General features: G+C 36.4%; 16 protein-coding genes across 23 annotated transcripts in view; 9 read left to right on the top strand and 7 right to left on the bottom strand.

Moving 5' to 3' along the window:
* The first annotated feature begins 572 nt into the window (after nt 1-572).
* LOC110844593 (apolipoprotein D) lies at nt 573-12,209 on the top strand. The gene is made up of 6 exons (XM_022090835.2): nt 573-921; nt 6,190-6,309; nt 7,748-7,878; nt 10,977-11,173; nt 11,247-11,353; nt 11,427-12,209. Exons 2-6 carry the CDS (start codon nt 6,190-6,192, stop codon nt 11,571-11,573), a joined length of 702 nt encoding a protein of 233 aa, XP_021946527.1. The 5' UTR covers nt 573-921; the 3' UTR covers nt 11,574-12,209.
* Nucleotides 12,210-12,515: 306 nt separating this feature from the next.
* On the top strand, nt 12,516-15,949 carry LOC110842830 (sodium-dependent nutrient amino acid transporter 1). The gene is made up of 21 exons (XM_022088661.2): nt 12,516-12,653; nt 12,718-12,921; nt 12,985-13,114; nt 13,186-13,209; nt 13,268-13,361; nt 13,424-13,488; nt 13,551-13,725; nt 13,786-13,937; nt 13,998-14,116; nt 14,182-14,194; nt 14,253-14,343; nt 14,404-14,553; nt 14,631-14,647; nt 14,719-14,763; nt 14,853-15,007; nt 15,068-15,110; nt 15,170-15,301; nt 15,356-15,457; nt 15,525-15,568; nt 15,627-15,677; nt 15,746-15,949. The coding sequence occupies exons 1-21, from the start codon at nt 12,651-12,653 to the stop codon at nt 15,881-15,883; spliced, it is 1,947 nt and encodes a 648-aa protein (XP_021944353.1). The 5' UTR covers nt 12,516-12,650; the 3' UTR covers nt 15,884-15,949.
* Nucleotides 15,950-15,973: 24 nt separating this feature from the next.
* Nucleotides 15,974-20,461, bottom strand: LOC110842831 (choline-phosphate cytidylyltransferase A). Its single transcript, XM_022088662.2, has 6 exons — nt 19,924-20,461; nt 18,903-19,789; nt 17,515-17,740; nt 17,294-17,445; nt 17,007-17,228; nt 15,974-16,946 (listed from the first exon to the last, which is right to left on the bottom strand). Exons 2-6 carry the CDS (start codon nt 19,455-19,457, stop codon nt 16,503-16,505), a joined length of 1,599 nt encoding a protein of 532 aa, XP_021944354.1. The 5' UTR covers nt 19,458-19,789; nt 19,924-20,461; the 3' UTR covers nt 15,974-16,502.
* A 2,423-nt stretch (nt 20,462-22,884) lies between these two features.
* On the bottom strand, nt 22,885-24,179 carry LOC110844537 (maleylacetoacetate isomerase). Its single transcript, XM_022090758.2, has 7 exons — nt 23,992-24,179; nt 23,865-23,926; nt 23,721-23,801; nt 23,584-23,661; nt 23,379-23,511; nt 23,207-23,309; nt 22,885-23,141 (listed from the first exon to the last, which is right to left on the bottom strand). Exons 1-7 carry the CDS (start codon nt 24,050-24,052, stop codon nt 23,012-23,014), a joined length of 648 nt encoding a protein of 215 aa, XP_021946450.1. The 5' UTR covers nt 24,053-24,179; the 3' UTR covers nt 22,885-23,011.
* A 238-nt stretch (nt 24,180-24,417) lies between these two features.
* On the top strand, nt 24,418-28,144 carry LOC110844306 (protein O-mannosyl-transferase 2). The gene is made up of 10 exons (XM_022090481.2): nt 24,418-25,313; nt 25,381-25,485; nt 25,552-25,769; nt 25,858-26,017; nt 26,361-26,467; nt 26,528-26,939; nt 26,993-27,239; nt 27,297-27,605; nt 27,662-27,890; nt 27,950-28,144. Exons 1-10 carry the CDS (start codon nt 25,071-25,073, stop codon nt 28,053-28,055), a joined length of 2,136 nt encoding a protein of 711 aa, XP_021946173.1. The 5' UTR covers nt 24,418-25,070; the 3' UTR covers nt 28,056-28,144.
* LOC110844308 (two pore potassium channel protein sup-9) lies at nt 28,047-29,745 on the bottom strand. Its single transcript, XM_022090482.2, has 8 exons — nt 29,490-29,745; nt 29,352-29,428; nt 29,209-29,287; nt 29,084-29,149; nt 28,908-29,026; nt 28,566-28,843; nt 28,321-28,501; nt 28,047-28,248 (listed from the first exon to the last, which is right to left on the bottom strand). Exons 1-8 carry the CDS (start codon nt 29,614-29,616, stop codon nt 28,114-28,116), a joined length of 1,062 nt encoding a protein of 353 aa, XP_021946174.1. The 5' UTR covers nt 29,617-29,745; the 3' UTR covers nt 28,047-28,113.
* A 113-nt stretch (nt 29,746-29,858) lies between these two features.
* LOC110843980 (charged multivesicular body protein 1b) lies at nt 29,859-31,205 on the bottom strand. Of its 2 annotated transcripts, XM_022090055.2 has the most exons (6): nt 31,144-31,205; nt 31,001-31,059; nt 30,856-30,923; nt 30,657-30,786; nt 30,263-30,598; nt 29,859-30,200 (listed from the first exon to the last, which is right to left on the bottom strand). In XM_022090055.2, the coding sequence occupies exons 3-6, from the start codon at nt 30,875-30,877 to the stop codon at nt 30,083-30,085; spliced, it is 606 nt and encodes a 201-aa protein (XP_021945747.1). In that variant the 5' UTR covers nt 30,878-30,923; nt 31,001-31,059; nt 31,144-31,205; the 3' UTR covers nt 29,859-30,082. The 2 variants fall into 2 exon arrangements, with proteins under 2 accessions (XP_021945747.1, XP_021945746.1); XM_022090054.2 differs by lacking the exon at nt 31,144-31,205 and having other exon boundaries at nt 31,001-31,137.
* A 612-nt stretch (nt 31,206-31,817) lies between these two features.
* On the top strand, nt 31,818-32,917 carry LOC110845136 (acyl-CoA-binding protein). Its single transcript, XM_022091500.2, has 3 exons — nt 31,818-32,025; nt 32,108-32,240; nt 32,300-32,917. The coding sequence occupies exons 1-3, from the start codon at nt 31,993-31,995 to the stop codon at nt 32,605-32,607; spliced, it is 474 nt and encodes a 157-aa protein (XP_021947192.1). The 5' UTR covers nt 31,818-31,992; the 3' UTR covers nt 32,608-32,917.
* Nucleotides 32,886-36,564, bottom strand: LOC110842758 (transmembrane protein 145). The gene is made up of 13 exons (XM_035847824.1): nt 35,508-36,564; nt 35,358-35,441; nt 35,220-35,294; nt 34,895-35,119; nt 34,747-34,831; nt 34,604-34,675; nt 34,396-34,545; nt 34,159-34,331; nt 33,884-34,056; nt 33,690-33,810; nt 33,542-33,601; nt 33,355-33,483; nt 32,886-33,286 (listed from the first exon to the last, which is right to left on the bottom strand). Exons 1-13 carry the CDS (start codon nt 35,595-35,597, stop codon nt 32,918-32,920), a joined length of 1,806 nt encoding a protein of 601 aa, XP_035703717.1. The 5' UTR covers nt 35,598-36,564; the 3' UTR covers nt 32,886-32,917.
* A 16-nt stretch (nt 36,565-36,580) lies between these two features.
* Nucleotides 36,581-37,929, top strand: LOC110843858 (40S ribosomal protein S19). The gene is made up of 4 exons (XM_022089905.2): nt 36,581-36,824; nt 37,239-37,334; nt 37,408-37,577; nt 37,667-37,929. The coding sequence occupies exons 2-4, from the start codon at nt 37,243-37,245 to the stop codon at nt 37,867-37,869; spliced, it is 465 nt and encodes a 154-aa protein (XP_021945597.1). The 5' UTR covers nt 36,581-36,824; nt 37,239-37,242; the 3' UTR covers nt 37,870-37,929.
* Nucleotides 37,930-38,442: 513 nt separating this feature from the next.
* On the top strand, nt 38,443-46,492 carry LOC110845179 (putative ATP-dependent RNA helicase Pl10). 7 transcript variants are annotated; one of them, XR_004833978.1, is made up of 11 exons: nt 38,443-38,600; nt 39,807-40,622; nt 40,710-40,787; nt 40,860-41,221; nt 41,301-41,481; nt 41,563-41,898; nt 42,098-42,191; nt 42,268-42,573; nt 42,658-42,730; nt 43,191-43,836; nt 45,627-46,492. XR_004833978.1 is itself a non-coding variant. In XM_022091543.2 (10 exons), exons 1-10 carry the CDS (start codon nt 38,559-38,561, stop codon nt 43,219-43,221), a joined length of 2,319 nt encoding a protein of 772 aa, XP_021947235.1. In that variant the 5' UTR covers nt 38,443-38,558; the 3' UTR covers nt 43,222-46,461. The 7 variants fall into 7 exon arrangements, 3 of the variants coding, with proteins under 3 accessions (XP_021947235.1, XP_035703716.1, XP_035703715.1); XR_004833979.1 differs by having other exon boundaries at nt 45,637-46,492; XR_002547509.2 differs by having other exon boundaries at nt 43,191-43,889; nt 45,627-46,487.
* On the bottom strand, nt 46,146-48,887 carry LOC110842759. The gene is made up of 4 exons (XM_035847825.1): nt 47,991-48,887; nt 47,460-47,889; nt 47,064-47,383; nt 46,146-46,700 (listed from the first exon to the last, which is right to left on the bottom strand). Exons 1-4 carry the CDS (start codon nt 48,187-48,189, stop codon nt 46,543-46,545), a joined length of 1,107 nt encoding a protein of 368 aa, XP_035703718.1. The 5' UTR covers nt 48,190-48,887; the 3' UTR covers nt 46,146-46,542.
* A 1,235-nt stretch (nt 48,888-50,122) lies between these two features.
* On the top strand, nt 50,123-53,704 carry LOC110842760 (oxygen-dependent choline dehydrogenase 1). The gene is made up of 6 exons (XM_022088562.2): nt 50,123-50,437; nt 50,503-50,705; nt 50,767-50,953; nt 51,025-51,464; nt 52,269-52,428; nt 52,495-53,704. The coding sequence occupies exons 1-6, from the start codon at nt 50,248-50,250 to the stop codon at nt 53,262-53,264; spliced, it is 1,950 nt and encodes a 649-aa protein (XP_021944254.1). The 5' UTR covers nt 50,123-50,247; the 3' UTR covers nt 53,265-53,704.
* On the top strand, nt 53,639-54,781 carry LOC118434395. Its single transcript, XM_035847826.1, has 5 exons — nt 53,639-53,771; nt 53,875-53,938; nt 54,173-54,259; nt 54,358-54,498; nt 54,566-54,781. The coding sequence occupies exons 1-5, from the start codon at nt 53,694-53,696 to the stop codon at nt 54,649-54,651; spliced, it is 456 nt and encodes a 151-aa protein (XP_035703719.1). The 5' UTR covers nt 53,639-53,693; the 3' UTR covers nt 54,652-54,781.
* A 460-nt stretch (nt 54,782-55,241) lies between these two features.
* On the top strand, nt 55,242-59,021 carry LOC110843676 (conserved oligomeric Golgi complex subunit 3). The gene is made up of 14 exons (XM_022089687.2): nt 55,242-55,315; nt 55,398-55,675; nt 55,743-55,970; nt 56,040-56,207; nt 56,279-56,553; nt 56,614-56,841; nt 56,919-57,058; nt 57,119-57,279; nt 57,342-57,498; nt 57,576-57,751; nt 57,830-57,956; nt 58,045-58,256; nt 58,360-58,560; nt 58,636-59,021. Exons 2-14 carry the CDS (start codon nt 55,406-55,408, stop codon nt 58,765-58,767), a joined length of 2,475 nt encoding a protein of 824 aa, XP_021945379.1. The 5' UTR covers nt 55,242-55,315; nt 55,398-55,405; the 3' UTR covers nt 58,768-59,021.
* A 5,239-nt stretch (nt 59,022-64,260) lies between these two features.
* Nucleotides 64,261-64,621, bottom strand: part of LOC110842770 (E3 SUMO-protein ligase RanBP2) — a 2,372-nt gene continuing 2,011 nt past the window's right edge. The window contains exon 8 of the mRNA XM_022088570.2: nt 64,261-64,621. This exon is cut by the window's right edge and continues 91 nt beyond it. Within this exon, the coding sequence (XP_021944262.2) occupies nt 64,497-64,621 (125 nt within the window). The 3' untranslated portion in view covers nt 64,261-64,496.

The raw sequence follows: 64,621 nt of genomic DNA on the forward strand, positions 1-64,621 counted from the left end.
TGTACATTTTCCAGCTATTTCTCTGTAATATCAAATTAAAAACGATAAAAAAACTAATAAAAATCCACACTTCCATTTAATTCCAAATCACAAAATAAAGCAATCTTCCAATCAAATAAAACTAGAAAGTGTCAATCCAATAAAAATCCACACTTCCATTTAATTCCAAATCACAAAATAAAGCAATCTTCCAATCAAATAAAACTAGAAAGTGTCAATCCAAATAAATATCAAATCATCTAATTAAATTTGATTAATTCGCTAATATGAAAGTGTAAAAGGAGCTTTCCTTCCTAAAAACACGCAATAAGTGAAAACAATAAAACGATTCGATTCTACTAAATATGCGATCAATAAAAAGCCCAAAATTTTAAAAACAGATTGTAAATAATCCACACCACTCGACAAAAATTGGCATAATAAATCCACCACCACCACACCACCATCTCCCATTTCTCTATTTCTCTCTTAACCAACACACGCAATCACTTTATTCCTTGGCCAAAAATTACCTTGAGATTAGAGACAGGTGAGAGAGAGAAGTGCCTTCTTCTTAAAAGCACCCGTCTCATCCTCCTCACTTCCAGTTTACGCTCAGCCTTTGCACAAATCTCACCTCACTCACACTCGCAGAAATTCCGTCGTCGTCTCAAATTTGTCTCGTAAAAATAAATTCAATACTTTCCTCCCTGGCTGATTTATTTTTTTTACTATCCCCGTCTCAAAAAGTGCTCTCTGATAAATCGTGTCTCTCCTTTAATTTGTGTTTTTTTATTTCTTGACACTGACTTCTTTAATTCTTTTCTCGTCGCATTGTCTGCCGAGAATTCAGTTCAATTGTGTCTCGGAAACAACTGCACTTGACACTTGACTGGTCGGAGGAGTCTCTCGTGGAACGAAATTCGCTACAAATTTTTAAAGGTTTATACTATTTTTTATTATATTAATTATTTATAATCTAATAGAAAATAAGAGCGGTGTGTAAAAAAAATGGGTAGAAAATATAAGTGCAGTTATGGCAAAATTATTAGTCAGCTAAAGATCCACCACCTGGTTAAACTTTATTAAGTAACAGAATTTATTTATGACTAATTCATCCGCTTTTTGCATTTTTATTCCGACTTTAAAGGATTAGAATTTACCTTTTGAAAGGATTAAGAGACATGGCAGGTTGTTTACTTTTTTTTTTTCTTGAGTAATTCACAGTTGATGGAATTGACAAAAATTTATTTGGCAAGAACGATAGGCGTGCGATGGTTTAGTAAGAAAAAAAAACGGAAGTCACAGTCGATGGATATTTGTTAAATAAATCTTTCTCGTTTAGCTAATTTTTGTGAAAAGAGGAAATAAATATTCGATGATTTTTATTTTAGCTGTTCTTTCTGGAAACTGTAAAAATGCAGATGAGATTTTCTTTAAAAAACGATTTTTTTACATGATTAAACAAGAATTAAAGAATTAAAAGTAATAAAATTTCTGCATAATTAAACTTAATTAAAAATTCGTTAACTGCACTAATAAAATTCCTGACCTAAATCCCAAACTTGTGTGCATATACGAGTTCTAAAAATAAAAACTGCAGCATCCACTCATGATTCGAACCGGTAATAGCTCTTCTCTGTAAAGTGGTTGTTACCGTTTAGCAATGTCAATTAATTAGAATTTTATCTTTAAATCAATGAAAGGAATTCATGACATGTCCATATTTGCCAAACTAAATCCTCATGTATCACTCGAGACCATCTCCGAATTAGCAATCTCAATCGCGACATAATTGAGCACACACTTCTCTTCAGTTTAAACCGTTAAATAAGCCATTTTTTGAATGGGAAATGCCTTCCTTTGTTTAAATGCAATATGCCATTTGCTAATTTGGCGTCATATCGTTGTGGTGTGAAATCATTTACGTTTTTTTTCGGTCAATTATTTCTGGAAGGGCGACCACCACCTCCAGGGGGAAGTTCTCAGAGTGCTCTTTTTAATAAGAAATTTTCATACTGTGTGATAACCTAAATCCAAGTTTTTAAAGTGTTTTAAACTTTAAACAAACTCTTAAATTCACAAAAATCTGCAAACCTCTCGCGATGATCGTGCCATTTTAACAACACAATTTTTTAAAGAAAACTGATGATTTTTCTTAATGGAAGTTCCCATGAAAATTGTAGCTTTTTCCTATGCACCTCATGAGATGAATGTCTATAAAATTCAGTAACACAAACTGTCGTATCATCACCACTCTCATTAAAAAAAGTCCACCCTAACCCTAACCTAGAAATTTATAACAAAAATCTATAGAAAATTAGTAGAATACAATTTATGAAATGAAGAAAAAGTGAGTCAAAGAATTCGTCCTTTCTTTCCTCTCGCGAAGAAAAGTGATGTCAGCGAAAAAGAAAAAATCGAATTCTTTGGAAAAATGATCTCTGTTGTGGTCAAATGGTCGCGAAATAATTTGGGTTACTCTTTCGGATCGACGAGGGTTATTGGGTCACAACCACATGAATTTAGAGTAATGAGATTTTTATTAAGGAGAACAGGTGTGGAGTTGATTTGGATTTTGGATTTCTTTTAATGGAGATTTTTTTAAAAGTTTTTTTTTCAAAATTTTTATGTAAATGTTATTTTTTTAAAGTGACCATTTCCATAAGAATCACACTGTTTTTCGGAAATGAAGCCATAAGCCACGAACTCTGACGACAAGTAAATTATCGAAACGCTTCGTGACGGCCATAAATCTAAACGCCTGCTGGATTAGGAAATGCGGAAATTGTCATTTTTTTCCTCTTTTATCAGAGATATTGGAAAATTATTCAAATTTCCTTATTAACAAATTTCCAGATTTTAATATAATTGTCTAAATTGCGGGCTGATTTATTGATCTTTTGAGAAAAAAACTTGGGTGCGGTGTTGGCACGACTTTTTCCTAGGAAACAATTTCTTTAAAAAGGAAATGTAACAGGATTTTATTTTATTTCCCAAAAATTCAGACTTTTAAAATTTCCATTACAAAAAAAATAATGTCTTTATTTCACATTGTTTTTAAACCGCTCATTGTTCTCTCATCCAATCCCATCCATCACACATTCAACACGCAACTAGTTGACACTGCATGAGGTCAAAAATCCCGTCGAAAAACAAGTGGCTGGAAGTTGTCATCACAAATTTTATAATTCGGAATAATTTTGCATAACAAAATTTTCTATTTAAATCCAAGTTGACATTCACCATTGTTTCGCTGACTGATTTAAATTTTATGATGTCACATTTTTCTTGATGGGCATACGTTAATAAGGAAAAAAAAGAGTTATATAAGTCCTCATCCTCTTAAATAATCACAAGTGTCAAAGTTATGATTGCAACTGATAAAGAGAGAGATGGACAGACGGAATTTCCTCTCTTATCAATCCGCCTCTGACTGTGTGAAAAATGTGAATTTTTGTCTACATCATCAAAACTGGGGTTAGATTTTGTGTAATTGATATTTGAAATAATAAAAAGTGTTAAACGTTCATTTGTCTTCCGTCGTCGTGTCATGCAACATTTTTCATGAGATGAGGGTCGCGGAGAAGGGTCAACTCTATTAAATAAAGTGACACCGGTCGCCGCGGGAGTGATGTGGTAGATCTCATAAAGATTTTTATATTAATTAGTTTTCGAGGTGGGTTTATTGCATTTTTTCAATTGGGAACTTATGGGAATTTACAGTTTTAAAATTTGGAAATTTCTGAAATGGAATTTTCAAAAAAGCTCTACATTTTTGATTTGGCACGTCCCGTTTGTTGCGAATCTCTTTAAAATCTGGGGGTAAAAAACCTGCGTAAAAATCGAGGAATTTCGCTAATTTCCTCAGATTACCCCCGAGATTACGTAATCCTTTTACACACACAAAGGTTTTTTAAGTGAGATGAATCTCTTTAAAGATAAGAATCCCACTTTTTTGTGTAAGAAATTTGCAGAATCTCGTGTAACATGGTTTAGTAAAGTAGATGGATCGAATCATAATCGCTCAAGGATTTACCTGCTTTTCTTCTGCTGGGTGGTCATTTTGTCACTGGGTTTTGTGTGACTGCTACCTTTTCGTCTGTTACACTCTGGCCCAGTTATTTTTTTAAGGAAAATGTGGATAGTTTGACGTGTAGGAAGGAAGATTTTGTGTGTAATGATGATAAATTATGTAATAAAATTTACGAAAACAGAATTTTGATGACTCAATTTGGTAAATTATTTGCTTAATATGTAAATTAAAATATAAGCGAAAAAATCATTTCCTGAAATTGTTACTTCTCTGTGCATATTATTTAAATAACTAAATCTTCATAATCAAAAAATACGATACGTCCAAATTATTATTACGTCGGGATTCCCATTTTTTCGCCTTGTTTTTCCCTAAAATAATTAATCAAATCCAAATTTTATTACACAAAAAAAGCTCCAAAATCCTTTCAATATTTGCAGAAATCGAAATTGAACTGGTTTTCGATTAATAATCAGACATTTCAATCAGGCTTTTATAAAACATCTAATTACTCATCTCTCATCTTACAAATCAAAATTTGCAAAAAATTTCATAATAAATTTGACTCGAGAAATTACTTTATTTAATAAATGATTGAAATATTCGGATGCGTAAAATATTTTATTTACATAGGTATACTTATTATTTTTTATAAGAATTCACTTTTGTTTACATATTTGCATTACATAAAAAATCTCCTCGAGCTAATTGTACAAGTTCATTATCGATTATTTAAAATTCAGGAATGGCAAAATTGCTTTGGAATAATTTAGGTACACGATTCAAGTTGATTCTTGTTGTTTAATTATGGAATTTTTTTACGATCAGGAAGGAATTTTTAATTCATTTTAAAGGTGAACATGTAAGATTTAAGAAAGTGTTTAAGAAATTGCGTTCTTAAAAACTTTACAATTTTTAAATCGGTTTTTATAAACAAACTTCCTCTTATTTAATATTTCATTAACTTTTCAAATACAAACAAAAACTTACGTAAAAAAAATTACAGGTTTAAACAAAAAACTTTTTTAAATTAAAAATTAGCAATTCAAATTTACTTAACATGCGTAAAAACGCATCAAATCTCCCAAGTCTCAATTTCCATCCCGGAGACGCATTATACATTTTTTTAATTTACTACAAGCAACCGCACATTATAATTACGCAAGCAAAAAACCACACCACAAACCAATTAAAATTTAGTACCAATAGTTAATTGGGAGATGAGATGGATGAACAGCAGATAATTGAACCTCAGTTAACAAACTGGAAATCAATATTTTACCCTCAAGAAAAAACTACAGTTACTCTCCAATAATTTTCAAAACATGCAAAAATCATCCTAGAATTTTTCCACACATGTCAAATTCAATTAGCAAACTAAACTCTCCTGGTCTCTTAAATTCTCCGAAGTCAAAATAATAGCCATCGTCTCCTCTTTAATAGCCATCCAAATACGACATCCTTCCTCCACACCATTTAAGGAACAAAATCCATGTAAACCATCCTGTTAACTGGCATCTCTCTCTTTTAAAACCCTGAATTTACTCGTCGTCCTAAAAACAATGCCGGCTTAATTAAGTCACTCCTTTGACACTAAGAAGTCAAATCCCGCATGGGTAACAAATCCTTTAAGCTCATTTAACCTAACGGGTGGTGAGATGTTGACAGATCACAAAAACTCCCCTCCTCCTCCCCCCTCGTAATAATTCCAAATTCGAAACTGAGACACATTTTCGGCTGACCAGAAAAAATTCTTCTACTACGAATGCAGTTTTATTCCATTTGATTGTCCCGTTTTGTGTGACGACGAGTTATCATTTTTGAAGATACAATATTATCCGAAAGATAGCGATCTCTAGAGATGGGAGATGAGAAAAAAAGGTAGCAATTCCATCAGCTCGTTGAATCTCTAATTGAATTGACGAAACCCAAGGAGGTGTGTGTCCCGTTAGATAAATAAATAAAGAACGGAATTCAACCTCAACCTTTTATTCTGTCAAATGGACAACCAAACCAAGTCCAACGTGTCGCTTGTTAAATTAGAAAATTGATTAAATCTTTTTCACAATTGCATTCAGAGAGAGAAAAAAGTGCAACTGCACATTTTCTTTTAGTTTAGAGGGGGGTTTTAGATGGGATTTAGTTATAAAATTTTGGATATTATGAATTTGCAGATGGTGAAGGAGGTGGTGCTTTTGATACTCGTGGGGATATCGACAACGATTATGGGACAAGTTTTAATGGAGGGATCATGCCCGCCGATTCCCGTGATGAAGAATTTTTCACCGGATAAGGTAAGTTTTTTGAAAATTTGAAATTTCATGAATTTTACAACTTCTCAGAGTAAGCAATTTCCCTCACATGTTTCGCACTTTTTTTAACGCACCGGCAAACATTTCGCTAATCTTTTAAGCCAGATTTTCTTAAAAGCTTTTATTTTAGCACAAATCCGCCTATGCAATAAAAAAAATCTCCATTAGGACCAATTTCAATCTCTATTTATTGATACGGACGGGTTACTTTTACTCATTCTTCATACACACTCCAAATTATAATCCTTTTTCTCTAGAATTTTGCTAGCCCAAAGATTTTTCACGCTTCGTCTAATTACTCATCTGTTCCCCTCCCGAGTGATAAGAGAGAGAGAGATTCGGATAACGAGGCAGGCAATTTTTGTCATCTCATCAGTCGCACGTCAAGTTCAACCAACTTGAAGCCGTGGTGATGTTATTGTTGTTAAGCTTGGTTGGATTTAATCGATAAATAAAGAGATTAAATTATTTAGTGGGGTTTAGTGGCTGGAGTTTAAATGGGAGAGGGCAATATTCGCCGTGAGAAAAGTGTTGGCGATTTGGAAGAGAGATTAAAATTTTTTTTATTTAAAAAAAACGTTGGGTTAGTGGATTGGTTGGACACAGTACCGAATTTTTTTTAAGCAAGTCTTGAAATTCCACTGATGGAAAAGAAATCAAGAGTTACAGAGATTTAAGAACAATTGGTCTATTTTTAGAGTCGTAGCAGTGGATCTCCTGAAATTTCCACAGGACTGACGGAAATGGTTGCATTATAATCCGCGTAATAATAAGCCTTCAAGAGAATCGTCGTCAGTATTGTTCACTTCCTCATAATACACATTGCTTTACTTGTAAAATACTGCTTCTTCCTGGCCTTAGAGACTTTCCATCTCGGAGAGAGGAATTTACACCTGATGCTTTTTATGCATGCATTCGAGAGACTAAACCAATTCTTATTATGCGAAGAAGAGAGACGACTTTAAATTAAATCCAATTGTGTCGAGTCACTTTTGCCGTGTGGCGAAAAAAACATGGTTCAAATTGTGAGAAAGAAATTTATTTTGATGAGCATTACTACAACAAATGGAATAAAATTTTGGGAGAGATGTGTGTAATATTTTTATATACCGAGAGATTTGACAAGTGAGATAAAGTTAACGGGTTGACAATCATTTCTTTTTTTTGCGTGTCTTGTTTGTTGGCAGATTTATATTTTGCATAAATTTTTGCGTTGAGAAAGTGTTCAAACGGTGTTTTCTTGGTGGTGGTGGTATTGTTGTGTATGTGAGGCTGGAATGTGTGTGGGAACAATGAGGGAACAATGGAGTGGATATTTGATGTGGATTTTTTAGAGAGTAAAAAAAGCAGCAGATGTGGGATGAATGGGGGTTTGAGGTTTGGAAATTAATTATGTTTTTTTTTTTAAAATGTATTTCAGTTTTTGGGAACGTGGTACGAGATTGAGCGATACTACTCGGATTACCAGGTGAATACGAAGTGTAACAAGATTGACTTTACGTATAATCCGGATGGAAGGATTGGGATTCTTACGTCGGCCATTCAGGAAAAGTAAGTTTTTTTGTTAGAAAGGGGTTAATATTTCCTGTAATAATATGGGGAAATTGTGCTTTAATAAAGTTCAATGGTGGTGGCTTATTGGTGTGAATGCTAAAATTGAGTTAATTAGCACTAAATAATACTTTTAAAGTTAAAATTATGTCATCTACAATCTATAATCAGTCATTACGACACTTCTGAATTTCAATGATTTAAAAAACTCAATTTTATTGCTTGAGTTTAACGTCAAAACGGAAATTTTATTAATTTTCGGTGGCATTTAAATAATACTAGATTTATAATGATCTGAATAATTGTTATTTTTCTAAAGCCCATTTTCCTTTCATTTGCATCAGAATTGCCATTTTTTAACAAATTACAAAATCATAGAAGAAAACATTAAATTCATCTTTCTCGTAAATAGAACGAAAATATTGCGTCACCGTTACGTCCGACTTAAAAAAACCCACCACATTTGACCACTAAATAATACTTTCAAAATTATGACGACTTCTACATACGACGCTTATGATTTAAAACATCAATTTTATTGTTGGACTTTAAGGTACCACAAGAGAGTTGGCAAGGAATTATACCACTAACTTTGATTGTAATTTTCTCAGAAATTATAGTAGGTAGAAATTTGGTTCAAATACAAATTTTGTAAAAAATTTACTGCTCTAAATTTTGGTAAATGTCCCCTTTTGCTGTTACTTATACTTACGTATTTATAGCCAAAATAGTCGACCATGATGAATTTTTTTTAAAACGTCCTAGCGTCCAAACCATACGGAGCACAAATGTGGAACGACTCCCACATCGTGCGAAATAGTTTTACATAGGGAGCATAATGGGTCTCATTTCCATATTCTCTTCCATACTTTCCGAAACAGCATTTCTATACTTGCCCCTCCATATTATTTTATGTTTCTGAGGACAAAAATGGTTCACATCTCATCACCTGACACAAGTGAGCCCATAAACGGATTATACACCCTGCAGAAATATATAATGATTCCAAATAACAACCATTATGACCTCAAAGTCCACCCCCTCCATCTCGGGGAGCTCTTAAAAATACCCAAATGCTCTTGTTGTTATGCGGAGCCGTACTTCATGTCTTGACTCATTTTCTCTAAAAAGTCATGTTGCTAAGTCCAGAAAAAATTGAAATATTCAACCTCTTGTGGTACCTTAAAGTCAAAATATAAATTTCATGAATTTTATTAATTTTCTGTGACTTTTAGATCAAAGAAGGTTCATCATTTCTATCAGAATTGATATTTTTTTTTCTAAATCCGTTTTCCATTCCTATACAATCTGCCATTCCAAAGAATTCCACTTCTTAAAAGTTACAAAATCACCGAAAAAACATTAAATTTAACCTTCTCTTAAATACCTCAATAAAAAAAACCCAGAAAAAATCCCTAACCCCAACTATTACGCCACTATTACGTCCGACCTACAAACCACTCAAATCTCCCCCCCACACAGTTGACCACACCCAAAAAAATCACCACTATACCAAAACCTTATTTCCTTTCCACAAAGCCAGTCTTTCTCTAATCCAAAAATATCATCTCGTCGTCGTCTTCATATCCCGTCGTGTCCTCTTTCCTCACTTCTTTTCATGCGGGATCGCGTCGTGTGACATGAAATGCACCACATTTGCAATCAACACAATACACGCGACGACATTATTCAGCCACAATTCAATTATTGCATTGAATTCAAGAAGAAGAGATGCACCTCCTCCCTCCGCTCAATCCCATGAACTACATTCATTCATTTAACACAAAAAGTGAAGGAATGCACTTCATTCAGAAAAAGAAAAATAGCAGGTGCAATTTTTTTTAATCCTCAAAAAATTTCCAATCTTTAAAATAAATCAAATCCCACTGGAAATTAAAACCACCAAACAAATTACAAATTCGTCTCCTATTTACCCTCTTAATAAGAACACAAATCCAAACCATCTCCTCCGGTGGTGGTCTCTTAAAAATCTCTTTACATTCCCAATTTTTTAACACGCGATGATTGTTTCACGCACAATTTTCAATCATTCTTTCGACGACGACGGAAGAAGGAAGGAAGAACTGGTCGATTTGCATAAATATGAACTACAAAATAACTGTGAACTCTACGTCACGTAAAAAACATGACAATTTAATCCGATGGACAAAAATCTGTTATTATTTCTTTCCATCAAATATTCCGTACACAGAAAATATATTTTTACGTTAGTGTTAGCAGGATTTTTCTTGGTAAAAACGTGTATTCCGAGAAGAAATTCCCACTTGTGTACCCGTTAAACGCGTCGCGTTACCGGTTTTTAGCCTGGCAAAAAATAAATACGAGAGAGACAGAGGAAATAACAAACGGCGACAAAGTGTGACTCTAACTAATCAAATTATTTGACAAACAAGCCATGCACTCACGTCTTGTAAAGTGGGGAAAAAAGAAATTTAAGAAAAAATTGGAAGTTCCCGTTTTGTAAATTTTTATATTTTTTTCCGAGGCGTTTACTGTTTTAAGGGATTTAAATAAGGAAATTGGAATGATTCTTTGAATATATTTGGATTGTTTTACTGTGTTAATAATTCAGATCTGTTAATATCTGTTATAAGATTCAGAAATTTACAAAATTTCCCCAAACTCTTCAATCACCCCCCAAAAAACCCCAAAAACCTACCAAACCTATTAAAAAACCCAAATGTCATCATTGCATAAACGCCACAGCCACCCATCGTGTGTGAGCAGCATGATTTGTCATAAATTACACCGCAACACAATAAATCACCACAATTTTCCCATAATGTAAACACACAACAAAATCCACACACACCTCGCACCCTCACAAAGACGACGACACAAATTGACTCGTTTTTTTTCTTATCACCATTTTACATCCATTCAATTACGATAAAAATTGTGATGCGTTGAATTTAACCACAAAATAAAGCAAAGTCACCCACATGTAATAATTTTAAGACGAGAAAAAAAAATCATGATGACGGGTTATAAAGTCACCGCGGCGATGCTGTAAATCTATCCGCGTGGTTGCATAATTATAAAAATTTTGACCTTTTTTTTAAAAAAAAAATTTACAGAAGCGGGATGCCAAAGGTGTCGTACGGCCTGGCAAATTTCGAATATGGGGAATCGGCCCGAATGACGCTGAGCATGACGCCCACGCCGGGGTCGCCGACGCATTTGGAGTTTGGCTATTGGATCCTTGACACGGATTATGAGAGCTACGCTGTTGTTTACTCGTGTGACGATTTCTGCAGGGGGAGACAGCATTCGAGTGGGTTTTTTTTAAGTTTTTAATGGATTTTTTTTGTCGGGAATTTGTGATTAATTTGTTCTTTTTTGTGCAGAATCGATTTGGGTGCTGGGACGTACGGCACTGCTCCCGCAACAAGTTATTCATCGTATTTATGATAAGATCAAGGTTCTTGGGTTGGATCCTAAACGACTCATTAAGGTGGAAATTTTGAATCATTTTTTTTAAATAAATTTATACCGGAAACTTAAAATTTTATTAAAAATTCCACCAGGTCGACCAACACCAATGCGTGAACGTTGCAGTTTCCGTGCGAAGTGAAAACTCCGTCGTGTCGAATTCCTTTGATCGAAATTCTGCCCGGAAGTTTTTGGCCTCTTTAACCAATATTTTTGGAAGGAAGAAATACAATTATTTTTAATTTGTCTAATTTAAATTGAATGTTGTTGAGCTATGCGATTTTATGCAATTTTGTTGGTGGTTTTTGTTAAGGAGAAGAATTTGTTAAGTTAATTAAGTTAAGTTATTAAGGAATCAACCCACCTTTGACGTTTAATTTTTAGAGTATTGACGAATTTTTTGGAAAAAATTATTTAAGGGAGCTTAATTTTAATAAGGAAAAAAATCGACCCTCCTTAAATGACGTATGATTTTGATAACGTGACTGTTTTTTTTGTACGAATAAATGTTATATAATATAATACTTAATTAATCATAGTAAAATTAAGAGATTACGCAAATCCATTAATTTTATCAAACATTCACACGTCGTGCACCCGCATTTTAATTGATTAAATGCACAAGCACATGTTTTGAATGAATAATGAAATTTGTAATAATTTAGAAAAAAAGTGCTTTAAAGTAGTTTTGGTTTTGCTGGTGTTACGCGGAAATAGTTTCACAAACTGGACAATTAATTAAAGTGTAAGGCATTAATTTATTACAGCCTTTGTTAAAGTATAACTTTAATTTCTAATTAAATAAAAAATGTGCCAGTTAGTTTAAGTCAATTGTTTTTTTTTCTCTGACTCGTTAATAAAATTAATACTCAATTGTACCTAACACGTCATTGACATTTATTCTTTGACAAAAGGTGAGCATAATTTCACTCCGTGATTCTTCCGCAAGCAATTTTCTCAATCCGTGTCAATTACACAATCGTACACATTGACCAAACATGCCCAACTGCAAATTGTCGATATTATTTCATCAGATTTAAGTCCATTGTCCAATTTTTCATCGAATTTGATCGAATATACACGATATCAATCAAGGAATGCGAGGTTAGAGCGTCACAACTGATATGCAGATATATGCAATTTAACTTGATATAAAACTTGAGATTATTTAATGATCAATCTCACTGAGGGTTTTATTTGTGATACCGACCGAATATTTCTAGTCTGCCATTTAAACATGTAATTTTTGATCATGGAGTAGTAGTGGTATTTTTTACATGGATTTTATTTTGGAATTTTAAATTGCGTTTTTTAAAAAAATGGTATGAAATTATGAGTTATTTTTCTTAATTGGATTTTTTAATGGAATTTGCTGATTAAATGTAGGACCCTAATTCAACCACCGAGGACGTAACTTTAGCTGAAGAGAAACCCAGCACCAGCTTTAATAAAATGGAAGATGAAAAGAAAGCCGACCCAGAAAATGGGATAGAAAACAAAGGATTTGAAGATGAAGCACCACCGGAATACATTCCACCAACGCCACCAACCACGCAACTTTCACCAGTGGGAGAAAGTTCTGGGCCAACGGTGGGATTAGATATAATTATACTGTAAAAGATTAAATCATTAATAAATTAATAATTTTTTTAGGAGAAAAGTCCAGGAAAAGTAGAGTCCAACGAGGAAACTACGGATCGAATGACGTGGGATAATCAATGGGAATTTTTATTTTCTTGCATTTCCATGAGCGTGGGGCTGGGGAACGTGTGGCGTTTTCCAGGTGAGTTTTTTTATCCTCTTCAAAATTTGCAATTTTTAAAAAAATAATAACTTTCTTATTATCTTTTTCAGTGACAGCATATGAAAATGGGGGAGGTATGAAATTTACAATTATATGAAAAACTCCACCTACAACTAATTAAATTTTTTTCAGGTGCCTTTCTCATCCCATATTTCATAGTTTTGATCTTTATCGGTCGTCCAATCTACTTTCTAGAGCTGTGTTTAGGACAATTTACATCCTATAGGTGAGATTTTAACTAAAAAATTCCATTTAACTCATTTTATAAAACACCTAATTTCCCCAAAGTCAAGTACAAGTCTGGAAATGCGTCCCGTTTTTCAAGGGCGTTGGTTTTGGGACGATGGTGGCTGGTAAGCACTTAACTAATTTAAATCAATCTCTTAACTAAAATAAATTTTACGTTTTGTTGCAGCCCTCTGCGTGCTGACGTACTACTGTTCAATCCTCGCCCTGGCCGTGTACTATTTCATAATGTCCTTCCAAAAGAACTTACCCTGGGCGCATTGTAACGAAAACTGGGCTGGCGAAGGGAACTGTAACGGATCCGTTTTGCTCCTTAACGGATCCATCCCGGAAATGTACTTTCAGTGAGTTTCACACTTTAAACTGTGATTAATTAAAAATTTAAAAACTAATTAAAATCCCAGAGTCGAAGTGCTAAAAGAGTACGACAACATTGACGACGGGATTGGTCCACCCGACTGGAAACTGACGCTTTGCCTTGTCGCGTCCTGGCTCCTGATCTATTTTACGATCATGAAGGGGGTCAAATCCAGTGGGAAAGTTGCTTATTTTACGGGTGGGCATTTTTCTCGTCTTTATTTCGATATGTATTTATATAGCTAATTATGTTTTTTAGCCATTTTCCCCTACGTGGTCCTCTTCATTTTGTTGATACGAGGGGTCACCTTACCCGGAGCGTGGAACGGGATCAAGTATTTCATCGAACCGAAATGGGAAAAGTTGTATGAACCGGGGGTGAGTGGGAAATGTCAGGAAATTAACTTGTTTTAATCGTAATTAATTATAATTGCTATTTTCAGGTGTGGTATGCAGGTGGGTAAAAACATTTAAAATAAATTAGCATTATAACTAATCATTAAAAAAAACGCAGCCGTGACGCAGTGCTTCTTTTCGCTGAACACTGGATTCGGTTCGATAATCATGTTCTCCTCGTACAATCCGTTTCATCACAATATTTACAGGTAATTAAATTTACGAAAAACGATGCCAAATTCATAACTTTCTCTAATTTTCAATTGCAGAGACTCCCTGGTCGTAAGTTTCATGGACACGTTCACCTCGCTGCTCGCAGGATTTACAATTTTTGCCATTTTGGGGAATTTGGCTCATGAATTGGGCGACGTTGATGTGGAGACCGTGGTCAAATCGGGATCAGGGCTCGCATTCATCGTGTACGTATTTATTCTTCAGTTTTAACTTTATTTTCATGGCATTATTTTAATTTTTTCGGATTTCTTTACCATTTTAGCTATCCGGATGCACTTGGTAATGATACATAAAAAAACGATTTAAAAAATAGCTACAATTTCTATTTAAAAAATCCCTAATTTATGTAGCAAAAATGGACTGGGTTCCGCAACTATTCGCCGTTTTGTTCTTTGGTACTTTTAAAATTAGTCACAATTTTCTGTGATCAGTTAACATAAATAAATAACTATTTCTGTGATTATAAATAAATAATTATTAACAGGAATGCTGTTCACCTTGGGCGTGGGCTCCGCCTCCGCGGACGCGGGTGCAATTGCATCCATTTTCTGTGATAGATATCCCGTCCTTAAAAGATGGATGGTTTCGGGAGTCATTTGCTTATTCGGGTGCGCCGTCGGGCTTATCTACGTTACTCCGGTGAGATTTAAAATTTTTCTTAATTGAGAAATGCCACTAATTATACGCACAATTAATCAGGGCGGGCAGTGGATGTTGGATTTGGTCGATTTTTACGGTGGAGGTAAGTTTTAAGTGGTTAATTGGTTTAACGATTAAGGATTAACGATATCTTCTTATCAGGTTTCGTGATCTACACGATGTGCACGTTGGAAATGGTGGGGGTCGCGTGGTGCTACGGGTTGTACAAGTTCATCAACGACATGGAATTCATGCTGGGGATCAAGTTGGGCTGGTATTGGAAAATCTGCTGGGGTAATGTCAATTAAAGAATTTATTGACTAATTAACTAATAAAATCAATTTGTAGGCGCACTGATCCCAATTTTCCTCGTGATCCTGCTCGTCTACTCGCTTTATACGGACGGAAGTCTTCAATATAACGACATGGATTATCCCGTCTCTGCCACGGGTAAAGAAAAATCAACATTTAACTTAAAAATAATTAATCAGGTTAATTAACTTCTCAACAATTTCAGTCTGCGGCTGGATAATTGCCGTAACCGCGTTGATTTGTTTTCCCGTGAGTTTATCAGTTTAATTTCGAAATTGTTATTGGTCTGACCCAATTTTTTTAACAGGTCGGCGGCCTTCATGCAATGTACAAATCGTCAAATATTACTTGGATGGAGGTTGGTTTTCCTATTAGAATTTCTAAAAATTTCTACAAAATTTAACATTTTATTATATTAATCCGCAGAAATTGAAGGGAACCTTTCTGCCAAAATACGACTGGGGTCCACGGAATTTAAAGAAACGTGAAGAATGGAAGGAATTCATTAGTCAGGCGGATCAAAGAACATTTTTTGAAAGATTACGTGACAAGTCGGGCCTGTGATCTCATTTTGTGGAATTTATTGTTTTTAGAAAATTGAAAATAAAAAATTTGGTTACACTCGGGAAATTTTACAGTGAAAGCACCATCATAATTCTTCATAATAATTTATTAACGATTTTTTTCTCATAAATATTTCAGAACAAGGTATTTTTTGTTTAAACATCATTATCACAGGTTTCCAATAATGAACCGTTTTAAACAATTTCTTTTAGAGTTTAAGTTTAAACTTTGAATTTTTGAAGTATTTAACTAATGATTTTGGCTTAAACTTTTTGGTAACATTTTTGAACACGGCGAATGATAATCTAATAAAAATATGTCCAATTTCCATAATTTTTCTCTATTCATAAATTACTTTTAAAAAATAAGTTACTTTTATTTTGAATATAAAAGTTTAAATTAAATCAGTTCAATAAATGCTCCTCTCCAACATAAGAAAAAAGGATAAAATTCTATTTTTAGTTAGCACACGATCATTTCTGGTAACACTTGGCAAAACCATTAATTTCAATACATTTAAATTTCTAACCTTTTATAACGACTACTCTCTAAACTCCAAAACTACATTTATTTATTAAAACTATTCTTCGAAAAGGCAATAAATAAACCATCCAAAAATCTAGTCATCATCATCTTCCGAGTAGTTTCCCCCACCACCAACCGACGCAGAATGCACATCAAAATCCCTCGCTGAATGAAACGAGGAATCGGGTGAGAGGGATTTTTTCCCATTTTTGGACAATTTCGGGTATTTTCTTGGTGGTTGATCATCTTCGTCGTCGTGTCCTTCTCCACTGGAGCTACTCGAGCTACTCCCGTCATTCAATCTGTTTGGAGATCCTGGTGGTGAAAGTGCTTTAAGGATGCGTCCTCGTCCTTCATTCCAAATGTTGGACAGACGACCCTCGCGGCCGAACAAGAGGAGGAACGAATGGATAAATTCACGCGACTTGTCCTCCCATTTATGCAAAATATCAGCACGTTTCTCTTCAATACTTTCCAAAACACGCTTTCCTTTCGTCTTCAATGAATCCATTTTGGTTTGGAATTTGAACTTTTTTTCCTGTTACACGAAAGAAATTCGTTAGTTTACAAAAAAAACCTATAAACACAGTCAACTCACATTGATGAATCCCACGTTTAATTCTTTGGCAGAGTATCCTCTTTCTAAATTTCTTCTGACATAGACATCATAATCTCGAACGATTCTTGCCACAATGTCCGACGTGGAAACGCCTTCCGTCCTCTGCGTAGCCACAAACATTCCTTTTTCCTTGAGAAATGCGTAAACGTCGTCCCCCGACCCGGTCGTGTAGGGCTCCTCGTCGTGCGCCACAAAGTCAATCTGCAAAAAATTTTGTAGAATTAAGCAATCCGTCAAAGAAATGTAGTTTTTAGTGTTTATCTAACTTTATGCTTTCGGATAAAGTCATCATCCAGCTGCCAAGGAGCATCACGAACGACTTCATCAACATAACGACAATGTCTCACGCCTTCGTACCGCTCCGTTTCGTTCATCACGGTGCAGCCTTTGCGAGAATGGGTCAGCGCGTCGTTGCAGACTGCAAATACGAAATACATACTATTTTAGCAATTAGTGGAAATAATTTTAATTTAAAAAAATCGCGTACCTCCAACGATGAGATAAACATTGGGGAAAAGATTTTTCGCTTGCATCAACTGTCGAGCATGTCCTTGATGAAACAAATCGTAAATTCCATCCGCATACACGCGGATTGGACGGGGGGCTGACCCAGTTTTGGCCATGTCGATGGAAATTTTGATGGCAGTATCGCATCTTTGTTTTTCCTCTACAGCTGCGTCCTCGTCGCTGAAGGGGGCGGGACGGTGGAGGGTCTGGAAAATGGACAAGTAATTAGTTGGTTATTATGAAAAGGATTAAAGTTCTTACCCCCATTTTTAGATATGATTTCTCAAATCTGCCCATTTTTTTAGTAACACTTAATGAACAGTGTGTAACCCCAATTAAACACCACTAACTGACTGACGAAATGATAATATGCATGCAACGGGACACATACACAAAATTAACCAAATATGTTGACTCAACGCAGCCTAATAAATATGCAACCACATTGACTATTTAACGATGCAACAATACGTCATAATTGTTTATACTTTGGGTATTTTTTTAATGTCTCGAAAATTATATAAAAGATTTTATTTAAAATTGAGACTAGGATTAGTTTCTAAGAATTTTAGGCGATATTTTATATTTGTGACAATGGTATTATACCTAATGGCTCACGCTATAGAATCTTTTTTCAGTGCTGGTGAATACGTGCTATTGATGTTTTTGTTTGAATATTAAATATCGATTTTGACTAGAATTTACTAAACAATTTTTGTTGTATACACGAAAACATTCAACTGCTGCGCATCCGTTTTAATGAACAAGTTGATGGTGCGTGTGGTGCTGGTTTTGCTTATGCATTTTTAATACCCACTCGGGTTTTTTTTGAAGGGCTGTCAGAACCTATAATTATTGAGTGTTATATTGGAAAAGTCAATTTTTTTTACTGTAAATTATTACACAGATCGATAAATACGCTCCTCGTTGTCTTACGTCACAGCAGCATCTCATGACATCAAAATAAATGCAGGTCATCTCATTGCATAATTGATAAGCTATTGTTGTCGTGCGTAATTCTGTTGGAGAGAGCACTATCATTTCCATTTTACTACTTCACCCTCTTAATAATTCACCGTCTCTCTCAGGTGCACCAAAAAAAATCCAGCTACCTAACTGCTGACGAGATCCAGTTGAGGATAATAAAAAAAGCAAATGACGTCAAGAAAATGAGTCAAAGTTCTTATGAATAAGTGTGTCATGCACTCAATACCATGTGCTGTCAATTATTCTCCCAAAATGAATAATTGACAAGTACTTTTCCTAAATATATGCAAAAAACCTTGACAAAATTCAATGTCACTGCCAAAAACTTCCACTAAAATTATCTGGGTCACGACCAAAAATTGAACTTTACGATCAACTCACCGGCAACAGCGCCCTTGCCTCCAAAGGAACGGCATCGACGGTTTGAAATTTCTCCGGATCCGACGAACTAGACCCAAGGGGAGGAGCTTCTTCTCCATCCAAATTCCCACCGCAAAACGACCTCTCCGCATGATTAGCGACATAACTGTCCACGTAACTATCTTCGTCTTCATCCTCGTCATCATCATCAAAATGGAAATGATGTCCTCCATTTTTCGCCTCTTTTATCATCGCCTTCCTTCCACAACTCCCATTCGCTGAGGAGGTCGACATCCTCTGATCTTCGTCACTTTCTTCTTTCTGTCGTCCACTCTGATGAGATCTTTTTCTTGATGAACGCTTGGCTTTCGTCGTGGTCGTGGACGAAGGACTAGTTGACGAGGTGGCTTTCCTCGTTTTTGATGATCCGTTCCGTACTGGAGTACTGGGTTGAATTAAATTAGTTTCCGGTTTGGCAGAGATTGACAAATCGCTCATTCGCCCAACGTGTCGTTTTCGACCAGCAGCAGCGGATCCTCCAGACAGCTGCTGACCTTCGAGCGATGTAGTGGACATTTGTGGAATTGAAGTTATGTAATTCGTGGATTATTTCAAAGGCACGCACACGAAATTTATACTGTCACCGTGGAGATTGAAGAACGAAGTTTTAGCCTTCACTTTTACAAGTTTAATTAAATATCCAGAAAAAACAGGCAGCGGATCAAACCAAGTAAATTCTTTATCTGGAAAGAAGACTAAAATTCACTTCATCAGCCGAAGGTTATCTCGTAGTTTTATCTCCGCTATAAATATTTCTCTCAATCGATGATACCACTCCCACACTCACTCACTCACTGAAATATTTAGCCTGACGTGGTAGTGGACTCTCAGTCAGTCAGTAGTATCACCTGCTCACAAAAAATATTAGAGATAAGACCAATTAAACAAAGTATTCAAAAATATTTAATCAAGAAGAAGTTCAAAGTTTGACTTGAACTTGATTGAACTTTAATCTGGGATTTTATTGAAACGTACAACGTACCTTCTTAATTTTTATGTAACACACGTGGATAAATTCCCGAAAAACAATGAGGAAATTAACGAGGTTATTTAACAAAAATTACGAAACCTTTAAATTTAATGAGGTTATTTTTATTTAACTCGAGAGCAAAACTGCTGTAACACACGGCACTTCTCGTGTCGTGTCCACTTTACAAATGTTCAACTCAACCCTTTTTCTGCTCTCTAAACACGACGACGACGGAATAAAAAGATCGACCCACCAAACCAACTCACTCTAATAAAACCGAGGATGAGATGATGACGAATTCTCTATAGAATCACAAAGACTTTTCTCTGTCGGGTTTTATATCCACCTCAAATTCAAGGCTATTTCCACCCAGAGATAAACTACACGGAAGGCATCCTCCTCTCATCATTCCGTGAAATGCAGTGGATGAGATGCAGTTATGTAGGAGAAAAAAAGTGCGAAACAACTCTTCTGACATTAAAGCTCTTGCCAAAGCCACGTATGCACAATTGCACAGACACGAATCGGATATGAGACTGATGGTGGTGAGAGATATCAAATGCAATTAAGGATGGAATACACGGGGATGTAATTCATTCGTGTAGAAAGTGGTGGTTGTAATTATCGTGTAATTAAATTGTCAATTTTGCTGATGCTATGTCATTTTGTGGATGAGAGAAAATGTGTATGATTTATTTAGTTGGTTCTGTTATGAGAAAGTTGAAGGATAAAAGAGGTGTCCTTGCCGTGCGAAATATCGGGACGTTGGTGAATCCATGAGATAAATGATATGGTTGAGAATGAATGAATTTGGGGTTTTTTTACTGACTTGTGCATAACTTTGTTGTGGTGAAATCAAGGTTATTTTGGAGCATGGTTTGCATGATATAGTTCCGATATCGCATGTGTTCAACGCCAGTGTTTAATATGTACTTTACCCTTATTTCTAACCATTGTTTCTACCAACTTTATATTTTGATTATGTGTTTTTAATGTCAAGAAAATTTCATTAATGACAATCGGGTTGAACAAATTAAATGGTTTAATGATTAAATATTTTGCATATGAGGTGCGTATTAATGAAGAGTGAAATTTTCATTTTAACTTTGCAGTAAAAAGAATGTTTAAATAAAATGTTGATTAAAATTCTTTAATTTTTTTTACGGCACGCGAGTTGCACATTTTTGTCAATTTTTCTATTTTTTATATAAATGTGAATTTTTTGTTACAAAATATGAGGAGCGCATATAGAGTTCAACGCAAATATGTAAATTTAATACACTTTGTAATTTATTATTTCTAACAATTATTTTTAAATTTATATATTTTTGCTTATGCATATTTGCAGCCAAATTAATCCAAAAAAGTCACCCCTTATTTAACCTTCAAATCCTCTGGAGAATCGGGTTGAATTTTGATTATTTGTTATTTCGTGAGAAAATTTCACTGGCTTGTGTTTAACGACAGTACTTAAATTTAGTATACTTTGTAATTTATTAGTATTTCAAACAATTGTTTTACTATGTGTTTTTTTTAATTTTCAGCTAAAACATTAATTAATTTTAAAAATAACCCGAAAGAAAATATAAAAAAGTAAAAGGTAAAGAAAATACATAATCAAGGTTGTTTTTTTTGGAGGAGGTCGATTAAATGGGATGCATGAATACATTTTTACGAAATTTTTTGTACGAACGAAAAAGATGCCTCATCAACATTGTATATTTATTTATATGATACTATTGGGGAACATTTTTTACTTGATTTTATTGATAATATAATTGCTTTCATTTATCGAATTTGACAATAGCATTTAAGAGATTATCCACGTCGTTGAAGATTTCCACCGCCTCGATAACTTTTTCAATTTCATGGTCTGCAGAAAAAATATTAAAAATCATAAAAATAACCTACAGTGCAGCCTTCATTTAGCCAGAGTAAAAGGGATAGAGTCCTCTTTTATAATTTTTGTCGGAACTGAACAGACTCGGGCTAAAAAATATATTACATGCTAAATACATCAATTTAATTTTACTTACATCGTGATTTAATTTCCTCATCGTCCTTTGCCAAGATTGCTGTCAATTTTTTGATATCATCACCCGCATTTCTGATCTGGTTTTTCACCTGGGTTGGTATCTCCGCGTTTTCTGACATGGAACATTTGTATCATTAATGCATCTTATAAAATAATGAAAAAATTCCAACCCTGAAATTCCATTTGGGCAGCATCCCTAAGCTTTGTAGCTTTGTCAAGGATTCCCCCGTTGCCGTCAATTCCAGAAACATATAATTTTATTGGAACTGCAAAATAAATTTAAATAGTTGTGAACATTTTTCATGAACAAAGAGGAGCATAAATTATATTTTTAAAAATATGTGAAAATTACTTGTCGCTCAACTTTTCTATGTACCTCACGTCATTTCCTTTCCCTTCTTCCCTTCAAATCAAATACCGTAAAAAATATATCTTACCTAGTGCTCCCTTACATTCAGAGCGAATGTCTTTCGCCGTACCCAGTTCCAGAGGGCTGTCAGTGATGAGGGGCTAAAGATTTTTTTTTTTTAATTTTAATTGTTGTTGATTTCGCTATTTGCTGCTTCCATCTCATGAACTGAACGATAAATTTACATTATCGTATAACTTACCAAAATCAGCATTGGCATATCGAGATACGGGTAGTCCAAAAATTCAACTTCGTCTTGCTTGCCAGTAAGACACATTTTTGCAGAGATTTGGAGATTTGAATAAATCCAAAATAAAATGTAAAATAAAATGTTTTTGAGGTTTGCACTGGATTGTGCATGAACTGTAGAAAGCTGACAAGTTTTGACCAAAATGCTATTTTTGGGAGAAAGTGAAAGGACTTCATCAGTCCCCATTTTATTTTGCCGTTAACTTTACAGAGAAGCAGGGTTGCATCCTTTTCCACAAGAAACCAAATTATCATGGCATGCCCGACAAAAAAGTACATGTTTACTAGTGTATGAAAATGCAAGGGACTCCCAAGCAATTTATTTATTTAACAATTATTTATCATTACAGCCAAATTCATAAGATAATAATTATCTTATGGATCAATAAAATTACAAAAAACCACCCTTATTTAACCCTCAAATCCTCTGGACAATCGGGTTGAACGAAAGCATGCGCAGCTTTAAATGCTGGCAATTCACCCAAATTTTGATAAATTTCATTCACAATTGGATACTTTTCCATTTCCACTTTGAATCTGTAAAACCACACCCAAAATTAAATAAATATGTAAATAATTAAATTTATTAAGTAGAACAGCACCTCTCCGCCGCCGCGATTTGTGGGTAAAGACACGCGTCTGCAATTGTAATCTGATCTCCGACACAATATTTTCCCTTCGTTTCAGATAAGATGATTTCGAGGGCTGTGATTTTTCAGGAGAAAAAAAAATTAATTAAGCAGCAACACTCGATTAAATTACTAAAAAATTCACCATCCAATCCCTTTGCAATCCAAAATCTGGCCCATTCCGTTCTTTCATCTGGGACTGAACTAAATTTCAAAATTACCGACAAATTCTGGAGCGGTTGGATTCCCGAGTTTATTATGTCGCTGATCTCTTTCACCTGAAAATTCCATGTTTGTTTTAAAATTACTTATATTTTTTAAATGCACATGATAAAAATTTAAAAGTAAACCTTCGCCTTGCCGAAGCGATCTTTCGGAATCATTGGAATTTCTGGGTACAAATCCTCCAAAAAATCCATAATTGCCATCTACACAAAAAAACAGTGTAAAACTTGTTAACTAATTATTTCACTAAAATATTTATTACGGATTGAGTAATGATTTTCCCATCAACTTCCAACGCTGGAACTTGTTGCATGGGGCATATTTTCCTGTACTCTTCAGTTAACTGTATAAAAAATTAATTACAATTTAACCTAAATTTAAACATTCCCCATAAAATTTAGTGTACCTGCTCCTTCTTCAACAAATTGATAGCTTTGTACTCGTAATCGATCCCTTTGTGGGCGAGGACTGGAAAAAACACATATTTTCTAAACCTTACAAATCCATTAAACAATTAAAAACTAAAACCTCACCAATTCTCACCCTCCAAGAAGAACTGCTGCGAAAGTAGTTGTACAAAATTGGTTTCGACATGGTCTTCGTGGTGTATGAAGGATTTTTGAAAATATTCGTAAAATTCTTCTTCTTCACGAGAGGAGAGATTATGGAATGGTAATTTGTTTTCCAGGAGAAGAAAAACCGGTCTGGGCCATGGACAAGGTTGACGAGTTTGTTCATGGTAAAAAATTAGACATTTAACAGAGATGATAATATTATTAATCGTGTAGTTAAAAAAAACTCTATGACTTGAGTGATTTAATTAACTTTTAACTAAAAATCTCCAATAATCTCCATACAAACGGTTAAACGGTTTAATGTAACGCATTTCTTTTGCATGCAAACAGCCATCGATCCATTTCCCATGTGCACATTACAAGAAGTTTGTTTCATAGCCTGAAGGCATTTCTCGGTCAATAACACTTGTTATATTTTGTGTTCAATAGTGGTTTCGTTTATATATTTTTTGTAGTATTTTTAGACTCAAATAATTATGAAATTATTTAAAATAGAGTTAAAAAGTTTATTAACAAAGATTTAAACGAAACCAGAGTGAAATATTTGCATGAAAGGATGGACAAAATCCGTAAGACATCATTTCCGAGCAAGTTCAAAGACAGCTGAAAGAAATCTTTATAAAGAGAAATATTTTTATATTTTTGTAATAAAAATTCCCGTTCATATAAAAAATAGGAAAGTTTTAAAAAAATTGTGCAACTTCGGTGACGATAAAGAAATTATGGAACTTTGATTATTAACAAACTTTGATTATTAACAAATTACTTAAAGGTTTTCCGTCTCAGAGCATGAAAATTGCTAAAGAAATTAAAGAAATCTTTGAAGAGAAATATTTTTATGCTTTTCTATCAAAATTCCCGTTCGTATTTACAAAGTAGGAAACTTTACCAAAAAAAATTGTGCAACTTCGGTGCCGTAAAATAAATTATGGAATTTTAATTAATTATAAAATACTTAAAGATTCTCTTCAGTTTGACTGTTAAATTCCATGAAAATTCTGTCCAATAATTTATTAATTATCTCGTTACCGTAAAAAATGTCGACAAAATCAAAACCGACGAAACCTCCCCCAAATAAATCCGATGACGCAAGTAGTAAATCACTGACCTCCTGGTCGTGGAGCATTTTCCTCCTAATTTTAACCTTATCAGTGCTCACCCGATTCTACAAAGTCCAAGAACCGGACCATGTTTGCTGGGATGAGACACATTTTGGCAAAATGGGCAGTTGGTACATCAATCGGACGTTTTTCTTTGATGTTCATCCCCCTCTGGGAAAGGTCAGCTAAGCCAAAAAATGCCTAAAAATTATGACGATTAACAAATTATAAATATGAATTTTTGCAGATGATGATCGGCCTGTTCGGCTACGCCACCGGCTACGACGGAACATTTTCCTTTGAAAATCCTGGTCAAAAATATAACGAAACTAATTATTTGGGGATGCGCGTGGTTGGTTTAATAACAATATTTTTCATGAAATTAGCCCCTAGAATTAATATTTATCAACAATTCCAGTGCTGCACGGCCCTGGGCACCCTCCTCGTCCCCCTCACATATCTGACGACGTGGGAAATGACCGAATCGACCCCGGCCGCCGGAATGGCGTCGGCTTTGGTTTTGTTCGACGTGGGGCTGGTCACGTTAACGCAGTACATCCTCTTGGACCCGATTCTTCTCTTTTTCATCAGCATCTCCGTCTACTCGTCGTTTAAATTTTATTCGTTTAGAAAGAGGTGATTATATTAATCAGATTTAATTTTAATTTTCTGGGTCGGTGATTAATTTGGTAGTGAAATTAAATAATAATTGTCTATTTTCCAGCCCCTTCAGTTTCTCATGGTGGATGTGGCTTGCGCTGACGGGGACGTTTTTATCCTGCGCGATGAGTGTAAAATTTGTGGGATTATTCACCGTTTTGTACGTTGGATTGAGGACGATTTATGAATTGTGGGAAATCTTGGGGGATTTGTCGAGGCCGGTGGTGAGATTTTTTATTTAACAGATCGGGAAATTTTTCAAAATCGTAAAATCTGGAGATTTTTAATATTTCTCGTGGTGAGAGGATTTTTAGTTTAATAAGTTGGGGAATTTTTCGTGGAAATCGTCGAAAGCGGAGTTTTACTAACAGAATTTTAAACTAAATGAGCCGAGATATGATTATGCAATGTGGTGATTTTGATGATTTCGACGTCGAGAGGATTTGTTTTCAAAATATTTATTTTAATAATTCATTTTAAAATTCTGAAGCGAAATAAAAAATGATTTTGACGTGAGGATTTCTTAATTTAATGACCAAGATTATTAAATATTGTCCGGTTTTACAGATCTACACCTTGTACCACTTCCTGGCCCGAGCCGTGTGCCTGATCCTCCTCCCCCTCGTGCTCTACGTCACATTTTTCTACATCCATTTGACCGTGCTTAACCGGAGGTGAGTCCACCATACCTCAAAAAAATGCAAAAATTCATTAAAAACATCTCCCCATTTTAGCGGCAACGGCGACGGCTTCTACAGCTCCGCCTTCCAATCCCAACTGATCGGAAACCCACTCTACAACGCTTCCATGCCACGCGAAGTCGCCTACGGAGCTCACATAACGCTAAAATCCCAACGGACCGGTGGGGGCTACCTCCACTCCCACTGGCACTTGTACCCCGAAGGAATCGGTGCTAAACAGCAACAAATAACCACGTACGCTCACAAGGACGACAACAACAAGTGGGTTATCAAGAAATATAACGAAATTGCTCCACAACTGGATAACGCCTCCGCTCCGATCGAGTTTATTAAAAGCGGAGATTTAGTGAGATTGGAGCATTTGGTTACCAAAAGAAATCTGCATGGACACCGGATCTCTGCTCCGGTTAGCAAGAAGCAGTGGCAGGTCACGGGGTATGGGGAGGTGAGTCAATCCACTAAATTATGTAAATCAGGCTAATAAAATTTAAAATTCAGAACGGCACCGGTGACGCGAACGACGTGTGGCGAATCGAGGTCGTTGGTGGGAAAGTGGGCGATTTAATCCACGTCGTGAGCAGTCGACTCCGATTTTTCCATCAATTACAAAACTGTGTTTTATCCGGAACCGGGAAACAACTGCCGAAATGGGCCTACGAACAAATGGAAGTCGCCTGCAACTCGAATTTAAGGGACGTTCGGAAATCCACGTTTTGGAACGTGGAGGAAAATCATTTCCCGAGATGTAAAATTTAACTTAATTTAAATTTAAATTCAATTCTGAAACCATAAAAATCCGCAGTGCCCAACACCTCCTTCCACGTCCACGCCCCATCATTTATGGAGAAATTCTTCGAGTCCCACACGATAATGTTTGAAGGGAATGCGGGGCTGAAGCCGAAAGAGGGCGAAGTCACGTCCCGACCGTGGCAGTGGCCGATTGATTTGCGAGGCCAGTATTTCAGTGGGAGCAGTTATAGGATTTATTTATTGGGAAATCCTATCATTTGGTGGGGAAATCTTGTTTTACTGGGGGGATTTTTAGCCTTGTACGCGTCTCATGAGTGGAGGGGGCAGAGGGGTTGCGAAGAGGAGGATGAGCAAGTTAAAGGTGATAATTAATTAATTGAATTAATGGGAAATTTTGAAATAATTAAAAATTTACAGAACGCCGAAGTAAAACAATGTCGACGTGCGTCTGGTTGTTTGTCGGCTGGTCGTTGCATTATCTTCCGTTTTACACGATGGGAAGGGTTTTGTACTTTCACCACTACTTTCCAGCCCTGCTTTTCTCCTCGATGTTGTCTGGAGTCATTTTGGACTACTTGTTTCAAACGCTGGGGAAAAATACGTGGCATTTCTTTTACGGGGGGATTTTAGCCGGGGTGGCGTACAGGTAAAAAATTAGTTATAAAATTGCAATAATAATATCAATAAAGTGAATAATCCCCTTAGTTTCTACCTCTTTTCGCCCTTGGCCTACGGGAGTTCGGGTCCCTTGGCTTCCGAAGCGAACAGCACGATGCATGGACTCAAATGGTTGGAATCGTGGGAGTTTTGATCGTTTTTTATTTAAAATGAAATTATTTATTGCAAAAAAGAGATTAAAAATAAAAATTTTAAACGGAAGCCCGTTTTTCTAAAATCGCAGGAACGGCTTCGACGCTGTACAATTCTTCTTCCGTCCCGCTCGCGTCGTTTCGGTAAAGTCGACTCGCTCGCGTTTTTCGGGTGTACACGCTCTGGATGTCCGTCTGAAAAGAAATTTGCATGAATTAATTCCACTCATTATTAGTTTTAATATGCAAATTAAGTAGCATGCGTACATGTCTCGGGTAACAAGTGCACGAGCAGACAGAGACATTATCCGATGATGTTGAATTGCACAAATTGGCGTCACTTTGTTGTAACAATTTCCCATTTGGTGTCAATTCGTCGTCAAACGTGTTCACATTTTCGGAGGCGGGACCCATGTCCGTGTCCTCGCGGTGCATCTCCTCCGCTTGCCTAGAAATTTTTTAAAGGAAATTAGCGTCGATTCTTCAAAAAAAATTACCATAAAAAAACTCACATTGTCATAAATCGTAGCACCAAAATGTTGATGCTGGAAGCCACCACTGCCAATCCAAACAAGATGAAAACCACGCTGAGCGCCATGTAGCCAGGTTTGTTCTGCAGGGCGTGATCATTTTGCAGGGCGACGTAGTCTCCAAACCCGATCGTGGTCAAAGTGATGAAACAGTAATAAAACGAGTCGAAATAGGTCCATCCCTCGTACGAGGAAAATACCGCTGCGCCCGAGGTCATTATGATCGAGGAGAGGACTGAGGTGGCCGTCATGAGGTTTAACTAGAAGTTTTTTAGGATAAGTGAATTGATATTTAATTAACTAATTAATTATTTTATTAATAACCTCGGTGGCCTCGGTTTTCTTGCATCTGCAGATTTTTTTAAGGTTTCGTATGACGATACTCGCTCCTTTGTTTAATCTTTCACCGATGCTTTGGAACATGACGATTCCGAGGGGGATTCCTAATGGAACGTGATTTGCATTAGTATTTAAGATAATTAGCGTGATTGTGGTATTACCAATGGCCGCATAAAGCATGCAAAACGCGCGTCCTGCCACCGTCGAGGGCGTCGAGTGGCCGTATCCTGTGCAGTTTATTTATTTATTTAAATCTCCACCAATAAAATTTCACCAATAAAATTACCAATCATTGCCAATACGACGGTGGCGAAATAAAACGATCCAGCAAATTTCCACTGAGGTCCAGCCTTGTGCGGGGTGTACTGTTTTAAAAAAAAATTATAAATGTATGTACACAATTAATGTATAATTAATTAAAAACCCCACCTCGATGACCATTTGCTCAATCCATTCGTAATCCTCGTTGGAAATGTTATACTTTGTCTGCAAATCTACTCGCATTTCTGAAAATATTGAGCATTTTTATGAAAATTGAACAATAATTTGCAAGACTTGAAATCTTACCATCAACGGAATTTTTGATGGCCTGTTCCGATCTGGATTCCAATGCATCAAAGACTGCAGCACCGATTAAAAGATAAGTGAAGGTTGTTATCACGAGGGAAAGCGTCCGGACGTTTTGACGCTTCATTTTTTGGTGTTAGAGATTTAATTACAGGGGGTTTTTATGCTTTATCATTTTTGATGAGGGAAGAATTTTTTACGCTTAAAATATATATTTGCGAATAATCGTGTGTTGTTGTAGAGGAGAAAGGAAAGTCGGAAGTTCGGGATGTAGAGAGAGGAAAAAGTGCAGCAGGGAAAAGCATGCGCGGAAGTGGAGCAACTTTCCCTTTACAACTTTCTATGTAATAAGAATGAAAAAGTGGACAATTTTCAATAATGCATGTTTTATTTGATAATTTTGCATATATACTTTCATCTCAAAGCACACGTATAATAATGAATTTATTTACACGGAGAAGACGCTAATACCACGAAATAAAGCGATTGGTATATCATAAGTTTTAATAACGACTCCATTTAGAAAAGGTAATGCTTGATTGGTTACACATAAACTGGAATTTTTCGTATTACAAAAAATATTCGTAATTAAATCACTCTTGCTGCCTCAATCTGGCCAATCTGGCAGTTAATTCGTCCTGCTCCTGTGAAACTTGTGTCGACGCGATGGACTCGGTTTCGCCGCGTGGCAATTCCATATTCAACTCCAAACTGGAAATTATTAAGAGTCAAATTAATTATCATCACTTATCATTAATTAATTAATTAATTACCCCGCTTCATCCGCCACTTGGTGCATGAGATGATCCACATCATTTTGAGGAACGGCAGTGGTGGTGGTTTGACTCATCGTATTTTCCATGTAAGACGACTGCACGTCCAAATCTTCAAATTGCTTCTCAAACTTATCCATCAATCCGGATATTTTCTCCAAATTCAACGATTTCATGGCAGCGTCCATCGCACGAACCACGCCCTGCATCGAGGTGGTCACCTTTCTCGTCGTGACGGCAGACTGCACCCGACTCACGACCGCATCCACCCGTGCCCCCATCCGGAGGTAGTTCAAAGACTGATTCTTTTGACGAATTGCGTTCTCGGCGTGGATTCTAGATTTACAAATTGGATTTTATTCAAGTTGTTGAAATTTATTAGTTTAAAACCGACCTCGCGACCTCCATGTTTCCTTTGGCGATGGCCTTTTTACATTTCAGCTTTTCTGCCTTCTCCTCCTTTTCTGCACGTTTTGCGTTTCGTTCGAGTTCCTTCACGGCGAATTTCATGTTGAACAAGTGGTCTGTAATTTATTTATTAGAATTTAGAAAGCTGTTTTATAAATTTCTTAGTTAATAAAAATTAAACTTACTTTCCATCGAAGAGAGCGACATTTTTGCGAGATTTTGGTGGAATTACAACACAATTGAAGAATTGAACCTAAAAATGACAAAATCAATCAGATTTATGAACCTGACAATTCAACTCTCGTTAATAAACACGTTTCGAAAACTTACCTTCTTTATTTTTCACTTTTCTTTACTTTGCCAAGCAGTATTTGAGGTCTGTCGTGTCTCTGTTAGTCACACAAATTAAAAATTTACCAGCACTTGACGTAGGAGATAGTTAACTGATAACGGTAGGAAAAATAATGACTCACCTTTTGCTAGCACCAACCAGATGATGATTATTTGTTGTTCATCGTCATACACACACACTCACGTCATCCTTACCTTTCTCTGTTGGGGTAACTTGAGAAATCTCAACAAAACTTTCTCTTTTTCTCCTTATCAATTACATTTTAACAACTTCCAATTTACATATAAATTCGAACTATAAACACGATGAAACAAATTCATAAAGATCAAAGTTTACGACCCTGAGAGACCCTCTAACAAGTCTCTTATGCCGAGATTTAATCAAAATAAAGGTCATTTTACACCCATTCAGACTGATGTTTTTCAGGTGAAAATGAAAGTTATAATTTGCATGTAAACCGTGTTATTATCAAAAAAGGAGGAGTTCTTTTGGGGGACCGTCCCACTCTCCACGAATATTTAATCATGCAAACAACAAAGTCTTAAACGGTCATGATTCATTTGTTGATTTAGCCAACACGTGAAAGTGATCCACCTTTCTTATAATAATTCCGGACAATTTGCGCATTGCGACACGACCACGAGCTAAATAAAATATGGCTCATTTATTCGGTTTGTTTAAGATTGCATGATGCATGCACAAGCCTGACGAGCGAGAAAGCAGAGCTGACCACTTTTTATTATTTCTTTTTATTATTTTCTGCTTAACTTAAGGCCTACTGCATACCTGCCACGTATACGAATGTTAAGATCGATGTGGATCGATCCCTCGGCTTTTATCATGATGTAACAAGTGCAAAGTCTCAGTCGGATTTCATTACACTTGGAGAAAAGTAGTTTCATTTTCGACGTTTCGTAAGTAGAGTAGTAGAAAAATTGAGATTATTTATTGGCCTGTTTTTTTGGGAAAAATGGACAAAGTGGTGAAAGCTGAGATGGAGAAGGTAGTAGCAAAAAAATGCATGGAACTCTGGGGCGTTCCTATTAATATTGGCGTAATTATGGCAATTTTCTCCTTCCCCACAGGAATTCCGTCAAGCCCTCCCAAAAGCTAGGATGATGATGACCAAGAACGTCCTGAGCAAGGAGGACCTCAACAAGTTGTACGGTCTCTTTCAACAAGCCACGCAAGGGAATTGCAACGACTGGAAAATTTTTGGTCGGCTTTTTTAAAAGAATTTTATGGGAAAATTTCTAAAAATTGGTGATAATTTCCAGGCTCCATGAACCTGGTCGATTTGGATTCAAAGGCCAAATTCAACGCGTGGGTGGCGAATCGTGGCCTGTCGAAGCACGAAGCCATGCAACGATACGCGTCCGAAGTGAACATTTTAGCGACCAAATACGCCGTCGTGTTTCCCACGTCGAGGTCACAATTTGGATCCGCGTCTTCTTTCTCGACGTCGACCACGCCTTCCGTTTCGGACGTGGTGGATTCCGATACTCCCGCCGCCGTCGGAGGGGCTGGGGGTGACGACGCCGCCGGTGACGATGACTCAATCACGTCGGACACTTCCCTTCTTTAACTTTGTCGTCCATGATTATTTATAAAAATGAATGGTTTTCGGCCTAAATTCTGCAATACTCTGATGAAATTTTACAAAGAAAAACAACGGCCTTAATTCACAACACTCTTTCAAAATCACACTATTTTTGTGACACGTTTTAATGGAAATCTACTAATTTTCTTTAAGGAATTGAGCTTTCTAAGCAGTAGTAAATTGTAGTATTTTACGATAACGAGCTGTAGTGTGTAAATTAATTTGCTTAATTTTTGTGTGCCTCTGCTTTTTTTCTAGTGCAATAAACTAATTTATTTCCTGATTTTTAAACCCATCAGTCACAAACGTATTTACTTTCCCTATTTCCTAAAATGGAGATTGGTTGTGGTGCAGATTTGGGATTATTATTGTTATTATTGTGCGAACTGGTAGGACGATAACTTGCACTTGAAGCGTCATCTTCATCATTGCTTAGGCCGGCGGGACTGTGTTCATCCCCTCCGTCCCCACATTCGTCCATGTCTTCGTCATCATTTTCTCGTAAAAGTTCCTCAATCTGACCTGGTCTCTCGTGAGGGAATGCGTCCTCATATTTCGGAGGAGGTGCGGGGAACATGGCCGGAAATATGGGACCACTCGATGGCTGGACGCCACAGGAACCATTTGCACTGAATAAATCGAAATTTGGGCCGTCGGTAGTTCGCTAGAGGAGGAAGGTTTTAGGGGGTTATTAACTAATTATTAATTAATTTTAAATTTAAATCTTAATACCTGGACGACTCCGGTGACTGTGAAAATGTCGTAAGCGGGCGCGGACGGTGCGTAGGAATGGGCTTCGAAATTATCTTGACCAGCAACGCCACCGGTGCCACCCTCGAATTTGTCGTCCATCATGCCGACCTGGATTTAAAGCGGAATTTAATTTATGCAAAAAATTAGGAAATTATAAATAGCTAACCTGCGTAGTTCGAACGTGGTAAGGAAAGCTTTTATTCGCAGCGGAAGGTCGTGTCAAACCCTGCGGTTAAAAAATAATATTTTCATGAAATTAGACCAATTTACGATTAGATTGGATTAAAATTGGTACAACGAAATTGATTTTATACCAAAAACACGACATGTCCCACGAAAGCGATCGAGTGCAGAATTGACAACGCAACCTTCTCTCGAACCCATTTATCAATGACGTAATTCGAGATTAGAATTACAATCGGACCGGAAATGAACCTTAAATAAATCATCAATTAGCACATCAATTGTGTTAAGTAGGAAAAATTCATAGTAAAAAATTTCCCCATACCACAACGAATAAATGCCAAAGAACGGAAAATAAAACGATGATTTTTCCGGATAATGTTTCAACGTGAAGAAAATCCCATAAACGAACATCAAATAACCGACAAGTCTCAAAATCAGGATTCCATAGCCAGCTTCAGACTCGTAAATGTAAAGGACCAGACCTGGATCGAACGTCTAAAAAGAGATAAAATTATAAAATTATTTATAAAATTATAAATTATAAAATTATAAAAATTCCGGAGAAAGCACAACTTTCACCACTTAAAATAAACTCACATATTGTTCAAAAATGAAGAGTAAAATATACAATAAAATATACAAACAGTTAAAAACTGTTAATTTGACTGCGCTGGATGGGCGTAATCTCCCTCGAGTCACGGTGTAGCCCTTTGCCAAGAGGAGGAGAAGGAGGACAAAGACGAATTCACTTCCGCCTTCTAAAATTCTCCCTGAAAAAATTGATTAAATTGTGAGGTAAAGAAAATTATATGAAATTTGTTTATAACAAAATACCAGCCAATTTGACGCCAGGAAGACCAACGCCGTTCGACGCAAAATTTCCATAGGCCATGCACAAGTTCATAATCCCGGCCGTTTGGAGGGCGAGCGACACCAGGAAAAGTTTGTACGTCGTGTGCAACAGCTGACGACATTTTAACTCAACTGGAATTAAATTAATTAAGTTATTCAGCGCTAAATGCTTGAAAAGTAAAATTCATACCGGCAAAAATCAATGCGCAGAATAGCAAAAATAAATACACGAAACAAAATGATGTCAAAATTGGGAGGATGTCTGTAAAAAAAAGATATCGTTTTTACAGAAATTTTCAGGAAATCTCATAAAATTTATTATCAAATACTTACAAAATTCATCTGCCGAGAAATGTTCATACCAATAATCGCCACGATCTCCATTTTTCATGTAAAATTTATATTTTACATCGAGTCCCTGTAACACGCGAATTGTGTAAAGTTTACTAATTTCTCACCTTAAAACCTCAAATTTATTCACCTTTTTGCTGTTACAACTCGCAATCCCAATAAACCACCATCTTTCCCTGGCAGATCTAAATTTTCTATAATTTTTGCACAATAGCGTCGTAGAATAAGTCGTATTCCCATTTTCGTCCAATTTTGGGTGATTTACAGCCTCACATCCCGAACCAAGGACGCCTTTGGCTAAAGGAACGATCTGATTTTCACCCAATTTGAGAATTTCGGTTCGCTTTTGACATGTCTGAAGCAGAAAAATTGTATGCTAGCATCATCAATTTATTAAGAAATTACACAGAATTATCACAAGTTTACTAATTAAAATTAATATGCAATTAACTCACGTTAGCTTTAAGATTATTGTACGCATTAGGCCAGAGGAGGTCTGGGTAGAGGAGTAAACTTATGTCCCCCATGTTCTGTCCCCCACGTGTAAAAAATTGAGACGATTACATAATCACTTAAATTACGACCCAACTCACCTGCGGATCATATTCGAATTCAATCTGATACTCAAAACTGCCATCGATCGATAAGAAACAAAATCTGTCCAAAAATGCCCAGTTCTGTCCATAAAATACAATCATTAATCTCCAATAATAAACTACCAATTAAAATTAATTTCCACCCACCTCATGCGTGATTAAATGTCCCGAGACGAATTTCGCCCAAGAAAAATCACAACTTAACATTACAATTAAAATTAAGAAAATTAACTTCATTTTATTCCGAATCTAATACTGAGCTCGTCGTGGAGCAAAATATTTCCAGGCAGGCAACCAAGGCACTCATCCAACTAATCCAATTATTCCTACCCGTCACCTTTTTATTATTGAAATTGGCGTAGTGCACAGAGCAGTAGGAGTTTTATATTTGTATCGATTTTGTCCTCCATGTCGTGCTATCAATTATTATCCAAGTTTCAAGGTAACGCTGGCTGGCTGACCAGTGAGTAACGCTATGCAAAAGAAGGACGCAGTGTTTGTAGTGTCAATTTTTTTGAGCAGCAATATAAGGAGAAAGTTGGAGCATAGTTATAGCACAATTATTTGGTTGAGCAATGTACAAAAAGAGTATTTGGAGAAAGGAGGGGACACCTTTTTTCTTGGGTACACAGACAACAACCATCGCCTCTCATCCCATTTTGATATGCACCTTTTATTCCGCTGGTGGGACTGCTGTGTGGGAAAATATGGAAATGAAAAGGAAGGAATTTTCTCTTTGAGTGAGGTGAAAGCATGTGTGAATTGGAGGAGAGAAAGTTGCTAGGCAGGCCGGAGTGGACAACAAACTATTAGTTACACTGTGTAACTTACACACGGGGTGAAAGTTCTGTCGGGTGGAGTGGATTTTGGCGATTTCTGGAGAATGAGACGGACTGAAATACCATGTAAACAAACTTGTTTAATGATGAAATACTTGAGCGGAATGACAAAGTTTATTTATAATAAAGTTACTGGAAATGTTCTGTTATGGAATAAAGTTACTGGAAATTATCGGAATTATTGGCAATTTCGTGGCCTATAAATTCTTGATGTAAAATCTTGTCTCATTTTCCCCACAGCAATTTTAAGTCTCATTCCGAACTTCTCCTCACAAATCTCGAAATGAACAATACAATAAATAATTTAAAGTAATAAATTTAAAGTAAAGTAATTTAAAATAAAAATCTCAAATTTTTTATTCCCATAAATTTCCGAACGTCTCAAAAATTCTCACTTTCCCATTTTTGTCACAAGTCTCATTTTCCCCACAACTTCCCCCAACTGCCCCACATTCCCCACCACCATCTGGCGAGCGTGGGGAGAATTGATCTCCGGTGGTGGTGGTCTCCTGGCTCCCATTACAAACTCTCCCCATGCTCTCCATCTTCTCTCCACGAGCCGCTTCCAACTTCTTTCTTTCCCAGGTTCGGATCAATTTTTCCAAAATTCTGGCGTAAATTTTTGGTAAGTTTCCCAATTTATGTGTTCTTTGAGTCATTTTGGTGTGGGTGTGGGCAGTGCGAGTCGAAAAATTGGGGCGAAATTAAGATTTCCAATGTTTCAATTTGTTTTGTTGATCTTTCACTTTTAAAGTTTTGACACGAGTTTAAGAGAAATTATTTGTGGGCGAGCCTAGAGTCACCGATTAAACAATTTTAATGTATGGTTGGTGCTAGAGGTCTCGAAAAGTAACTGGTTGTTGGGGTTGGTCCGATCCTTTATGCCCTGGATTTCTTGGATAGAATTCAGACACCGGGATCGGTACATTTCTTGGCATAGTTTTAAGATTAGGATATTTACAATTTTAAAGTGGGTGAAAGTCTTTTTAACTTTTAGTCTTTTTAACTAGTGTTTAATACTATTTTTGACATTTTGCAGGAATATGGCGACTGTGACCCAGTTCAAATACCCGTCCTCCGTGAAGGACGTGGATCAACATAAATTTGTTAAATCTTTCGCACAATTCCTGAAGAAGTAAGTCGACTTTTGAATAAATAAGCGTCAATTTAATACTGAGCTCTTGATTAATTCTTGTGATTTTGCATAGGTCAGGAAAATTGAAGGTGCCCGAATGGGTTGACCTCGTGAAGACGTCAAAGGCTAAGGAATTGGCCCCATACGATGAGGACTGGTTTTATATTAGATGCGCTTCAATTGCTCGTCATCTCTACATCCGATCACCCATTGGAACCAACACCATCACTAAAATCTACGGGTGTAAGTTCACAAAGTGGATTTTATAAAATACCAAAAACTAACTAAATGCACCCAATAAATTAGCTAACAATTTCTTAATATACTCGCAGTAAGGAAACGTAACGGGGCGACTCCGAGCCATTTTTGTCGAGGGTCGGGGTCCGTGGCACGAAAGGCTCTGCAAGCGTTGGAGGGTATTAAGTTAGTTGAGAAGGTTCCAGACGGTGCCGGACGACGCCTGACATCCCAAGGACGCAGAGATTTGGACAGAATTGCTGCTCAGTTGAAAAAAGCTGTTAAAACCGTGGCTTGAAAAAAATGTTCAGATGATAAAAACTTTTTCTCAATAAAAAAGAAACTTCAAAAATTCTTATATTTTCAGTCTGATCATTTTTATGGTTTTTTTTGTCGGGTTGCATTTTGTGCCATGAAATTGCTGCATATGAAACTGATGATTATGAAAATTGTCCAAATGCATAAACTTTCGGATTTATCACTTCCCACTTGCATGCACCCTACATATTAAGACCTGCTAATCGGCATTTAATTGTCTGCTGGTATCTTAATTGCGACACCAGTTAACTTTAACCGTAGATCACTTAACATTGCAAGATGTGACATTTTAGTTAGCGCATGGCTGAATCCGAAATCCAACGAGGGTAATGCACTCCCCAGTTGAGGCCAGCAAGGTTTGTTCACACATTAATTGGTGGATATGCCAATTAAAATAGAGGAGGTTCGGAAATTTGTGGGGGGCAGTTTAAAGTCATTAAATTGTGAAACCGAGGAAATACGGAAATATTGGAAATTTCCAAAAAATAAAGTAAGTCTTTTGTGAACGGCCCTTGGTGTGCATGGTGGATGCTATTTGAACGTGGCGAGCCCGTGAAATCTATTCCTTCTTCTCTCCCCGATAGCCATTTTGTACGGACGAATTTCCCAAACTGTGCACAATTTTGAAAGAAATTTCAAACAATTTCCACAAAACTCTTCTAACAAATTATGAGTTATGCACCACACAATGGAGCCGGTCTCGAGCAGCAGGTGAGCCAGTGATTTTTTTGAAATTTGAGCTATTTTCGAAGGTGGGGTGGGTTTTTTAAAAATTTAAAATTAGATTTTTAAATAATTGGTGGGTGCAGCAGTGCGGAAATTGTTGAGGGTTTAGGAGAGGAAATTGGGATGGTTAAAGTGGTGGGGTTTAAAATGTTAAAGGTTTTAGTTTAGTACGAGGTTTTAATTAGCAATTTATTTTCGAACGTCTCCGGAACGTTGATTCATAATAATTAGTTTTAAATAACGTTTAAATTGATAAAGTTAGCATCGTTTTATCGCTCAGGATTTTCCCCAAGTTGGGAATAAATCTCGTTGAAAAAATCCATAAATCAAAGGCTGGGCAATTGATTTAAAATAAATTTTTTGAGGTCATATGGTTCACATTGATAAATGCCCGACATAAATAATCAATTTATAAAACATCATTCCGATCGAAGCTTATCGATATTTTAAACATGGGACAGCATATAAAATTGCAATTAAACAATGAATTTAATTGCACATTGTCTGCATCCCAATTTATTGGGCGAGCCTAGAGTCACCGATTAGAGTTTTAAATATCCACTTGGTGCTAGAGGTCTCGAAAAGTAACTGGTTGTTGGGGTTGGTCCGATCCTTATGCCCTGAATCTCTTATCGAAATAGAATTCAGACACCGGGATCGGTACATATTTTATTCACATTCTTCTTAAGAATTCCACATTTTCCCATAACATTTAAAACTTCCATTAACCAAAGAGAACATCATTTTTCTCTCCTCACTCTCGAATCCATACCTGTTCCGTAGGTCTATCGTATATGGAAAATTTTGATCTGAAATTACAATGCATGATCCATCGCATGACGTCATTCACACAAGTCTGCGAATGCAAATTTTTTGGCAATGCGTATCCCATACGAGGAGGAGACATACATCCACCAACGTTCATCTGCGCTTACGCAAGATGTGCAAAAAAACTTGTAGCATTACGTGTATAGAGCCGTCCCACATCATCACCACTATTTCTCACTAACTTCAATTACGATTAGACATTACCCTCGTTATATTAGTCACTCGTGCGTTTCATTAATACGTCCGCGCAGTTAAAACGAGATAACGTTTCTCTCAGTTATTAACAAAAGTTCAGCAAATAAACTAGTCTAAAATTCTTATCTTAGAAAATAAATTTAAAAAATGGTTTTGGAATCTTCACAGTTGGCTGGTCTAGACTTGAACGGACAAGGTGTCGGAGTTCTTCATCAACGCTATGTTCCCCCCCACATGAGAAATGGCTCAGGTGGTGGCTCAGGTGAATACGCCGATTTTCCCAAAGGAGCCCCCGAATTTATCCAGCAACAACAGCAACCCCCTCCACCACAACAATTCCAACAACAACCTCCTCCCCAAATGCAGCAGCAAATGTACGCCGCTGCGCAAGCCTACGTTCCCCGAGGAGGAAGTGGACCCCCTCGTGGTGCAAATGGAATGAGCCGTGGAGGCGGCTATGTTCCCGGAGGTCGAGGTGGTTACAACAATCAGAACGGCTTTGCTGCCAACGGTGATGGAGGAAACCAATGGAGCAATGGTGGCAGTGGTGGTGGGTATCAAGGAGGATATTCGCGCGGTGGGGCCGGCGGTGGAAGAGGCGCACCTCGCGGTGGCGGATACCAAAATGGGGGCGGCGCTGCTCCCGGAGGTGGTGGCGGTTGGAGCAATGGCTACGCCGCGGCGGGTAACGGGGCTGCCCCACCGGTCAGAAATAATAGATGGAATGAAGAAGGGGGACAATCCAGCTACCGTGGAGGTGGTGCTGGTGTCGGAGGCGGTCGAAATTTCAGCTACGCTGGATACAATAGCACCAAAGGATACACTTTTAGTGGAAATATGGAAGATTTCAAATGTCTTCTGCCCAAAGATGACCGGATCGAGGCGGAACTTTTCGCTACGGGAAATACAGGAATCAACTTTGACAAGTATGAAGATATCCCGGTGGAGGCGACGGGAGATGCTTGTCCTCCTCACATTAACAGTGTAAGTTTCTGTCCTTGATCACTTAATTAGTGATTATTTATTACACGAGTAATTGCTTACTTAATTATGAAATATAATTTTCTACAGTTTGACGAAATCGAGTTCTCAGAGATCGTCCGGACAAATATTACGTTGGCTCGTTACACGCATCCCACTCCAGTGCAGGTAACTATTCTCATGATTAAATTATTAACCAATTCCCAGCTAATTCTAATTATTTTATTTGTAACTCGTTAGAAATACGCCATCCCGATCGTGATGGGTGGCCGAGACGTGATGGCATGTGCGCAAACAGGATCGGGAAAAACTGCAGCATTTTTGGTCCCGATTTTGAACAGTATATTTGAGCGTGGACCTGAGCTGTTTAGCTTTCAGCCGAAAGCATACGCCAGAAAATCTAAACAATTCCCGGTGGCTCTTGTTTTAGCACCAACCCGTGAATTAGCGACTCAGATTTATGTAGAAGCAAGAAAGTTTGCTTATCGGTCTCGTGTTCGACCCTGCGTCGTCTATGGCGGAGCACCGATTGAAGAACAACTTCGTGACTTGGAACGAGGATGTCAAATCTTGGTAGCAACGCCTGGACGATTGACGGACATGTAAGTGCACTCTTTAACAATTATCGCAATATTGAATGTGCCTTGGAATAATCTAATAATAATAAATATTCGTTTACAGGTTAAAACGTGATCGCGTAGGACTTGACAATTGTAGATATTTAGTATTAGATGAAGCAGATCGCATGTTGGATATGGGTTTCGAGCCCCAAATTCGTGAAATCGTCGAGGGCAATACGATGCCCAAAACTGGAGAACGACAAACGTTGATGTTCTCCGCTACGTTTCCAAAGGAAATTCAGGTGATTGAGCAATTGACAATTTATCTCTATAAATGCTCTCTCGATAAGTATTCCAATTAAATATTTAAATTTAACTAACAGATGCTGGCTCGTGACTTTTTGGATAATTACATTTTCTTGGCTGTTGGGCGTGTTGGATCCACTTCTGAGAACATTACGCAGAAAATCTTGTGGGTGGAGGAGCATGACAAGCGAGCATATCTTTTGGATCTGCTAAATGCATCTGAAGCATTTGACGACAAGAATCTTACCCTCGTTTTCGTCGAAACTAAGCGAGGAGTCGACCAACTGTCTGACTACTTGATGTCGGAAGGATTCCCTGCAACCTCAATTCATGGAGATCGGAGTCAGCGAGATCGTGAAGAAGCTTTAAGATATTTCCGGGCTGGAAGACTCCCAATTTTGATCGCTACTGCGGTGAGTTTTCAATATCATTATTTTCTGCAGCTATTTCAGAAAATTTTTAGTAAAATGATGTAAATTTAAGAACACTTGAAACCCTAAAATTTTTGAGGAGTATTTTCGCTACTGAACTAAATCAATTTTCTTTAAATTACGCGATAATTTAAGAGCAATTCAATTAAAAAGACTAATTTATCCTAATTTTCTAATGCAGGTGGCAGCTCGAGGATTAGATATTCCTCATATTAAGCACGTCATAAACTTTGACTTGCCCTCTGACATTGAAGAATACGTTCACCGAATTGGACGTAAGTTGAGCTAATAGTCGATACGCTAGTCAGAGCAAAGTGCATTAATAAAGATAATTTTTCTGATCGTTAACAGGTACGGGACGAATGGGGAATCTTGGATTGGCAACCTCATTCTTTAACGACAAGAACAAGAATCTTGTCCGAGATTTGGTGGAACTCGTGGCAGAGACCAAACAAGAAATGCCCACGTGGCTCGAGATGATCAACAATGAGATGCGGTCTTCTTTCGGTGGCGGTGCAGCCAACCGTCGTGGCGGCCCCAAACGATATGGTGGAGGTGGATTTGGCGCAAGGGATTATCGTCAGTCTCATGGACGTGGAGGTGGTGGCGGAGGCGGTGGACATCAACCCAGCCGTGGTTATGGCGGTTATCCTCCACGTAAGATGCATTCGATTTAATTATCAACTGAATAATTCTGGATTGCTAATCTAACCCAAAAATATTAAAAACTATAATTTCTAGAACCCGCCTACCCAATGTATGCCCCCCAAGCTGGCTACGGTGGATCGTACAACTCTGGATCTACCACGGACTGGTGGGACAAATAAATTACAAACAATTCAATTCCGAATACCTATTTCGAAAAATATTTGGGGTGCGTAATATAATTTTGACTCAGGCTCTACTTTTTACTTTCCACTTGAAAAGATATATTTGCTTTTACGCAGCAAGTATCAAAATTTTGTCGTCCACTCTGTCGTGTAGAGAAAAGGAAAGAAACTTACATACTCTACTTCCTCTCCTTACAAAACATACTTAAGTTACCCATTAATTTTACTATATACTACCGTTTGTAAGTTTGTTTGATAGTAGTATACATTCGAGAGTGGACGTTAATTACTCGATAACAAAAAAATTACATACGAAAACGAACCCTCTGAACCTTTAATTTTTTTTATTAGCTTTAAAAAATAATAGCAGTAGAAGCATCAAAATTTGAATTTCTCATTTTACTTACAATACAAATCTCTCAACATTTTTCTCGAAATGAATAGGTATTCGTGCGTTGTTGTTAATTCAACATGAAGAAAGAAAAAGTTTGTACACATAAAAAAATAATCCTATAAGTTTAAAAGCTCCAAGTACTAGACGTAGAAAAATTTGAATGTTCTACTTTAGTTAACGTTCTCCTGCTACACAAATCCACTACTATATATCCTACTAAATGTACATATTATTATTATTATCATTATTATTACTATTCTACAATGGGGAAATGTTTGCCGTCCCAAAACAAACCACTATCTCACATTATGTGTTCTCATAGACCCGAGTGCACAAGTCTGTTTAACCGGTTGCAAGGTATTACAAAAAATGGGTCTGACTTAACAAAAATTAAGTTAACCGATTTAACTCTTTAACGAGATCAACAAACAATAACAAAGAAAAAGAAGGAAAGGTGATCAAATTTGTCGTTGTTGTCACCTTTTTTTAGGGTGTTTAGTGAATCAACTCTCTCATCAGTCAGTCAGTCACTCTCTCAAAAGAAACTAGCTACAGGATAATTTTTACTTTTTAAACTCGAAGGAGACTGATGCGGGCTACAAAAAAAATATTCGCGTTCTCGACAGAACTGAAAATAATGAATCAAAATTTAAATGTCTGCCTGCCAGCCGTCGTATCTTCCAATTTTGATCTGAAGTGAGTAAAAAAGGGCAGATATTTGTGTAATAGAAGAAGAGCTGTTAAAGATGGTATGCAAAAAAGCTCTCTTTTGCAATCATGATATATTTGACCACAGTCGTCATTTTTATCTACGATATCAACTTTCCATTCCCACTCAAATCACGTCATCATCGCCACGATGATGAAGTACACTTATTAGCAAAACAGAAATTGATAACCCGAGTCAATTTTGTGAGAGAGAATTATAAAGAGTTCTCTCTCTCTCTCAAAAATGGTTACAAAAATCATTTACTTACCACAGCTGCAGTATTTTATAGCGAGATGTTCAGAATACCTTCACTTTTTACGTTGACACAGGTTGAGATTTTATACGAATTGGACCACACACTTGCAAAAAAAAACTTAATAATAATAGTTCAACTTCCTACCAGAAAAAAGAAGGAGGGGAGAAAATATTTCGTTTTTTTTTGTGATAAAACAAAACCGCTAATGTATTATTAGAAATTAGTAGAAAATGAAATTCCAGTCATCGCACTCGATAATTAATAGTTTCTTTAAATATAAAGTCAAAAACACAATCTCAATTTACAAGCTAGGCTTTTTTTAATTATTTTTATTAAATAATCTGGTGCTACACACAAATTAGGATTAGTTGCTGTAATTGGTTTAATGATGATCTCACATCGTTTTTCCCATCAATAAGCCGCTAGTTTTTTTACATTTTTTGGTTTAATTTATAAAATTCGAAACCCGATGCAAATGCAGAGAGAACATGAAGAGAGGAGCGAGTCAATGGAATCAAAAAGTAATACAAAAAAGGAGAGTCATGAGTGTGGATTCTGACCGATTTTTGAGCTGCTGCAGTGATATATGGTTGTTTTAGGAATGAATGATTTTTAAAAATGAAATACCCACCGTCCTGATTATTACGTTTTTTTATACAAAGAAAGCCAAGCCAGTGAAGTCGTTATATGTTGTTCATTCTTTATCATTACCTTTATTATATCAGGTCAGCAACTTTCTATAATGCAAAATGTGATACTTGACGATGATGTTTTAGAATATTAAGAGGAGGGGATGAAGAGGAAAATTGAAACTCGAAAAATTTGGTGGGTTTTTTTAGCCACAGGATTATACAGACAAAAGTCTTTGAATTTTGACTATAATCACTGCCATGTTCATTCATGTTAACAAAAACGAATACGAATCTGAACCAAAAATAATGAATTCTGCTGCCGCAAAAAAAGTGGCAGATGTGATATTGACTGATTCTCAAACTGTGATCTCTGCATTTTTTACACACCTTTTTGCAATTAATTAATAATATACTTCTTCAATGCCAGGTTCACACATCTGGTCTGAGTTGACGTGCTAATCAAAAAATGCGCAGATTAGGACGTGAACTCTCGTGAATATAATTTCGTGTTGAACACGGAGCTTATAGTAATTATTAATCTGCAAAAATATTAAAAACCATGATCTTTCCTATTACTCTATTACTACTACTACTACAACTATCGATACTGCCTAGCAATTTTCCTATACAAAAAGTAAACAGCATAATCGTCTTTCTTTAACTCAATTGTCCGTCGTCGTACTCGATTAAAGTGAATCTCTGGTCAAATAAATGTGAAGCGTTGAAGCGAATATCTCTCTGTCGTCAGTTGTTGTTGGTATTATATAGACAAAAAAACGATTGGGGAAAGTAGAAAAGAAAGTTGATTTAAAAATGAACACAATTACAAAAACTGTGATAAATATCATGTAAAAGAGAGCTGAGAATTGATCAGTTTTATTAAATGGAGAAATTGACAGTGGTGGTGAAGGAAGGGAGGAAGGAAGAAATTTGTGGAAAAAGTTGCTGCAACTACTACTACTGATCTCGTTAAGAAAAATATCGGTACTATTTTACAAGAGTCAGAAAACGTAATTAAATTATTACTTATTTAATTCATCAATTATGTATTGGTGGGTGGGTGGGGGATTAATTAACCTGCCTGCACGCCTACCTACCTAACTCTACCCTCTCCTCAATCATCAACTATTTAAAGAGAAAGAAGTATTGAATTGTTTTGTTTCTTTGAAATAATTTTTTTTGTTAAGTTTTTTTAATGATTTAACAAGTACTGAAAAAAAGAAATTATATTTAATTATTACTTACAAAAAGCCTGGACTAAATATGCACGCACTTTCATACCGTTAATGAACACGAATTCATCATTGACGTCGTGTCAGTGTGCGTGCGTGTGGGTGGGGTCTGACTTAAAAGAAAAAAGGGAAATACACATTTTATACGAAAAAATACACTATGTGGTTTGCATAGACTTCTCTCATCTTCTGATAAAAAAAACTCATTGTAATTTCTTAAAATCTGCTCACACGGTTAATGAAAAAATTCCATGATTAAATGGGGATGGCAAAATATGATCCTATATGTAATTGGCTCTTTAGCGAATTAATACATAAAAAAATTGATAGAATATAATTGCTTTGTAATCGTTGAAAAAAAAAATGTAATGTCCGCAACAAACTAATCAATATTTGGGCACCAGAATGTACGCGGTGTCCTCGTAATAATGATAAATATTGATGAAAAAAATGATGTGTGTAAGAATCGCGAAACAAGAAATGAAATAAAAACGCAAGATAATGTGTTTGTGTGGAAATTATACAAAAAAAAGAATTTGTACTGACTTTTATTTTGTGGGGCGCGTCCAATTTCTAGCATGATGTGTCGGTGAAGGTTTTGACGTTTTTCTTTTTCTTGGTTTTCTTTTGTGTGGAATTGATGGGGATAAGGGTTTGAGGATGGAGCTGTTTATATGGAGGTGGACCAGTGGCACATTTTGGGGGAAAGTCGAATATCTTCATGCCAGGAACTGTTAAAATATTAATTTTTAAATAGACTAATAATTAGTTTAAAGCAGGACTCAAAAATGAGTGCATTTTTAATCATTTCTCGGCTCTGGGAATTTATTTAAAAATTCTGGACGACTAGTCAGTAAGTTGATCAAAAGAATGACGGCGAGTTTTTAATCTTAGTTTCGACGAGTTCCAATTTTTCTGAAGGATTCTTCAACTTGAGATCTCCTCCTTTAAAAACTGTCATTTGTAGTGCATTTTTTAAACAAAACAAAATAAATTTGTCGTCCAGAATTTTAAAATAAATGTCCATAAATGATTAAAAATGTGCTGATTTTGACGATCAGAGTCCTACATTAAGATTATTTTATATTTATTACTGTTGAGCTCCCTCCTGTTCGGAAAATACGTCACGCTTGGAAAGTCGTCCTTAACAGTGGTCCCTTGAACCATCATAGGCGTCCAGTTTTCATTATTTCTCGGCTCCCTCGGCCCCTTCGCACAAGGTGGTGACGATCGCTGTCTCTTTTCTCGAGGTGGAATGCCACCCCTCCCACCACCACCACCACGTGACTTCTCTGGAGGTCGACGCGACTTTCCTTGGTAAGAGTCAACATCGGCGGATTGGCAGGGACAATTAGTGCCACAACTTTTTACTACTGGTTTTTTTGTGGAAGTTGAGCAGCTGGCTTGTTCGGTTCTAGATTTTAAAAAATATTTCATTAAATTGTTCTTTAGATAATTATAAATTATTATTAAAATGAAATAAGCCCAACTTGTTGCCCTTTTTTGATTTCGGTTTCTTTATATAACTCTGATTATTAGTTTGGTAGGAGGGCTGCGTCCGAGGCGTCTGGTGTCCCGACACGACTTTTGGCGTCCGATTTCCTGTGTTCGTGGAGGTTATGCTTTGCATGTTTTTGACTGATGGGCATTCTTCAACTCTTTCCCAACTGTCGTTTGGGACATTATTGTCCTCAGGGCTCGGTGCCCGGTTATTCGTCCAACCTCCATTATTCACCCCAACAACTCCATCCATCTCCGTCGCCGCATCAATTCCATATTTCGGAACGTTACTTGTTCCGCTGGCCCCAGGCTGGGCGATTACCTGTTTGGAGCTTGGCTGGCCTAGATTTCGCTCGGAGGCGTTCTTTACATTCGTGACTGAGTTTTCGATACAAAGCTCTTGGGGAGTCGGCGGAGGAACTGCAGATTAGAAATTTAAAAATAAAATCATTATAAAGACCTAAAAAGAAGGGTGGAAAACTGTAAAATAAGAATAAAATACAAATCGTACAATGTACAACCTGCAGTCTTTAAGAGGAACTCGGCAAATCTGCGAATACTTTCGACAAAATCTACGATACTGTTGAGTTGCGTGTCCATGTCCAGACATCGATAAGCCGCACTTTCTGCCGTTCTTTTGAACACGTTCAACATGCTTATGAGCTCTTCGGTGTTGACCCATTTAAAGTCCTGTTTCTTCAAGAAGGTCAAATTTGCCATGAGTGGAAGCACGGCGGCGATGTGGTCCTCGTCCAACTCGCTTTCTATTCGAATGATTCTATTTTAAAAAATAAACGATAATAATAATTATAAATTATTCAAAAAGGTGCATCTATTTTGAAGCTTACTCATTCAAAATATCGTTCAAAACTACTTTTTGTCCCAAAGGATGTGCTCCGTCCGTCAGTGATTGAGTTGACGCGATTTCTTCCGGCGTTCTGAACAAATATCCCAAATATTTAAATGTGAATTCCTCAAATTTCATGATCCATTGGCCAGAAAACCAGGGCGAAGTGGTGTCGGATTTGCTTTGAGATTTTCCTTGTGGGCAACGCTGGGTACAGTTTGCCATTTTATTGTATTTTGCCACCATGTCCGTCTTGTTTTCCATTTTATTTTAGTCGTGGTGGGTGGAGGGTACAGAAATTTAGTTCAACTTAGAATTTAGTGTGAATGAGTTTAATAAATCGGTGGGGGTTTCGAATAACTGAAAGTTCGAATGGAGACAAAAAATTAATTGAAATTTTACGAATGGGAATTTTTTAGAAAATCGAAGTAACAAGAATTTTATTAAATTTAAGTTGCTATGCTAATTGATGTCTACGAGATTTTTGTCATTGCAATGTAACTATATTTGTAACTATACCCAGTTTTCGAGCCGTATTCACAAATTCATTGATATTTCACTCCACAAAAAAAGTCGATGCACATTCATTTTAAATGTGCATGCATGATTTTATAAATTTACAATTTTACGATATTTTAAAGCAGGTAATGTATGAAATGAGTTCATGCTACAGCTATCCCGTAATAAGATGCGATAGACAAAGAATAGCTCTTGTTCTACCTACTTTTTGATCTTTTTCGTAATTAATACACACCCAACATGGCCCCCAGCATATTTCAAATCAAATATTTACACCATTTTTCCCTAAAATTATGTCTGATTTTAACAATTCTTGTAATCATCGTTTCCCAAGTAAAATCCGAATCTTCTTTTGATTTCGGAGAAGACGATTCCTTAAACTTCGCACCAGATCCTTTACAAATCCAGATTCATAAAAATCCACCCGTTCGATTTAAAGTCACCAAATATTTCCCAATCGTTCTCGCAATTGTTCTCATCCCATTATTTTTCATCCCAGTGGGAGCCTTGATATTCTGGATCCTCTTCACCCCAGTCATTTAAATGAGGTTTGTGTCTTAATTAACCTTTGTTAAAGATAATTATCTTGTAAAAACTTTTACTTTTTATCTAGATTCGAAACCAGATCGTTGCATCTTTTGAAGAAATGACAATAATCATGAAAAAAGATTGTGTGAATTTTGATCCCAATAAAAATCATCCACGATTGATACTTGTTTGCTATACACTGTAATTTGCATCGGATTAATTTGCGTATAGGAAGTCGAGAAAATTATTGCGCAGGAATATCATCCCATATTTACATCACTCTCAGAAGAACGGAAGTGAGAAATAAATGAAGTTTCAGTTTTAATAAACGACAATTAAATGCAGCGTGATTAAAAAAAGGGTTTCACTTTTTAGCACTTCATATCGTTAATAAGGATTCTTCTCTCGTGAATTGTTACGGTTTTCATATAACGAAAGATAGAGCCAATCTCTCGAATAAGATCTACACATTCATTAAATTGTAGTGTGCAAATTGGCAGCCCACATCTTTGCATGTCGAGCTTATCCATTCGATTTTTACGCAAAACTGCACACATTTACTATGACAAAAGAAGGATTGTTTCCGCTCGGTAGGAAGGACACGGTCACACTGAATGCGGATGGACGACCATAAAGTCAGCATTAAAGAAATGGAAACTACAAGATGTCAATGAGTCCGTTGGATCAATTTTCTTAATTAGCAGAGGTGTGCGTATACACTTTCGTTTTCATCGTCGTATATTCTGTTTGCATACTTTTAGTCAGTTGGTCGTGGTGCGATGCGACGACTGCATGCATCGTGGTTTTTGTGCTAAAATTACATAATTTTGCAGGAAGTTGCAAGTTCAACTATGCAAATTTTACAGAAATATTAGTGCTTAAAGATGACGCCGGAATCGATTCTGGGCATCGGAGGAGCCAGTGGGTCCTTCATGCGTTTCGTGTACAACGCTCTGTCCATGATGGGACTGTTTATCACTGCCTTCACGAAGCATGACCGAGTTCGGGACAAGTTCCAAATGGAGACAAAGGAAGCTCCCCCGTCGACCATCGAGACGTATGATTTCATAATTGGTTGGTAATTACTATTTAAAATATGGACTTTACATACGAAATAGCTAATTTGCATATTTCTTAAGTGGGAGGAGGCACGGCGGGATCAATTGTTGCTAACAGATTGTCAGAAAAGTACAAGGTTTTACTACTGGAAGCTGGCGGAGAACCGTTTCCGCTTCAATCCGTCCCCAGTCTGGCGCCGTACATGATGATGAGCAGAAAAGATATTAGTTGGATGTACAAAAGCGTTCCGCAGAAATACGCCTGCCAAGCCATGAACAAACAGGTGAAGATTTTTTTAAATTTTCGAAATTTACAAAATTTTCTTAAACCAAAGAAATTTCCAGAAAACGAACCTCTCGCAAGGCAAGGGACTCGGTGGTTCGAGTAATCTGGGCCTGCTCAACTACCTGCGTGGATCGCCGTTTGATTTCGAAAGCTGGGCAAATCTGACGGATAATCCAAATTGGAAATATAGCAACCTTTTACCGTATTTTCGAAGGATTGAGAATTATCAGGGGAGGTGGAATAATCGTAAATTGATTATTAATTAATTTTGTGGTGAATATTTTTGAAAGTAAATAAAATTTCTAATAAAAATCCAGCAATGACGCACGGTTTCGAAGGGGAAGTTCAACTCCAAACTCCTAATTTTACTGGAATGGCGGATCGATTTATCCGAGCTGGGATTGAAATGAATTACAAAATGTCGGATTTGAATGGATTCTTTACTGAAGGGTTTGACTATATTTTGTCCCCTTTGAGACGTGGATATCGTCAAACGACGACAACCGCTTATCTCAACACGATTCGACCCCGGCCAAAATTGGACATTCGGAAATATGCGCAAGTTGAAAAGATCCTCTTTCATAAAAACGACCCATCAGCGAAACCGTCCGCTTATGGCGTTGTATACGCTCGGCATGGAAATTTGATTATGGCAGTGGCCAAAAAAGAAGTGATCTTATCCGCTGGGGTTATTAATTCGCCAAAGTTGTTAATGCTATCGGGAATTGGTCCGCAAAACCATCTTCACTCAATCAAGGTACCAGATTCGCTAATTGATAAATTAGTAATTCCAAATTACAATTACAAATTTGTAATTGTAATTTGTAATTTCAATTACTTCATTCAAAAAATGTAATTGTAATTTCTAATTGCACATTTCAACATAGTGTAATTGTAATGCAATTACTTCTTTAATTGCAATTACTAAATCACCAATCAAAATCAGTCGTTTTTTTAAATCCTCAAAGTGAACATTTCATTACCTTTTTCATTTTTTCTATAATTTCCTATATTTGCGAATTTTTTCATTACGCAAAATAAATTCCTATCTTTATAAATCCTTCAAGACATTTGGTATTGTATGCAATTACGAATATTGCATATACCAAATGCCTCGAAGGATTTATATGCATACAAGTAATAAAAGTAAATGCACTCTTAGTTTTTTTTTTACAAATTACATTTGAGATTTTTCAATGAAAATTCATCAGTGATGAATCATCATTAATATTCAAATAACTTCAATACTTGTTCACGTTTAACAGGTTTAAAATAAATGTAAATGTTTTTAAAATAGTCCAAAATTTTTCTGCTAAATTATTTTTTTTCTGACTTGAAAGTTTGAAGTAAAAACATTTACATCGTTAAAATGGAGTAATTATTAAAATTACTTGAATGTTAAATGATAGATGTTCATTAAAAAAATCTCAAATGTAATTGTAATTGAAGTAATGTTGTGATTGTAATTATAATTTGTAATTTGACTTCCGAATAATTTGGCCAGCTCTGTTAATTGATAGATAAATTCACATATTTACTAAACGACATGAATTATTGCCAGATTCCCATCGTGAAAAACCTCCTTGGCGTCGGGAAAAACCTTCAAGACCATTTGATAACATATCTCGGTCCATTTATGCTGAACACGACGAAATCCTTCCTCCTCGACCGTGACCTCAAAGCTGAAACAATAGCCCAATTTGGTCTCGCAGATGGTCAAGGTCTGATTCGATTTTATTTTCCATAATTTCAGAGATTCCCCAAATTTGGAATTATCATGCTGACAGGTCCTCTCACTTCAACGGGAATCCACGCCAACGCCATCCTCACCTCGTCGCAACAGAAAATGAGTGGAAATTTAATGTGGCCCGATTTGCATCTCACCCTCTATGGAATGTCCCACCATGCAACAATGGACCAAGAATTCGTCGACATGTTCAACCTCGAACCGGAAGTTGCCGACCAATATTTTAAAAATACGAAAGGACAGGACTCCTTCTCAATCATAATTTCTGCAGGGAGACCTTTTAGTAGAGGAAACGTTCGGCTGGTGGATTCAAACATCAATTCCGACCCCGTCATAAATCCGAAATACTTTTCCGACCCGAGAGACACGGACGTCATGATGGACGGGATTTACCGGGCCCTCAGCCTTATCGAGAATTCCGTTTCATTTCGTGTCATGGGTGCGTCCCTCACTTCGGAACCGTTTCCGTCCTGCGCAGAGTTCGAATTTAAGACGAAATCTTACTGGGCCTGTTATCTAAAATATTTTACGATGAGTGGAAATAATTTGGTGGGGACGTGTGCAATGGGGGTAAAGGCGAGTAGTGGTGGTGGAGGGGGGCAGGCAGTTGTGGATGGAGATCTCAAAGTTTTAGGGGTAAACGGGCTGCGAATAATTGACGCTTCTGTCATGCCATCCATTCCTGTGGGAGGAACTCTAGCGGCCACGATGGTAATTGCGGAAAAGGGGGTGGACATTATTAGGAATTATTGGGATGAGGTGGAGATGATGAGTGTTAATGCTTCAAGAGTTCAAAAAATGGGGAATTAAATGTTATAAATATGATTATGTAATAAATTTAAAGATGTTATAATTAACATGCAATCATACATTTTCATAAGTCACATATACAAATGTACAATAATGTACATACTAGCTGCATATGCACTTATTATGGAATCAATATACGTACATTTCATACAATTTAATAAGTCAGAGTAAGTGCATACGTATGCAAATGTCGAGCTATGATCATTTTTCATAAAGCTTGCTTTCATTTAATTAATGTCCTTAGAAAAAGGATGGAACCCTTGCTTATGAAATAACGGTAAAATAAACTGTAAACCAATGTAATGCTTTTTCTTCTAAGGACTTACATTTGTGTCAAAACTTTTCAGGTTCGACAAGTTTCAAGGGTTTATACACAAACCCTTCGAGAAATATTTTAGATTTTCTTTTAGATTTATCCAAATCTGCAAAATGTGTCTTACTAGAGTGCAAGAAGATGAAATTGCACTGTTGGGACAGCCGAATCTCGAGATGCCTGTGCTGATTTTGGTAATTTCAATTTCTGAATTCATACATTAAGTGGAAAATAAACCTTCAACTACTGCTCCAAATTGGCGTGCAAATTTAACCTTACATATTTTACAAACTTTAGCCGGAAGTGCCGATCCAAGCGCCAACGGTTCAATCAATTCGTACAAAAATCAACCAATCGTTAGGTAAGTCACGGTGCTTCACTTAAGTAAGTGCAAATAAATTAATGGAGACAAAGAATTCCCATAAAGTTTGAAATTCAGGAATTGGAACGTCGCCCTGTAAAGCTTTATTACATGTATTACCTTTATTAACGGATTTAACTTTGATAGTGCTTTGGTTAAACAATGCTTGAATTTCGCTAAATTGTTAAATTACAAACGGCACTGATGTCATAAATAATGTAAATATCTTTGCAGAAGGAACCGTAAATGAATTCTGGGGTCTGAGGTTATCAGAGGCCGAGGAACTTAAGAAGAATGCTAATAAAGCTCTTAATACTAGAGGTGCTTTTATATAAATAAATACATGTTAGAGATTTAGAGATTTCTGTTTGAAAGTCATAAAAGTCATACGATAATAAAATTAACATTTTAAATTTCAGTGGATCCTGCTCCGGATGAATTGTTGAAGGAGGTGAAGAAAGCCATGAAGCCGAAGGACCCTGCTAAAGTGAAAACTAGGTTTCAAGAAATATTGGACAGAGCTGGAGCTAATCCTCGGGATGATAATGTGGCCTCTAGATGTAAGATCTTTACACATTGGACTCGTTTTATAATTACGTATAAAATGTTGAATGTATTTATTTTTAGACCATAAAATTGAAAATGTGAGGGACACTACGGTGCTCGTAAAAGCGATTCAAGGAGTTCTCAAAGCAACTAAAGTATTCGAATAGTTGCTAAAAAATGAGTTCATGTCATTTAATAATAGTGCTAATTTATTTATCTAATAGTCGATAAGAGATCAAGGCTCATGGCCTATAGAATTACTGATTAGTTTTCTCCATAATTTTTTATACATAAAAAACTAATAAATAAGTAATAATAAACTTGAAATATTGTAAATGAAAATCGTTTGGCCAAATCTATTATTTTAATTTAATCAAAAATCAATTTAATTGCACTCTTGGCGTCGAGAACTTTACATTTTTTCCACTTGAGTTTCATTTAAACTTTTTTTCCTAAAAAAATGGATAAATATCCAGTCAAAAATTATATTCACTACGCAAAATTGAATCATATCCATGAGTAGTTTTTTGGCAGTAATTTTTGCAAATGTTTTATTAAATGATACGTTGCTTATTTATTTTCTCCCATATTAAATATTTGCGACCACAAAACTGTAAGAAAAACTTCAAAATCTCAATTCAGTAAGTAAAAAAACTTGAAATCTATTAGAACCTATTAAAAATCTTAACTTATTTATGTAAATTGTATTGGAGTTGAGAACATTTTTCATGAACAAAGAGGAGCACACACGTGAGGTGAAATAAGAGATTCCACGTCGAAATGCGGGAGTCAGTGTCATTGCATCTGGTTTGTTGGTGAAAAATAAATACGGTAAGATTTAGATTTTTCGAAATGTATTGTGGTGATAATCTGTTATCTGTCCATGTTAACCTCGTACCGTTTTGTTAATCAGGTTGCAACATGTTGACAACTTCATCCCCCCAACAATCGCCATCCCTCTCTCGATACAAGGAGCGGATTGGTCAGTACGAAGATTCCACGAACCCCCTGGCCCCACTGACCCCTGCGCAACGCCAACTAATTCTTGACCTTACGCATAATCCGGTCGAGCGACCGATACCCTCACATTTGAAACCTATCCCGAAGACCAAGACGTTGGAATTGAAGGAAAATTCTGAGCAGGAAGCAGGGGTGGATTTTGACAAGTTTGAGTTCACGACAAAATATGAGGTAACGACTACTATTAGAATTTCAATTTTAATTCATTCATTACCAACTTAATTAATTATTTTTCCAGTTCGCGAAATGGTTCAAAGAAGTAGAAAATGACATTGGTGAGGAACAAGACTTGAAGGTGTTGACGTATCTAGAGTCGTTGCAGGAGAGTAGGAAAACGGTCAGTGGTGTTCTCGGTGCTGTAAATTCGGCCTTGGACGAACTGCAATCGCTGGAATCGAATTACCATTTTGTTTCAAATAAGACAAATGCCTTACATAATTCTTGTCGACAACTTATCCAAGAACAAGTTAGTAATATTTGTTGTTTTGTAATTATATATAACGCTAAATATATAACTTGAATATTTTTCCTTTAGCAAACTTTGGATGGTGTCGCACAAGAATTGGACACAAATCTGGACCATTTCCTTCAGCTAGAAAAAGTCGCATCGAAACTTAGCGTCCCGACAATTTTGGTGACGTCTGATGCATTCTTTGCAATTTTGGAACAGATTGACACCTGCCTGTCATTTATGGTTCATAATGTAATTGAAAATATTTATATTAATTTTACGATTTCTGATTTAATGGTGATAACTTGTTCTAATAATTGCAGCCCAGTTTCAAGGAATCGTCCGTTTACGCAGCAAAATTCAAGCACTGTTTAAACCGAGCACTATCGCTTGTCAAATCCGAAGTTAATAAAGCTTTACAGGAAACTACGTATGAAATCACTGCTACAGTTTTGGAACAAAGTGAGGGTCCAAATCCGGAACTTCAAACGGCTGCCAATTCTTTGTTTCCATTAATTTATGGCAAATTTTCTGCTGGAATTTCGAAAATGAAGAAGGTTTTTACGGAAATTGAGCAACGGAGGAATGCTTGGCCAGAGTATGTCAATTTCCGCTATTTCCTTATTATTTCCTAACTAATTCCTTGTTAATTTTCTAGATACGCCGAATTATTTAATGAAATTCAGCAATCTTTTCTAAAAGAGCGATACAATTTGCTTAGTCAAAGCGTTTGGGCGACTGTGTCAGAATTAAATAAGAGAGGAAAAACAGGAGTGGATTTATGCAGCACGATTCGAATGGGATGTTCATTTTGCATTAATCTATGTCTTGACGAATTTCGACTGTTTGGCGACTTTTTTCAGCCATCGTATACCGTGGTGTTTGAGTGAGTTTTACAATTTAAAGTTTTCCATTTAAACGTAGAATAAGTTTGTTTAAAATTTGTCTTGTTGCCAATTACAGTGAATTTGCAGACAACTTATTCACGCCGATCTACGAATCGTTGAGACCATTAGTGATAAAAATACAACATTTGGAAACGTTGGCTGAAATTTGTGCCATTTTAAGAGTGGAGATGCTACAGGAACAAGTTTCTAATATTCGTAAGACTTCAATTGTTAAATTGCATATTTGGGTAACAATTAATCCACTACTTGCTTTAGCTCAAGGGCTGAACTCGTTTATCAACATTGTGGAACAACTCCTTCAGGACACGCAGGAACGCTTGGTCTACCGGGCGCATATTTATATTTCAACAGACATTCGAAATTACAATCCAGGTCCAGGAGATTTGGCATATCCAGAAAAATTGGAGATGATGGAGGTACTAATTATTTCAAATTCCAACTCGTACAATTTTACTTTATTTCCTTCTGGTTTAAGCAGCAAATAGCTGAAACTATCGATCAAACCGCGCCCCCAGATCGTCCCCTGGTCCGATCTAATTCTCAAACCTCGATCATTTCTCTGAGCTCCGTGACGTCCCAAGAAGTTGGCACCATAAATTCCCAACTACAAATACCACGACCATTAAAATCAAGCAGTAAGATTTATGTCTTAATTAATTCTCTTTCTGGTGGTGGGAATTGATTAACAAGTTTTTATTTATTGTTGACACAGGTTCTCCTGCGGATTTGCATGGAATGTGGTTCCCAAGTGTCCGTCGTACATTGCTCTGTCTTTCGAAACTGCATCGATGTTTGGATAAAGCCATATTTCAAGGGTTGTCTCAAGAAGCGTTGATCGCATGCATTGCCAACGTTTCTCTCTCCGCTCAAGCTATCTCCTCCAAGAAGGTTTATACACATTTATCATTTGATTTAGTAGATGAAATGCAAACAGATTGGATAAGAGAAATTTTCATATTTGATTAGACCGTGGTTGACGGGCAGCTGTTTGAGATTAAGCATTTGCTCATTTTACGGGAACAGATTGCACCATTTCAAGCAGACTTTGCCGTGAAAGAAACAAGTCTGGATTTTAGCAGGATGAAGACGGCAGGTAAAGCTAGCTGATAAGATTTTTGAAATATTGACACCAATATGTTTCTATGATATTAATAAACTGGAAATCGCTGTTGGTATCACAGCGTTGAGTCTGCTGCAGAAGAAGAAGCAAGTTTTGTTGATGAATAGTAACAATTCTCTGCTGGAGTTCATAGTTGATGGGACACCTCAAGTGAAGGAATACTTTCTCGACTCGAAAAAAGAAGTTGACAAGCAGTTGAAATTTACCTGTGAGCAATTCATTAGTCATTGCACGCTCATTCTTATTGGACCCGTGAAAAACTTTATCACGAAGGTATGCACATACAGGATTTATGTATTTCTTCTGTTCGCCTCCTTCTTCTCACTCATGATGCATTTCATTCTCTATTTGTTTAAGTCTGATTTGTATTTTCTAGGCCTCCCGAATAATTGAAGCATTAAAGGAGAAACCAGACCTGGTTTTATCCCAACAATCCTTCGCCCTACCAAACGTTCTCTCCCAGTTAATCCAAGAGACGATGGAAAGTCTTAAATCCAAACTCCCCTTTATCCATAAAAGTATGAAGCTCTACTTGGCCAACAGGGAAACAGAATTCATTCTTTTTAGACCCGTTAAGGTGAGTAGCTCCAGCCACTATTCGCATTTGTCTTAATATGTCCCAGCACTAAAATAAACTCTTTCTTGTATGCAGAACAACGTGTTAAATGGATTCCTTCAATTGGAAAACATTGTTGCTGTGTACTATTCTGCAGAAACTCAGTTAACCTGTCCTACGCAAGATGCAATAAACGTATTAATTTCTACTATTATGATTCAAAATTAAATTTCCACTGCTAGTCAGCTAGTTAAAAGACAAAACCACTAAAAAAGAGCTGTGATACTCCTTCTCTATAGTTATATTCGGATGACAGAATTATTACACCAGCCAACCCATGCATGGGGGCTGCTGTCTTTTTTAATTTTAAAAACCAAAAACTAGCCAGTAGTAATAACTTATAAGTTAATCGTATCATCTCTCCCATCAATTTTCATTCTCATGTAAAGTTGAACATAATAAAATTCTGTGTTTAAATACGACTCGTCCTTCACTGCAGTTGTTGTTTCCTGATTAAATTTCGAAATCTATTTAAGAGTTGAGTTATGAAGTCTGGCTATCATTCCAGACAAAATGTAAAACAAGGATGCAGCCAGTGAAGTCGAGCGAGGAGGAATGTTGAGACTTTAAAGGGTTGGACGAATAGCAGAGAATACGGGGCCATAGGTGGTCTAAAAAGATGAGACTGGTTGTGCCTGAGCAAAATAAGAATTTCCACTTGTGGTAATGTGAAGAGTAAACATTCTGGTAAGCTGTAAATTAGTCAGGAGAGACTTAAGGGCTGACTTGATTGCACGTGACCTTATTAAAATTTATTAAAAGGTCGAGCGCTACCCGGTCGAGTCTCCAGCCGAGTGTATGTTTTTCGGTGCCTTTTTCAAATTTATGAAATTTTATTCTCTCCACTTAACCTGATTGAATTATGGGAAACGTGTCTTCATAAAAGTACATTTTATCTAGGAAGACCTAAAATAGATTCAGACAGAGTGAAATTTATGATTATTTTTGGAATAATTTTAAAACTTTACGAAAATGAAAATCCTATTTTACATGCACAGGTTTTTTGAGTGGGTGGGATTTTTACTTATTGAAAATAACTCGTTTTTATTTCTTTTTTTAGTATTTTTTTCTCATGAAACGAGAGCCATCTTTATATTTTTCTCTTTATTGCGGTCTATCACGGTTGACGGTGTCGTTTTTTTCATAACAAAATTTTTATACATAACTTTTAGACATCATTTTGAACCTAAAAATCTCATCATTTCATCAGATTACACATAATTTTTTGACACGTGTAACAGAAATGCATGAAAAATTTCATCACAGAATTGCATTCTTCTTCATAATAATAAATCAGAAATGATGATGATGAGAAAATAGGATCGCTTTTATATAAAAAACGGCACTATATGAAAATTGGTTTGCCTTGTCGCTCAACTTTTCTACGTAATTTCCCTTCAGCAAAGTCTGACTAATAAAATTTGTCCAAAAAGATTTCAACATTCACATTTTTCTAAATGTAAAAGCAATCATAAAACAGTTTATAAAATCTTTTACAAACTATTTTTTGCCACTTTGCTGCCTACAAAGAGGAGGAGGGACCGCCTATTGATATAATTTCGATAGGATTTTTTGTCACCCAATCGTCTACCTACTGCGTTTACAATTACCTTTTATTTATTTCTTCAACTTTTACCGAGCAGTCAAAAGAACTTACTTATTTCATCCGCCTTAAGAGAAAAGAAAAACCAAAAGAATGATACGATACGAATTGGCCTGCAATCAAAGAAAATGTCTGTATCACAAAAATAAATTGTTTCAGCTCATCATCATCTAGAGCAAAGCAAAACCAATTATGGCTTCAGTTTTCAGTTCAGTCGGCGGAATAAAGTCTCCCACCGAAACCGAAGCTAATTCCTTGTATTCCATCTCTCTCGTACGAAACCACAAAAAGCGAGGTCTTTAAGAGGCATAAATTTAATATATTTCAGTCTTCAGCACATCCGTCAGGAGGGGAGACAATAATTAGGATTCTACATATTTCAAAATCATCGTGATCATTGAGAATCTGGTGGTCACATCGTCGTCATCATCTCGTCGTCTCATAGATATCTGCAGAGAAGCAAAGTAATGATAATTGTGTGCTTATGACTAATAATCATGTCTCTCATGATCATTATTTTGCCCTCGACTTGTGCAATGAATGGGAAGAATTAAAAGTTAAATTACCTTAAATGACGACTATACCGCTGATGTTATAACGAATGATTCACGTACTGTAGATTATTATTAAATTATTTAAGCAGAAGGAAAATCAGGGAGGAAAAAGTCGGCTGGAGATTTCGAGGAGCAGCAAAGCAAAGACATGCTCATTCGTGGTCAGAAGAATCATTACAAGAAGAGGTTTTCTCTAATGGCGTGGATTTAGAGATGCGATGAAATTACGTTTTATACCACCTGAGGTTTTTGATATTTTGTTTGAGTAGCGTCATTTTTTAGTTATTTGTGTGCAGAAAAGTATGATCATTATGAAATTGTAAGAAATTATGGTTAATTTTTAATTCAGAAGAATTTGTGCATGAAAATAATTTAAAATTTTGGTAGATTAAAGAATCTTTAATCTCATATTGCGCACATGCAAAAAAATGCATTTCTTAGTTATTTATTGCATATGCAGAAAAAATATCGCTTCAAAATTGCAATTGCGTAGAAATTATGGTTAATTTGAAGAATTTATGAAAATAATTTTAAAACTTTTTTCGACTAAGAAATCTTTGATCTCATATTGTTCAAAATTAATGCAATAAACCCGAAAAATTGTCATCGCCAAGATTTGTCTCGTATTTTGATGGAATTTTTTTATCCATTTTCATTTCCATCCAGCCCTTTGTGATATATATTTTTCTCTAATAATAACGGTATGAAATAAAGTGAAGGATTTTCGTTCAATGGAAAGTTTTTCCCGATCCATCAATAATTTTCCTCCCCGGGGTGGGTTCCATTTGTTCCGGAAAAAAATAAAGGTGGAACTGGAGCTGGACCCCTGCCACGCCCCAAGAAGAACTATTTATTAAATTGTTATGTATTATGGGACTTGGTGAGAGGGGGATTTTTTGAGGAGCAGATGTACATATGTACTTCCTTTAATAAATAATAGAAATAAGGGGTGAATTGTATTGCAATGTTGAACAGTAATTCACACAGACAGAATTTGAGGAAGGTGAAATTGGTAGTGGAAATAAGCATGGTGAAAGTAATATTTCGTCCTATTTTGCAATTTTTGATTTTGTAACCGTTTCTCCACTGAAAATGTTTAAAACAAATCTAAATTTGCAACAAAATTTTATTAATTTTACAATTTGTATTTGTGACTTTAAAGTATACCAAATTTTGAAAATTCGAGATGTTAGTCGTGATATCTCATACAATTTTATAATTTTCAATCTTGTAAACTTTTCCCAAAATTAGACATCTAAATTCGAAATAAGCATTAAGTAGTTTTACAATTTTTGACTTCAAAACTTCAAATAATTTTATATTTTGGAGTCAATTTACAATTATTGTAAAATACAAAAATCGTAAAATTGGACCAATTGAAACTAAGTTTGCAAAAAAAAAATAAATTTTACAATTTGTATTTACGACTTTAAAATATGCCAACTTAAAAAAATGCAAACCAGCAAAACATCAAATTTTGAAAACCCGAATATTTTGTAAGTTGTCATATTTCGTGCAATTTTGCAATTGTCAATTTTGTAGACTTTTCCCACAATTAAGCAATATCTAAATTTGAAATTAGCATTACGTAATTTTACAATTTCTACTTCTGACTTCAAAATATATCAAATTGTAAAAATACAAAAATCCTAAAGTTAGACTCCATTTTTTCTGCGCTGTAGTTTTCAAAGTTTTAAAATTATTAAAATAATTCAACATTTTTTTCTCCATTTTCCACTGAAGGATCGAAATGGTGGCCGGAAGTACTATGAAATTGAAAGTACTCTCCCTCACCAAGCAAGGCAAAGGTGTATACACACGTAATTTATAAATGTCATGTCAGACTGCCATTTTCATTTTCATTTCTACTCTCCTTTTGTGCCGATGACATTCGTTTGTTCGAAATTTTAGACACAACATTAGTCTCCGGAGCCATTTCTGTCGTAATAAGTTCCGTTCCCTGGAATACATATCCAATCCACCGAGAAGAAATGTACATGTACGAGATGGGGAAAGCAGTTTGAGTGGTCAATAATGCACGTAATTTATTATCCCACTTATTTATTTTCCCTTCCTTTCTCCCTTCCCAATCTCGAGCTATTTATGTTCGAGAGAAGGGAAATAAAGTAGTGAGCGTGGGTGGTGGCATACTCGAAATATGGTGAGAAAATGTACTCCATTTTTATTCGATTAAGTAATAAATTCTGGTATCAGGCCGTGGCCGTACCCCTCGGAAGGATTTATCATAATTTCATTAAATACGAGCAAAAGTGTGATATTTCACCGAGTAGAAAACTCTCATATGCTGCCTTCACAGTATGCTCTACGATTTTCTTGATAATATTTGTCGCCCAATAACGCGAAAAGTTACTCAAGTTGTTAGATATTATTATGCAGTGGTGGTCAAAATGTCTGCATTACTTGGTTAATAGTGGTCAGTCTCAGTATATTAGTCGTTTTAGGACCACTATCCCAGCCAAACTGTAACAAACGAGACTGGCTAAAAGGGTGCAAAACTAAAAGGAGTCGTGAATTTATGTGAATTTGTGTGAATTTGGAGCCTGACACGGTAGGTGTTGAGGTTCCATGCTGAGATTTTACTCTCGAGAGGAAATAATCAAATCACTCGCTCAGAACTCTGAACTCACTTTTGCGTCGTTGTGGCATCATGATACCTTAATGGATGCGACGTGGGGTCACTAAATGTCATTCGGCAAGGGTTGCTCTGATTCTGGCCGGATTTTTATTCGCATTTATTTACTACTTACAGACATACAAAAAATGTTTCTTGACCAAATTTGGACGGTCGAGGTGCTGATGTCGAATTAGCTAATTAGTCCAAAACTAAATAGTTACGATTTACATACGTGAGGATATCGAAAGATTAGTTAGTTCGTGCCTATCCCCACCCAACCCCTAAAGATTAGTAGCATTAGCCTCGCAGATAGGAGAGGAAGTTGGAGAGATGATCATGAACCGAGGTGTGAAAAGGGTTAGCCGAGTGAAAGAAGTGGGAGGTGTAGTGTGAGTTTTTTGTTGCTTTTTTATTACTCATGCACATAAGTCCATACATGCGTTTTATACATTGTATGGATTTTCTTTCTGATGGAGAGGAAGGATTGGTAAGAAAGAATTAGATATTTTAAAGGGTAGGCCATTTTGGTCATGATTTGATGAGAGCGTGAGTACGGCCTCCTGGTGCTATCAAAATAATTGCTATCTTCGCTCCCTCGAGAAGATGTGGCGGTTGGTTTACTTCGCCCTTTTTTATCACCACTACAACTTCAACCCTTTAACACCAACGGTTTACATGTTAGTGAAGAAGCAGATGCTATTATGTGTACTATTTCGTAGTAGTGATGATAGTGGTCTGGTGGTCGTGGTATGATGCACTTTTAGCAGCTCAAGTATGCAAATGCAGACACCATTGAAAGTTTTTTTATTATTATTCGAAATATTCATTGTTTGTTGTTTAAGGAGGAAAGTTGAGGAAATTTTATGGGGTTGAATTAGATATTTTATAATCAATTGTGCACTAAACAATTGCGTATATACAGTTTTGAGTTAATCAATTCTATTGTTTTGGATCTATCTCGAGATTAATTAATTAATTAATGGCTAAATAGTCACAGGATCAGTTTAATAATAATATTAATGTAATGAATGGTGGGATTTTTTTGCGTTTCTAAATTTGTCGGGGTTCTATTTCTCTGATAATGATGAACAATTTGGGATTTAATTTAGCCTTCATTTTCCTCCGCATCCGTCGTATCCGGTCCAGCCTCGTACTGTCGGGTTGACGGGGGACGATAGGTTTCTTCTTCACCTTCGGATTCTGTGGGGTAGCCTTCGTTTTCATCTTCGT

The sequence above is a fragment of the Folsomia candida genome, unplaced genomic scaffold (assembly GCF_002217175.1).
Source record: "Folsomia candida strain VU population unplaced genomic scaffold, ASM221717v1 Fcan01_Sc002, whole genome shotgun sequence".
Lineage (NCBI taxonomy): Eukaryota > Metazoa > Arthropoda > Collembola > Entomobryomorpha > Isotomidae > Folsomia > Folsomia candida.

Coding starts and splice junctions, on each gene's coding strand:
- LOC110842759 (XM_035847825.1), bottom strand. CDS start 48,189: ATGGCAAATTTGACCTTCTTGAAGAAACAGGACTTTAAATGGGTCAAC. Junction 47,890..47,990: donor GTTCCTCTTAAAGACTGCAG/GTTGTACATTGT, acceptor TCTAATCTGCAG/TTCCTCCGCCGACTCCCCAA. Junction 47,384..47,459: donor AAATCAAAAAAGGGCAACAA/GTTGGGCTTATT, acceptor TTTAAAATCTAG/AACCGAACAAGCCAGCTGCT.
- LOC110844593 (XM_022090835.2), top strand. CDS start 6,190: ATGGTGAAGGAGGTGGTGCTTTTGATACTCGTGGGGATATCGACAACG. Junction 6,310..7,747: donor AGAATTTTTCACCGGATAAG/GTAAGTTTTTTG, acceptor AATGTATTTCAG/TTTTTGGGAACGTGGTACGA. Junction 11,174..11,246: donor CAGGGGGAGACAGCATTCGA/GTGGGTTTTTTT, acceptor TTTTTTGTGCAG/AATCGATTTGGGTGCTGGGA.
- LOC110843980 (XM_022090055.2), bottom strand. CDS start 30,877: ATGTCGCTCTCTTCGATGGAAA. Junction 30,599..30,656: donor GGAAACATGGAGGTCGCGAG/GTCGGTTTTAAA, acceptor TTGTAAATCTAG/AATCCACGCCGAGAACGCAA. Junction 30,201..30,262: donor CAAGTGGCGGATGAAGCGGG/GTAATTAATTAA, acceptor AATAATTTCCAG/TTTGGAGTTGAATATGGAAT.
- LOC118434395 (XM_035847826.1), top strand. CDS start 53,694: ATGTGTCTTACTAGAGTGCAAGAAGATGAAATTGCACTGTTGGGACAG. Junction 53,939..54,172: donor AAAAATCAACCAATCGTTAG/GTAAGTCACGGT, acceptor ATATCTTTGCAG/AAGGAACCGTAAATGAATTC. Junction 54,499..54,565: donor TGATAATGTGGCCTCTAGAT/GTAAGATCTTTA, acceptor ATTTATTTTTAG/ACCATAAAATTGAAAATGTG.
- LOC110844308 (XM_022090482.2), bottom strand. CDS start 29,616: ATGAAGCGTCAAAACGTCCGGACGCTTTCCCTCGTGATAACAACCTTC. Junction 29,429..29,489: donor CATCAAAAATTCCGTTGATG/GTAAGATTTCAA, acceptor CAATATTTTCAG/AAATGCGAGTAGATTTGCAG. Junction 29,288..29,351: donor TTGAGCAAATGGTCATCGAG/GTGGGGTTTTTA, acceptor TTTTTAAAACAG/TACACCCCGCACAAGGCTGG.
- LOC110845179 (XM_022091543.2), top strand. CDS start 38,559: ATGAGTTATGCACCACACAATGGAGCCGGTCTCGAGCAGCAG. Junction 40,788..40,859: donor CGCATCCCACTCCAGTGCAG/GTAACTATTCTC, acceptor GTAACTCGTTAG/AAATACGCCATCCCGATCGT. Junction 42,731..43,190: donor TCTGGATCTACCACGGACTG/GTGGGACAAATA, acceptor CGAAATGAATAG/GTATTCGTGCGTTGTTGTTA.
- LOC110844537 (XM_022090758.2), bottom strand. CDS start 24,052: ATGTCGAAACCAATTTTGTACAACTACTTTCGCAGCAGTTCTTCTTGG. Junction 23,927..23,991: donor TTCTTGGAGGGTGAGAATTG/GTGAGGTTTTAG, acceptor TGTTTTTTCCAG/TCCTCGCCCACAAAGGGATC. Junction 23,142..23,206: donor CAAATCGCGGCGGCGGAGAG/GTGCTGTTCTAC, acceptor GTGGTTTTACAG/ATTCAAAGTGGAAATGGAAA.
- LOC110845136 (XM_022091500.2), top strand. CDS start 31,993: ATGGACAAAGTGGTGAAAGCTGAGATGGAGAAG. Junction 32,026..32,107: donor TGAAAGCTGAGATGGAGAAG/GTAGTAGCAAAA, acceptor CCTTCCCCACAG/GAATTCCGTCAAGCCCTCCC. Junction 32,241..32,299: donor CAACGACTGGAAAATTTTTG/GTCGGCTTTTTT, acceptor GATAATTTCCAG/GCTCCATGAACCTGGTCGAT.
- LOC110842830 (XM_022088661.2), top strand. Junction 13,489..13,550: donor TTTTGGGACGATGGTGGCTG/GTAAGCACTTAA, acceptor GTTTTGTTGCAG/CCCTCTGCGTGCTGACGTAC. Junction 15,111..15,169: donor GGTCGATTTTTACGGTGGAG/GTAAGTTTTAAG, acceptor TCTTCTTATCAG/GTTTCGTGATCTACACGATG.
- LOC110842758 (XM_035847824.1), bottom strand. CDS start 35,597: ATGAAGTTAATTTTCTTAATTTTAATTGTAATGTTAAGTTGTGATTTT. Junction 34,332..34,395: donor TCCTGGCGTCAAATTGGCTG/GTATTTTGTTAT, acceptor CAATTTTTTCAG/GGAGAATTTTAGAAGGCGGA. Junction 33,287..33,354: donor CAGTCACCGGAGTCGTCCAG/GTATTAAGATTT, acceptor TTCCTCCTCTAG/CGAACTACCGACGGCCCAAA.
- LOC110844306 (XM_022090481.2), top strand. CDS start 25,071: ATGTCGACAAAATCAAAACCGACGAAACCTCCCCCAAATAAATCCGAT. Junction 25,486..25,551: donor ATTATTTGGGGATGCGCGTG/GTTGGTTTAATA, acceptor CAACAATTCCAG/TGCTGCACGGCCCTGGGCAC. Junction 27,606..27,661: donor GGAGGATGAGCAAGTTAAAG/GTGATAATTAAT, acceptor AAAAATTTACAG/AACGCCGAAGTAAAACAATG.
- LOC110843676 (XM_022089687.2), top strand. CDS start 55,406: ATGTTGACAACTTCATCCCCCCAACAATCGCCATCCCTCTCTCGATAC. Junction 56,554..56,613: donor CGGAGGAATGCTTGGCCAGA/GTATGTCAATTT, acceptor TTAATTTTCTAG/ATACGCCGAATTATTTAATG. Junction 58,561..58,635: donor TTCTTTTTAGACCCGTTAAG/GTGAGTAGCTCC, acceptor TCTTGTATGCAG/AACAACGTGTTAAATGGATT.
- LOC110842831 (XM_022088662.2), bottom strand. CDS start 19,457: ATGTCCACTACATCGCTCGAAGGTCAGCAGCTGTCTGGAGGATCCGCT. Junction 17,446..17,514: donor TGTTTATCTCATCGTTGGAG/GTACGCGATTTT, acceptor TCGTATTTGCAG/TCTGCAACGACGCGCTGACC. Junction 16,947..17,006: donor TAAACGTGGGATTCATCAAT/GTGAGTTGACTG, acceptor TTCGTGTAACAG/GAAAAAAAGTTCAAATTCCA.
- LOC110843858 (XM_022089905.2), top strand. CDS start 37,243: ATGGCGACTGTGACCCAGTTCAAATACCCGTCCTCCGTGAAGGACGTG. Junction 37,335..37,407: donor TTCGCACAATTCCTGAAGAA/GTAAGTCGACTT, acceptor GATTTTGCATAG/GTCAGGAAAATTGAAGGTGC. Junction 37,578..37,666: donor CATCACTAAAATCTACGGGT/GTAAGTTCACAA, acceptor ATATACTCGCAG/TAAGGAAACGTAACGGGGCG.
- LOC110842760 (XM_022088562.2), top strand. CDS start 50,248: ATGACGCCGGAATCGATTCTGGGCATCGGAGGAGCCAGTGGGTCCTTC. Junction 50,706..50,766: donor GCCAAGCCATGAACAAACAG/GTGAAGATTTTT, acceptor AGAAATTTCCAG/AAAACGAACCTCTCGCAAGG. Junction 52,429..52,494: donor TGGTCTCGCAGATGGTCAAG/GTCTGATTCGAT, acceptor TCATGCTGACAG/GTCCTCTCACTTCAACGGGA.